The 72,089-nt window shown below is 45.1% G+C and overlaps 2 protein-coding genes across 3 annotated transcripts in view; one reads left to right on the plus strand and one right to left on the minus strand.

Annotated features, from left to right (window-relative positions):
- Positions 1 to 5,018, minus strand: part of NMI (N-myc and STAT interactor) — a 23,990-nt gene extending 18,972 nt beyond the window's left edge. Inside the window, exon 1 of the mRNA XM_073545601.1 lies at positions 4,878 to 5,018. The gene's annotated coding sequence lies outside the window, so the exon portion shown is untranslated. The remainder of the gene's footprint in view (positions 1 to 4,877) is intronic.
- A 12,097-nt stretch (positions 5,019 to 17,115) lies between these two features.
- LOC141049312 (protein mono-ADP-ribosyltransferase PARP15-like) lies at positions 17,116 to 54,919 on the plus strand. Of its 2 annotated transcripts, XM_073545602.1 has the most exons (13): positions 17,116 to 17,271; positions 27,953 to 28,108; positions 29,315 to 29,377; positions 35,338 to 35,511; positions 36,333 to 36,496; positions 39,443 to 39,563; positions 41,130 to 41,192; positions 43,199 to 43,375; positions 47,202 to 47,374; positions 50,075 to 50,120; positions 50,870 to 51,015; positions 52,592 to 52,766; positions 53,856 to 54,919. In XM_073545602.1, the coding sequence occupies exons 2-13, from the start codon at positions 27,955 to 27,957 to the stop codon at positions 54,170 to 54,172; spliced, it is 1,773 nt and encodes a 590-aa protein (XP_073401703.1). In that variant the 5' UTR covers positions 17,116 to 17,271; positions 27,953 to 27,954; the 3' UTR covers positions 54,173 to 54,919. The 2 variants fall into 2 exon arrangements, with proteins under 2 accessions (XP_073401703.1, XP_073401704.1); XM_073545603.1 differs by lacking the exon at positions 52,592 to 52,766 and having other exon boundaries at positions 53,856 to 53,992.
- Positions 54,920 to 72,089: the final 17,170 nt, after the last annotated feature.

Consider the following 72,089-nt stretch of genomic DNA (forward strand, 5'->3'; position numbering starts at 1 on the left):
GGGGAACAGAAAGGCAGAGGAGGGTGTCAGTCTGCAGTTGCAGAACTACTCACGGTCCGGTGTCCCCCAAAGCGCTGTACCAGGCTTGTGAGAATTGCAGGACCCCGGCAGGGGATAGCTGACATCTGTCTATCGTCTCCGGCTGACAGGCTGCAAAGATGGCGGCAGCCTGAGGTGGATGAAAAAACGCGGTTCAGGAGGGCCAAGAAGAAGGGCGGAGTTAGCCAACTGAACTAAAGGAAACCGCCCCCCTTACCCAGCCACAGGCCAAGAGAGGCGGTGGGAGGGCCTAGGAACGGGCGGGAGCGCAGCCGCCCTATGAGTGGGCGGGGGGCCTGGCCGCGACGGGCGCGAAGGCCTAAAATGAAGCCGGGGACTAAATTAGAGACGGCGGCCGCCTGTCAGCAATGGGCGGCGCGGAAGTACCGCAACGCTGCAGCGGCCACACACAACGAAGATGCCGCCAGAACCGCGCCGGAAGATGAATCCCCCGATGAATACAGGCGGGAGGAGACAAGGCCCGCACCGCAGTCGGGGCCTAAGTGAAATGCGGCGACCGTCGAAGGCGCGGGCCGCATCCTGCAGCGCTGCCTTGGTGCCGCTCCAATGTATCCTTGCGGTGGTTTGCTCCGTGCGCCGCTCCTCTGCTCCAATAAAGGTACCTTCTTTATCCAACGCTGTCTGTTAATCTTTCCCGTGTCTGCGCCTCTTCCGACCGACAGGCTCTGGTGGGCGAGTGGGTGGGAGGCGTTTGGCAAGGACCATCCGTCGCTGGCCCGCATCTGCGCCGAGCTTCTGGTCCGCACGGAGAGCTATGAGGATACGGGGTGGCAGTACACGCCGTACTCATAGTCTCTTTGTGGGAGTACAGTTGTGACTCTTCACACTGTATCCCTCCGGAAACCTGAAAAGGAACGACGCACACTGAGGTAGATAAGGGTCTAATGAAAGACCCGTGTCCACCTCCTACTGACACTAAGCTAAACTGAGGAATTCCCTGCCGGTCGGTGGGGTGTACACTGCGGAGGAGGAGCTAACTTTTTTGTGCATAGTGTCAGCCTCCTAGTGGCAGCAGCATACACCCATGGTCTCTGTGTCCCCCAATAAGGCGACCGAGAAATCAATGTTTTACCTGCTGCAGATCTAGCAGTTCTTTGAAGGCTGAGCTGTGTATAACCCAGTCCACACCACTGATTGGTAGGTTTCTGTGTACACTGTACATAGTCCAACCACCGATTGGCTGATTTCTGCCTATCTGGCAGCAGGTTTACTAGTGCGTGAGTGATAAAATCATTGTTTTATGAGCAGGAGATTATGAAACCTACAGCAAGCAGCTCAGTAAGTGACACATCACTGGAATCAGGGTCTCTGCCCTTACCTAATCTGAGAGCAGAATAATGTATCATAAACCATGTGACAGATTTCCTTTAACAATTTATTTAATTCAAGCCTTTTTCTTTATTTATTTTTCAGACTGCTATGACCTGTATAGAATGTTCAACTTTTGAAACTTTAATATAAAAATGTAGTTGTAAACACATCGTCCTTCATGCCAAAATGTGAACCACGCTGCTTTACTTGTCGTTAGTTGGTTTTGGCATAGCTGCTAATAGCCTGCTATAAATAGTGCATTAGATGGCAGAATACATTTGGTGTGCACATTTAAAACAAAGAGATGTTGCAAATTGCAAAAAAAATTTGGATGCAAACGCAAAGATACGTGTCCTTCTTTGTGTTGTGTTTGAGCCAAAACTAATCATGTCCTGAAAGGGCTGAAGTGTAAGGTTGGTGATTCCACAATCCCCCAGTAAAGAGTAAGGCCTCTTTCACACATCCGGTGTCAGGGGTCCGGCGGCGTGCAGCAAAAAGCCAGGCCGCCGGAACCGGCCTGCAGCGGTGACACCGGATGTACATGCAGCGCCTGATGCGGCTTGGAGGACATTTAAAAGGAGCCGCAGCTCCGGGGGTCGAGAGAGCCAGCCGGAGAGAGATCGGGGGGGACGAGAGAGCCAGCCGGAGAGAGATCGGGGGGGACGAGAGAGCCAGCCAGAGAGAGATCGGGGGGGGGACGAGAGAGCCAGCCAGAGAGAGATCGGGGGGGGGGACGAGAGAGCCAGCCAGAGAGAGATCGGGGGGGGGACGAGAGAGCCAGCCAGAGAGAGATCGGGGGGGGGACGAGAGAGCCAGCCAGAGAGAGATCGGGGGGGGGACGAGAGAGCCAGCCAGAGAGAGATCGGGGGGGGGACGAGAGAGCCAGCCAGAGAGAGATCGGGGGGGGGACGAGAGAGCCAGTCAGAGAGAGATCGGGGGGGGGACGAGAGAGCCAGCCAGAGAGAGATCGGGGGGGGGACGAGAGAGCCAGCCAGAGAGAGATCGGGGGGGGACGAGAGAGCCAGCCAGAGAGAGATCGGGGGGGGACGAGAGAGCCAGCCAGAGAGAGATCGGGGGGGGGACGAGAGAGCCAGTCAGAGAGAGATCGGGGGGGGGACGAGAGAGCCAGCCAGAGAGAGATCGGGGGGGGGACGAGAGAGCCAGCCAGAGAGAGATCGGGGAGGGGACGAGAGAGCCAGCCAGAGAGAGATCGGGGGGGGGACGAGAGAGCCAGCCAGAGAGAGATCGGGGGGGGGACGAGAGAGCCAGCCAGAGAGAGATCGGGGGGGGGACGAGAGAGCCAGCCAGAGAGAGATCGGGGGGGGGACGAGAGAGCCAGCCAGAGAGAGATCGGGGGGGGGACGAGAGAGCCAGCCAGAGAGAGATCGGGGGGGGGACGAGAGAGCCAGCCAGAGAGAGATCGGGGGGGGGACGAGAGAGCCAGCCAGAGAGAGATCGGGGGGGGGACGAGAGAGCCAGCCAGAGAGAGATCGGGGGGGGGACGAGAGAGCCAGCCAGAGAGAGATCGGGGGGGGGACGAGAGAGCCAGCCAGAGAGAGATCGGGGGGGGGACGAGAGAGCCAGCCAGAGAGAGATCGGGGGGGGGACGAGAGAGCCAGCCAGAGAGAGATCGGGGGGGGGACGAGAGAGCCAGCCAGAGAGAGATCGGGGGGGGGACGAGAGAGCCAGCCAGAGAGAGATCGGGGGGGGGACGAGAGAGCCAGCCAGAGAGAGATCGGGGGGGGGACGAGAGAGCCAGCCAGAGAGAGATCGGGGGGGGGACGAGAGAGCCAGCCAGAGAGAGATCGGGGGGGACGAGAGAGCCAGCCAGAGAGAGATCGGGGGGGACGAGAGAGCCAGCCAGAGAGAGATCGGGGGGGACGAGAGAGCCAGCCAGAGAGAGATCGGGGGGGACGAGAGAGCCAGCCAGAGAGAGATCGGGGGGGACGAGAGAGCCAGCCAGAGAGAGATCGGGGGGACGAGAGAGCCAGCCAGAGAGAGATCGGGGGGACGAGAGAGCCAGCCAGAGAGAGATCGGGGGGGACGAGAGAGCCAGCCAGAGAGAGATCGGGGGGGACGAGAGAGCCAGCCAGAGAGAGATCGGGGGGGACGAGAGAGCCAGCCAGAGAGAGATCGGGGGGGACGAGAGAGCCAGCCAGAGAGAGATCGGGGGGGACGAGAGAGCCAGCCAGAGAGAGATCGGGGGGGACGAGAGAGCCAGCCAGAGAGAGATCGGGGGGGACGAGAGAGCCAGCCAGAGAGAGATCGGGGGGGACGAGAGAGCCAGCCAGAGAGAGATCGGGGGGGACGAGAGAGCCAGCCAGAGAGAGATCGGGGGGGACGAGAGAGCCAGCCAGAGAGAGATCGGGGGGGACGAGAGAGCCAGCCAGAGAGAGATCGGGGGGGACGAGAGAGCCAGCCAGAGAGAGATCGGGGGGGACGAGAGAGCCAGCCAGAGAGAGATCGGGGGGGACGAGAGAGCCAGCCAGAGAGAGATCGGGGGGGACGAGAGAGCCAGCCAGAGAGAGATCGGGGGGGACGAGAGAGCCAGCCAGAGAGCGATCGGGGGGGACGAGAGAGCCAGCCAGAGAGAGCGCGGGGGACTAGAGAGCAGCCAGAGAGAGCGCGGGGGACGAGAGAGCAGCCAGAGAGAGCGCGGGGGACGAGAGAGCGGCCAAAGAGAGAGCGGGGGACGAGAGAGCGGCCAAAGAGAGAGCGGGGGATGAGAGAGCGGCCAGAGACAGCGGGGGACGAGAGAGCAGCCAGAGAGAGCGCGGGGGACGAGAGAGCGGCCAGAGAGAGCGCGGGGGACGAGAGAGCGGCCAGAGAGAGCGCGGGGGACGAGAGAGCGGCCAGAGAGAGCGCGGGGGACGAGAGAGCGGCCAGAGAGAGCGCGGGGGACGAGAGAGCAGCCAAAGAGAGAGCGGGGGACGAGAGAGCAGCCAAAGAGAGAGCGGGGGACGAGAGAGCAGCCAGAGAGACAGCGGGGGACGAGAGAGCCAGCCAAAGAAAGGTATGGAGAGAGAGAGAGAGAGAGAGGGAGGGGGAGAGAGAGATGCGCGCCGGGCACTTGTGGGGTTAAAACTCACAGTGCCCGGGCATGCGCTGTTGAAAAAGCCGGTCCGGCGCTGCAAAAAAACGTTGCAGCCAACGTTTTTTGCAGACGCCGGACGGCGCATGTTTGCCGTATCCGGAAAAACCCGGAGGCGCTGCATGTCCATCCAGCACGATGCGGCGACCATTACATTCTATGTGAAAAACCCAGATCCAATTCCGGATCCGGTTTTCACAATTTTCGCCGCATCGTGCCGGATTTAAAAAAACGGATGTGTGAAAGTAGCCTAAAAAGTACAAGATGCAAGAAAGGCAGAAGAATGGAGGTGAGAGAATGGAGAGAAGTGACAATGTGGGAAGAGTCCAGACAAGGAGACTTGTTACACTGTTTACTGATTGTTTTATATATTTTGTATCAGAAGAACTTGGACTAAAAGTAGCTGGACACTTACCCCTAAAGCGAGGAGACTCCGAAGACAGCACAATGCTCCTAGTTCTCTGCTCTTCCTGCAGCAGAATAGAAACTCACAGATCTCTGCAGCCCTCACTTTCACTTTCTATTTCCTAGGGGTAAAGTTCAGAGACTATGGGCGGGATTCATCATTTGCAGGGTTCTTTTTTAAGTCACTTGTGTTTTTTTATCTTGTGGTATTCGCTGATGTTTTAGGGTACGTGCACACGCTGCGGATTGCAGTGCGGATTTGGCCGCGTGGATTTTGTAAAATCCGCAGGTAAATCTGAGGGGTCAAAAGACCTGCGGTTTTACCTGCGGATTGCTCTGCGGTTCTGCCCTGCGGTTTTTCATCTCCTCAATGGAGGAGATGGCAAACCGCGCGGAATCCGCAGAAAGAATTGACATGTCAATTCTTTCTGTAGATTGAAAACCGCGCAGAAAAATCCGCACCGTCTGCACTGCAGTTTTCGTTTTCCATAGGCTAGAAAGGTACTGTACACCGCAGAAAAAACTGCTGCGGTTCCGCAGCGGCCAAATCTGCTGCGGAACCGCAGCAGAATCCGCAGCGTGGGCACACACCCTTATTTTTTTGTTTACCCCGGATTCATCGATATGGAGCAAACAGTTCATGAATTTTATGCAAAATCAAAACTGATCTGTTTTTTCTGTCTTTGAAAAGTTGCAAAACTGGATAAAGAGGTTTAGGCCAGTTTTCTGGTGAGCGGACGCAGAAGGATCGCAGGCGGGCGAGAGCGGGATGATCTGATGGCGCTTGCAGCTCACTGGACGGTTCCATTGTTGTTTCTGAATTGTAAAGTGCTGCGGAATGTGTCGGCGCTATAGAAATAAAAAACATTGTTATTATCGTTTCTGTTCTGCAGCAATGTTCCATTATGGAAGACGATGTAAAGAAAATTCACGCTGTTTTTTTTTAAAGAATTTCTAAAGTTGTATTAAGTGTCTTGTCTGGGAGCAAAGACTGCGGCTCCAAGTCCAACATCACTATGTTTTTGGAGAGTAGGAAGAAATAGATTACCTGGTGGAAAGCCTCACAAACATGGGGAAAACATACACAACCCCACAGATGATGAAAACATCACCAAGAGGAGATGTAAACAGTACAAACTATGAAATATTACAGTGGGACTAGAATTCTCCCATTAGCACAGACAACTGACTTATGGCGCCCAGGGTTCCCCTACAATGAAAAAAGTTTAGCTGATTATCTCTGAGAATCAGGAGCCCCAGAAAAGTGCCCCATATATCAGTGCCAGCAGAGTGACCCCAATAATACAACTAGCAGTATCTCCAGATCGGGGGTCCCCTGCTCCCCAGGACATAGAGAGATGATGGTGCATACAATGGTCAATGGTTCTCTCAATTTATTGCTATCAGAGGTTCAACTACAGACGAGAAAATTTGCTCAAATGTAAAATTTGACAGCATGGTGCTTCATGCGTCGCTATTTCTGACCCAATGGATTAACTCCCTTAGTAATGGAAGCAGTGCTCTGCTCCTAGTGCAAGAGATCTTCTCCAATTACCTAAACTGTAATGATGCGAAGATGGGAACAAGAAATAATCAATGGCAATTACTTACAAAATGTGTATTAGTCGACTAATGTGAACTGATGGAAATAAATAAATAAAAATAGACATGTAATACAACCAATGATCACTAGGTGGCGAGCAAGCATATTATATTCCAGAAAAGGGATCAAGATCTTTGCATCAGAATTTTATTTATTTGAATGTAACATGAAAATTCCTTCTCTCTTATCATTAATCTCATCACTTCACCGGGATTTGGGAAACACCACACATTGACAATTCTCCAATTTCTATTCTATTCTCAAAATGCAAACCCTTTAGTAGATTCTGATTATGTGTAGGAGGAGGGGTCCCCGCCGCGTGTCCGGGCCGGAACCAAGGGGACCGTCACTAAGGGTCCTATGGGGACTGTTTCCGGGGGACAGGAACAGAGGACGGACCGCAGAGACTTCTAGAATGGTTGGGGGAGGAGCTTATATAAAAGAGGCGGAGGACGCGAGCCAGAGTGAGTCAGCAGACCGGGGGAGAGGAAGCATGAGACTGACAGAGCGGCCGCCCCGCTACACTCCATCCCGTGGCTGTTGCCGCTTCACTCAGCCCGCGGTTGTGGTCTTCCTGCTGCCGACCGCGGCCGCCGCCCCCCGCGGCTGCAGACGGGCCGCCGCCCTCCGTGGTCGACACCGTTGCCCGCGGCTGTGGCCTGCCCGTCGCCCCTCGCGGCTCCCATAGTACAGCCTGGGGCTGCACCTGCGGCCTACCTGCAGCCGCTCAGCATCACCGTTGCCCGTCCCTGTCCGGGGACTACGGCCTCCATCTTCCCGCTTTCAGGCAGTACCACGCTGCCTCCGCCGGGTGTCGCCACGCCAGAGAACTCTCCAGGGGCCTGCTGTGCCCCCACCTCGCCGGGGCGTAGGAACGCCCGAAGCCTTCGCCAAATCCTCGGCGGCTGGGCCCAGCGGCTGCATCGCCGAAGCATCATCGAACAGCACGCCGCCGGACGACGGAGAGGATAAGTGACACATTATAACAGCATAGAAGAGTCTCCGCGAGCTCAACGATCACTGGGTTTTGGCGGTTGCAGCTGAAAAGAGGAAATCGGAAAACCAGGGGAAGAGTCTTGAGGAGATCATTTGCATATTCCCAGTGCCTTCTGGGATAAGTGAAGAGTCTCCGCGAGCTCAACGATCACTGGGTTTTGGCGGTTGCAGCTGAAAAGAGGAAATCGGAAAACCAGGGGAAGAGTCTTGAGGAGATCATTTGCATATTCCCAGTGCCTTCTGGGATAAGTGAAGAGTCTCCGCGAGCTCAACGATCACTGGGTTTTGGCGGTTGCAGCTGAAAAGAGGAAATCGGAAAACCAGGGGAAGAGTCTTGAGGAGATCATTTGCATATTCCCAGTGCCTTCTGGGATAAGTGAAGAGTCTCCGCGAGCTCAACGATCACTGGGTTTTGGCGGTTGCAGCTGAAAAGAGGAAATCGGAAAACCAGGGGAAGAGTCTTGAGGAGATCATTTGCATATTCCCAGTGCCTTCTGGGATAAGTGAAGAGTCTCCGCGAGCTCAACGATCACTGGGTTTTGGCGGTTGCAGCTGAAAAGAGGAAATCGGAAAACCAGGGGAAGAGTCTTGAGGAGATCATTTGCATATTCCCAGTGCCTTCTGGGATAAGTGAAGAGTCTCCGCGAGCTCAACGATCACTGGGTTTTGGCGGTTGCAGCTGAAAAGAGGAAATCGGAAAACCAGGGGAAGAGTCTTGAGGAGATCATTTGCATATTCCCAGTGCCTTCTGGGATAAGTGAAGAGTCTCCGCGAGCTCAACGATCACTGGGTTTTGGCGGTTGCAGCTGAAAAGAGGAAATCGGAAAACCAGGGGAAGAGTCTTGAGGAGATCATTTGCATATTCCCAGTGCCTTCTGGGATAAGTGAAGAGTCTCCGCGAGCTCAACGATCACTGGGTTTTGGCGGTTGCAGCTGAAAAGAGGAAATCGGAAAACCAGGGGAAGAGTCTTGAGGAGATCATTTGCATATTCCCAGTGCCTTCTGGGATAAGTGAAGAGTCTCCGCGAGCTCAACGATCACTGGGTTTTGGCGGTTGCAGCTGAAAAGAGGAAATCGGAAAACCAGGGGAAGAGTCTTGAGGAGATCATTTGCATATTCCCAGTGCCTTCTGGGATAAGTGAAGAGTCTCCGCGAGCTCAACGATCACTGGGTTTTGGCGGTTGCAGCTGAAAAGAGGAAATCGGAAAACCAGGGGAAGAGTCTTGAGGAGATCATTTGCATATTCCCAGTGCCTTCTGGGATAAGTGAAGAGTCTCCGCGAGCTCAACGATCACTGGGTTTTGGCGGTTGCAGCTGAAAAGAGGAAATCGGAAAACCAGGGGAAGAGTCTTGAGGAGATCATTTGCATATTCCCAGTGCCTTCTGGGATAAGTGAAGAGTCTCCGCGAGCTCAACGATCACTGGGTTTTGGCGGTTGCAGCTGAAAAGAGGAAATCGGAAAACCAGGGGAAGAGTCTTGAGGAGATCATTTGCATATTCCCAGTGCCTTCTGGGATAAGTGAAGAGTCTCCGCGAGCTCAACGATCACTGGGTTTTGGCGGTTGCAGCTGAAAAGAGGAAATCGGAAAACCAGGGGAAGAGTCTTGAGGAGATCATTTGCATATTCCCAGTGCCTTCTGGGATAAGTGAAGAGTCTCCGCGAGCTCAACGATCACTGGGTTTTGGCGGTTGCAGCTGAAAAGAGGAAATCGGAAAACCAGGGGAAGAGTCTTGAGGAGATCATTTGCATATTCCCAGTGCCTTCTGGGATAAGTGAAGAGTCTCCGCGAGCTCAACGATCACTGGGTTTTGGCGGTTGCAGCTGAAAAGAGGAAATCGGAAAACCAGGGGAAGAGTCTTGAGGAGATCATTTGCATATTCCCAGTGCCTTCTGGGATAAGTGAAGAGTCTCCGCGAGCTCAACGATCACTGGGTTTTGGCGGTTGCAGCTGAAAAGAGGAAATCGGAAAACCAGGGGAAGAGTCTTGAGGAGATCATTTGCATATTCCCAGTGCCTTCTGGGATAAGTGAAGAGTCTCCGCGAGCTCAACGATCACTGGGTTTTGGCGGTTGCAGCTGAAAAGAGGAAATCGGAAAACCAGGGGAAGAGTCTTGAGGAGATCATTTGCATATTCCCAGTGCCTTCTGGGATAAGTGAAGAGTCTCCGCGAGCTCAACGATCACTGGGTTTTGGCGGTTGCAGCTGAAAAGAGGAAATCGGAAAACCAGGGGAAGAGTCTTGAGGAGATCATTTGCATATTCCCAGTGCCTTCTGGGATAAGTGAAGAGTCTCCGCGAGCTCAACGATCACTGGGTTTTGGCGGTTGCAGCTGAAAAGAGGAAATCGGAAAACCAGGGGAAGAGTCTTGAGGAGATCATTTGCATATTCCCAGTGCCTTCTGGGATAAGTGAAGAGTCTCCGCGAGCTCAACGATCACTGGGTTTTGGCGGTTGCAGCTGAAAAGAGGAAATCGGAAAACCAGGGGAAGAGTCTTGAGGAGATCATTTGCATATTCCCAGTGCCTTCTGGGATAAGTGAAGAGTCTCCGCGAGCTCAACGATCACTGGGTTTTGGCGGTTGCAGCTGAAAAGAGGAAATCGGAAAACCAGGGGAAGAGTCTTGAGGAGATCATTTGCATATTCCCAGTGCCTTCTGGGATAAGTGAAGAGTCTCCGCGAGCTCAACGATCACTGGGTTTTGGCGGTTGCAGCTGAAAAGAGGAAATCGGAAAACCAGGGGAAGAGTCTTGAGGAGATCATTTGCATATTCCCAGTGCCTTCTGGGATAAGTGAAGAGTCTCCGCGAGCTCAACGATCACTGGGTTTTGGCGGTTGCAGCTGAAAAGAGGAAATCGGAAAAACCGCGCGCCTATCGGCGCGCGAAATTTGGCTCATCTTTCATCGTTTTTAAGAAATCTCAAGATGGAAGAGGCCAGGAGCCATTTGGTGAGCTGCATTTCTTGCTACATGTTCACAGATTTACCAGTGGAAAAGCCAAACTTCACATGCCACAAATGCAAGCTTGTGTCCCTGTTGGAGGAAAAGTTGCAAAATCTCGAAGAGAGGTTAGCTACGTTGAAGATCATTAAGGAAGGTGAAGAGTTCTTGGACAGAGCAGAATTATCTCTTCATGTTACAGAAAGAGAAGAAATTCGAAGTGCACCTGAAGAAACAGAGGAATGGAGACATGTGACCCAGAGAAGCAGGAGGATCAGGAGGCAGTCAGCACCCATACTGCTCAGAAACCAGTACCAGGCTCTCACGCAGGAAAACGATGAAGAAATACATCAGGATAAGACTTTACCCACAAACAACAACCTTGTACGCCCTCAGAGTCCTCCTGGATGGAGAAAGAAAAATGTTGTGAAGAAGAAACGGAGAGTGGTGGTCATGGGGGATTCCCTGCTGAGAGGAACAGAGGCCGCTATCTGCAGACCGGATATAACTACAAGAGAAATGTGCTGTCTTCCAGGTGCAAAAATTAAAGATGTGTCTGACAGGATATCAGGACTCTTCAGACCTACAGATGACTACCCATTCCTGCTACTACATGTGGGGACAAATGACACCGCAAGAAACGACCTGGAAACCATCTGCAGAGACTTTGAAGACTTAGGCAAGAAAGTGAAAGAACTGGGAGCGCAGGTGGTCTTCTCTTCCATCCTCCCAGTGGATGGCCATGGAACAAGGAGGTGGAATAAGATTCTGCAGGTGAACAACTGGCTACGTCGATGGTGCCGTCAGCAACGATTTGGATTTCTGGATCACGGAGTGAACTACTTATACGATGGACTACTTGCTAGAGATGGGGTGCACCTTACGAAGACTGGAAAGCATGTATTTGGAAGTCGCCTTGCTACACTTGTAAGGAGAGCTTTAAACTAGAACAACATGGGAAGGGAAGCAAAAGACCAGAAAAAGCCATACACCTGACAAATGCTATTGAGAACTCTGCTATTAGAAGTGGAAAGGAAGAACAAAGACGAAAGAATCTAATTAATAAAAATATTGGAGAAAGAGAAACCAATCACAAACTAAAATGTTTCTATACTAATGCACAAAGCATGGGCAACAAACAAGGAGAATTGGAACTACTAACACAGGAACAGAAATATGATGTAATTGGAATCACTGAAACTTGGTGGGACAATACACATGATTGGAATACAAGACTAGAAGGATACAACTTATTTGCAAGAAACAGACTTGATAAACGAGGAGGGGGTGTCGCATTGTATGTTCGAAACGCGTATATCTGCACAGAGATTGAAGCTTCAGAGACTGGGAGTTCTGTGGAAACTGTTTGGGTAAGAATACAAGGACAGAACAATGGAAAGGACACCATTGTAGGCATTTACTACAGGCCGCCTGTGCAAGCCGAAGATATAGATGAACTCTTTATGCATCAGATGGCCAAGTTCTCCAAAAAATATGACTTAGTTGTCATGGGAGATTTCAACTATCCAGACATTTGTTGGGAATCTCTCTCGGGCAAAACTAACAGGTCAAGGAAATTCTTATCCTCTCTTGCTGACAACTTTATCTTCCAAAAGGTAAGGGAGAAAACAAGGGGAACTGCTACCTTGGATCTAATCCTTATAAACAGGGAGGAAATGGTTGAGGAGGTAAAAGTGGCTGGGACCCTAGGAGGTAGCGACCATGCTATTTTAGAATTTTGGATTACTAGAGGTGGAAGACCTGTGAAGACTCAGACGTCAAGGTTAGATTTCAGAAAGGCAGATTTTAAGGGATTCAGAAAGAGAATTGGAGGGATCCAATGGCTGGATATCCTTAAAGACAAAAATGTCCAGGAAGGATGGGAAATCTTGAAAAATGAAATTCTCAAAGCACAGTTGTTAACAATTCCGAAAAGAGGGAAGAATAGGAAGCATTTAAGGAAACCAGGATGGATGAACACAGAACTTAAGCACATGCTAAAAAGGAAGAAAAAAATGTTTATAAAATGGAAAGAGGGAGGCATATCTAAAGAAGAATATAATGCTGTCTGCAGAACCTGCAGGGCACAAATCAGATTAGCTAAAGCTGAAAATGAACTGAGGCTTGCAAGAGATGTCAAAAGCAATAATAAAGGATTTTGGGGATATGTCAAAAGTAAAAGAAAAGTCAAAGATGCTATAGGATTTTTACAGGATGAAAATGATGAAATGGTAAGACAGGATGTTGAGAAGGCTGAACTTTTAAATTCCTATTTTGCATCTGTTTTCTCTCAGAAAGGAAATGCAACATCAACTGTTATTCACTGTCCTATTAAGGGAATAGAAGAATCCAGGATATCTATAAACAGAAAGATAGTGAGGAAACACTTAGCTAACCTAAATGAATTCAAATCTCCAGGTCCAGATGAATTACACCCCAGAGTACTGAAGGAGATAGCAGAAGAAATTTTTGAACCCCTCTCCATAATCTTTGAAAATTCTTGGAGAACAGGAGAAGTGCCAGAAGACTGGAGAAGAGCAAATGTTGTTCCTATCTTCAAAAAGGGGAAGAAGGTGGACCCAGGCAACTATAGGCCGGTGAGTCTGACTTCTATACCAGGAAAGATCTTTGAACAAATTATTAAACAACATGTATGTCAATACCTGGATAAGAATGAAGTGATTAAACAGAGTCAGCATGGGTTTCTAACTAATAAGTCATGTCAGACTAACTTAATTTCCTTCTATGATGGTATCACTGATTGGGTGGATCAAGGAAATGCTGTAGATATAGTATATCTTGACTTCAGCAAAGCATTTGACAAAGTCTCTCATACAATCCTTATTGATAAAATGACTAAGTATGGAATGGACAAGGCAACTGTTAGGTGGATTCATAACTGGCTTAGTGATCGGACCCAAAGAGTGGTCGTAAATGGCTGCACATCCAGTTGGAAGAATGTCTCAAGTGGGGTACCACAGGGCTCTGTCCTGGGCCCTGTATTGTTCAACATCTTTATCAACGATTTAGATGAAGGAATTGAGGGTAAACTGATTAAATTTGCTGATGACACAAAGCTAGGAGGGATAGCTAATACTAGAGAAGAGAGAGAGAGGATTCAAAAAGATTTAAATAAACTGGAGAAGTGGGCAGCAACTAACAGAATGGTTTTTAACAGGGAGAAATGCAAAGTACTACATCTGGGCAATAAAAATGAAAAAAGCATATATAGAATGGGAGGAATAGGGCTAAGTGACAGCACATGTGAAAAAGACTTGGGTATACTAATAGATCACAGACTGAATATGAGTCAACAGTGTGATGCAGCAGCAAAAAAGGCAAATGCAATTCTAGGATGTATTAACAGAAGCATACAGTCTAGATCACGTGAAGTCATTATTTCCCTCTACTCCTCTTTGGTCAGACCTCATCTGGAATATTGTGTCCAGTTTTGGGCACCACATTTTAAAAAAGACATCAACAAGCTGGAGCAAGTTCAGAAAAGAGCGACCAGAATGGTGACCGGTCTGCAAACCCTGTCTTATGAGGAAAGGTTGCAGGATTTGGGAATGTTTAGTTTGCAAAAGAGAAGACTGAGAGGAGACTTAATAGCTGTCTACAAATATCTAAAGGGCTGTCACATTGTAGAAGGATCAACTTTATTCTCATTTGCACAAGGAAAGACTAGAAGCAATGGGATGAAACTGAATGGGAAGAGACACAGATTAGATATTAGAAAAAACTTTTTGACAGTTAGAGTGATCAATGAGTGGAACAGGCTGCCACGAGAAGTGGTGAGTTCTCCTTCAATGGAAGTCTTCAAACAGAGGCTGGACAGACATCTGACTGGGATGATTTAGCGAATCCTGCTTTGAGCAGGGGGTTGGACCAGATGGCCCAGGAGGTCCCTTCCAACTCGACGATTCTATGATTCTATGATTCTATAACTAAGGACCCGTAGTCGGCCCTATAGTGACCGGCCTTTGCCGAGTTAGTCGTATCATTGTATTCTTGTAATTGGGTCCCTGCGAGGACAATTGTTGTTATCTTGTTTGGTTGCTCAAGAAAGCCCCTATCGGCATCTATATACATATATATAACAGTTAAACCTTACAGTTCGATCCGTCTCGCGTCTCGTCACTGCATCCCACGTACCTGCGATGACCACATATGAACTGACTTGGAAACTGATAAAACCCATAGAAAGTTTATTTATTTTACTCTGTTAGGCAATTATACTCTTAGGTGTGGTTATAGAAGAAAGCTAGATCCAAAACAAAAGCTAAAATCTGGGGCTCTTTCTATGAGTGAGGGGAGACAGTAGGAATCACAGGCTCTCTCTATGTGATGGTGGTAGGTGTGGACCCACTGCACCATTGGCCAGGCTTTCCAAGGAGGGTCCTAAGAAATAACTACCTGGTCTTCACAAGAGCCTCTTATAGTGAGGATAGGCTTGGGCTGTTAGGGTAGTCACCAGGTGCAACTCCAGGGCAGTCCCCGGATCTGCAGCAGCTGACCAGCTGGTCAAAGGTGCAAATTCGAAGCACAGCAGGCAAAGAAAATGTGGTTAGACAGCCCGAAGACAGAGCGGGCAGCACAAGTTCAAAATGCAGAGCAGGCGCTGAGAAGCCTCCTGCACTGCCTGTCAGATCGCTGATCTGACACAGTGCTCTGCAAAGTGTCAGATCAGCGATCTGACACTATATAGTGATGTCTCACTCTGGGACAAAGTAAAAAAGCATAAAAAAAAATTAACATGTGTAAAGGTAATTTAAAAAAAAATCCTAAATAAAGAAAAAAAATATTCTCCAATAAATTCATTTCTTTATGTAAAAAAAAACAATAAAAGTACACATATTTAGTATTGTCACGTCCGTAATGACCCGCCCTATAAAACTGTCCCACTAGTTAATCCCTTTAGTGAATGCCTTAAAAAAAAAAAAAAACAAGGCAAAAAAACAATGCTTTATCATCATACCACCGAACAATAAGTGGAATAACACGCAGTCAAAAAGATGGATATAAATAAACATGGTACCGCTGAAAACGTCATCTTGTTCCGCAAAAAATGAGTCACCATAGAGTGTCATCAGCAAAAAAATTAAAAAGTTATAGCTCGCAGAATAAAGCGATGCAAAAATAATTATTTTTTATATAAAATTGTTTTTATTGTATAAAAGCGACAAAACATAAAAAAAGATATACAGTAACTGAGGTATCGCTGTCATCGTACTGACCAGAAGAATAAAACTGCTTTATCAATTTTACCACACGCGGAATGGTATAAAGGCCCCCCCAAAAAGAAATTCATGAATTGCTGGTTCTTGTTCATTCTGCCTCCCAAAAATTGTAATAAAAAGCGATCAAAAAATGTCACGTGCCCGAAAATGGTACCAATAAAAATGTCAACTCGTCCCGCAAAAAATAAGACCTCACATGACTCTGTGGGCCAAAATATGGAAAAATTAAAATGCGGTGATGCAAAAATTATTTTTTGCAATAAAAAGCGTCTTTTAGCGCGTGACAGCTGCCAAACATAAAAACCCACTATAAATTGTAAATCAAACCCCCCTTTATCACCCCCTTAGTTAGGGAAAAATAATAAAATTAAAAAAATGTATTTATTTCCATTTTCCCATTAGAGTTAGGGTTAGGGCTAGGGTTAGGGATAGGGTTAGGGTTGGGATTAGGGGTGTGTTGGGTTAGGGTTGGAGTTAGAATTGGGGGGTTTTCACTGTTTAGGCACATCAAGTGCTCTCCAAACGCGACATGGCATCTGATCTCAATTACAGCCAATTCTGCTTTGAAAAAGTCAAACGGCGTTCCTTCACTTCAGAGCTCTGCCATGCACCAAAACAGTGGTTTACCCCCACATGTGGGGTATCAGCGTACTCAGGACAAATTGCACAATAACTCTTGGGGTCCAATTTCTTCTGTTACCCTTTGGAAAATAAAAAAACTGGGGGTGAAAATATCATTTTTGTTGAAAAAAATATGATTTTTCATTTTTATGGCTCTACGTTATAAACTTCTGTGAAGCACTTGGGGGCTCAAAGTTCTCACCACACATTTAGATACGTTCCTTGGGGTGGTCTAGTTTCCAAAATGGGGTCACTTGTGGGAGGTTTCCACAGTTTAGGCACATCAGGGGTTCTCCAAGCGCGACATGGCGTCCAATCTCAATTCCAGCCAATTTTGCGTTGAAAAAGTCAAACGGCGCTCCTTCCCTTCCGTGCTCTGCCATGCGCCACATATGGGGTATCAGCGTTCTCAGGACAAATTGCACAATAACTTTTGGGGTCCAATTTCAAATTTCCTTTTTTTTTGCAAATAAACGCAAGTCATATCAAAGACATTTTTACCACTATCATGAAGTACAATATGTCACGAGAAAACAGTCTCAGAATCACTAGGATCCACGGAAGCATTCCAGAGTTATTACCTCATAAAGGGACAGTGGTCAGAATTGTAAAAATTGGCCCGGTCATGAACGTGCAAACCACTCTTGGGGTTAAAGGGTTGAAATTGACTTTAGAATCACTACTTCCAATAAGTGGGACTACAGTTCAAGTCATGTTCTTCACTGAAGAGGCAATTTGCATATGTTGACTGTGACAATGAAGACACCATAAATGAAGGTATAAAGATAAAAGAGGAGAATGTCAGGTTGAGGCGTGTTTAATCTGGAGATTCCAGTCACCAGTCACGCGTGATCAGACCTCTTCCTTAGTCTGAGCATGGCATAGGATGGACAGGCGGTTGCAGTCCTCGTAGATACGACGTCTCATCCCAACTATTCTTTACTGTATACAACGTGACTGATGGGGAAGGCACATTGCAGAACGTAATGATTCCATCCAAAAAACTTGTGAGTATTTTGATTCTTTTAACTTATTTAAAACTATCATTCTCTGAACTTCTTAATGGTTTTTTTTCTGGAGGCTGGAATGTAAGTTTATGCTCCTAGTTATTAGATTATTTAGTTTTTGAGCAATGTATTCATCAATTATATTGCAGAGAATCTATCATCTTATTATTATTACTATCCTCCCTACTTACCATATGCAATCTATAGTAGTAGGCTACTAGCCTCCCGTAGTAGAAGTAGAAGCACTTTACCTATCTAAAATCAGAACATACCTGGCTAAATCTAGCTCCTTATCATGACAATAAGTGTTTTTAAAATATAGGGTTCTATCAGCTATTAATAATATGGATTAAACGTTATATTTTATTAGGATCTTTATTTGGCTGTGACAATATGTTTATATGCCACTTTTGCTCTAGATGCAAGAATTGGGGCAGATTGGACAGAAAAAAGTTCTAGATTTGAGTCAATAAATTCGCAGGACCCCGGTCCAGCTGCGAGGTCAGTATTCTGTGGTCACTGGATGGGAGCACTACAAACTGCCTTCTACTGCTTCCAGTAACCTCAGCTCCTCCTTTCATAAGCCAGCCTGGCACAGCACCAAGGACAATTACGTCGTTCCTGGCCACCTAATCAAAAGAGGAGCTGCAGTTGCTGAAAGGTAGGAGGCAGTTTTTAGTGTTCCCATCCAGTGACCACGGAATACTGACCTGGTCGCTTGACCACGGTCTTTCGAATCATTTTGCTCATCTGTAATAAATTGCAAAATTGCTTTTTTTAAAAAACAAAACAAAAAAAAAACAACTATTGTGTGTCTGTGTGTACAAGGAAGTAACATGGGAATCTCTAAACTTTGAAAAAAATAATTATTAACGTGTACTTTAAATGACGATTATGGAAATCACCTGCTTAACTTGACTTTATAACGTGAAAGAGAAACTAAACTTTTTATATTGTGTCAATGGTCAGGTGATAGCTCTGTGCTGACTCATGCTTTTATTATATGTTATTAGCAATTAGCGCAGTTTTTATGACTAATGGCTTAAAATTCCCTGGCTTGATAAAGATGGATAAGATAACATTCTGGTTACCTGCTGCCTCCACTAGAGGGAGCACTGGATGATATGATGTACTGGCTATATAAATTGGGATTGTTCGGCGTTCCTCATATTCCTGTCTGGTTTTGGATTAGAGATCCCTCATATGTTGCATCCACTGGCTCCTATTCTCCTCTATTTAAAAAAAAAAATAAGACCTATAGAAGAGACTTCCTCTATTCAAAAAAATAATACCTATAGCAGAGTCCCACTTACAAACATTGAAACCAAGCCCCTCAGTAAAGAGTACTGGCAGGATATTGCACCTTCACAAGCTGATCCTACACAGCTGCTACCAACAGCTATCAATAGGGGGAGCTAACTACATACCTATTTTTAGGGGAGCTAACTACATACCTATTTTTACACCTCCAGGAAATAATATTGATAAAGATGCAAGTAGCCCCCCCTAGTGGCAGCTGACAGAATTATTTTGCAGAGTTTTGTTTGCTATGCTAGAACGGGAGATTTTTATTTCAGGAGCCCCTGGGACCATTAGATCAGTCTAATTCTGGCTTAATTAATTGAACAACAAACATGCTTTATATTCTGTCAGGAGAAGTCAATCCTATAGGTGTCCATATGTGGCCACCCAGTGTGTCACATGGATTCCGTGACAAAGTGGGTTCAGACAATCGCAGTCTGGTGACACGTATACCTGCAGTTGTTATAGCGGCTTCACTTTCCTATTAGCAGTTTTGGCTTTCTTTGCTCTGTTTCTGCAAAGGTTAAATTGCTTAGTGGGACTGCTGGAATTTTCTGTCTTATTGTATCAGCTGTTCTGAGTTTGTTATTCCCTGTAGGTTTAAGAACCCTCCCCCTTTCTTCTTTCCTTGCCAGTGATAGCTTATTACTTCCTGGTTTGGAGTTGAAGGAGAGTACAGAGTTAGATGCAGGCATTTGGAGTTGTTTTTAGGAGATTTCTCCGTGGATTTGGTTTTTATGTGTTTGCCTAATCCTCCTTGCATTTGGTTTATCCCACCTACTCCTCTCTGATTCCCACTCTGTCAGGATTGTGGTATTCCGTACACTTCTGTCCCATACCTCCCTGGGTAGGGGAGAAAGGGAGGAAACAGATAAGCATATATATAGGAGCTTAGCGAGGTATGAGACCCAGACATCCCCACCATCAGGGGTAATCTGAAGGACAGGGATAGAATAGGGTCCTCCTAGCTTGAGGGACAGGGTAGGAGCCCATTGTCCCTGAAAATACTGCTACAATATCATGACATAGTGTTTGTGATGGGTGTTGCAATCTGTCAAGGGTTTTGCCTGCATGTAGTGACACTGTATTGAATCTGTATATATTGTCAATTTCTACAATAAGGGGAAGGACAAATTTTACTCCAATTACTCCTGTGTGCCAATTGATGCACATAAAAATTCATCCAACAGCTCTCCTTCTGTCTGGACAACAGTGGATTTCAAGAATATTAATTGTCTCCAGCATTGAGGCTTCAAGATTGTTTTTTCAGGTTTTGCTTTTTCATACTACTGACCATTTACTGACCATAACCCCAACTTATCTCTATTGAGAATGCTTGGGAAGCTACCAAAAAAGGGACCTTCCACAGTCTCCCGCTGCTGGCAGCGGATTAACCTCTGTACTGTCTAGCCGTTCAAAAGTGAATATGTATTTATTCAGGAACAAAGATAACACAGCTTACAACTGGTATTTCTTACACTATTGCTGGAGACAGAAACATTTGCAGTATTAAACAGTAGTAAATAGTAATTGTTGCAATATATACAATAATAAGCAATATTCCAGCACCCCCACTCAACAACTACTTATCCTGTTAGTCCCACAGTAGTTTTGAATTCTTCAAATTTGGCTCATGGAAGTGGTTTTGTCTTGATATCAGCTATCATCTGGTCAGTCTCGCAATAAGCAAACTCAATTATGCCACGTTCTATCAAGTCACACAGGTGATGATGTTTAACGTCAAATCACACAGGTGATGATGTTTAACGCTAATGTGTTTGGTTCTCGTATTGATCTTCTCACTGCATGCAAGTTTAATGCATCCTTGGCTGTCTTCATAAATCACCATCAGTTGAGTTGATGGTTTACCTAGATTGCCTAATAATTGGTTTAAGCAAATGACCTCATGACTTATGTCGGTTACAGACACATACTCTGCTTCTGTAGATGACAAAGCTACATACACCTGTTTTCTGCTGGACCACGAAATTGAACTTTCTCCAAGCTTGAAAAAATGCCTGCTTGTTGATCTATGATCACTTAAGTCACCACATTGCTTCCACATAGCCTGTGAGTTTTAGATCTACTGTTGCAGATACACTGACAAGCAAAAAGGTAACAATGTTTTTGAACTTTTAACAAGTTTCATATCTCACCATTCACTACAACTTCGAACTTGAGACTATCATCATTTTATAGACAATCATCTTGGCTATCTCATCCTAAATTTGACTTGTAACTATTTAGCATATGATTAATTATGCATTTTCTTGTCATGTCAGTGCATTGTTACTGTTTTGCTCATACAAATCTAAATTACATTTTTTATTATTTTGTAAATCTATTTTTGGCTTTTAACACTGCCTGAATCCTTGTGGGCATGCGCTCAATCAGAATCAAGCATGTCTTGACCGAAATCTGATCCCAGGACTCTATAACACGCTGCCAGAGATGGTGGATACTAGTCAACTCACTTGAGTATGTTTACAGCTTTTTCTTCAACTCTACCAAGTGATTGATTGGGTTGAGGTCTGAGGACTGTGGGGGCCAATTCAGCAATCTCGATGTATGCCTCACATTGTTGTCCTGCAGGAACACTATGTTGTCCTTTTCATAACCATAGTACTCGGGTGTACAAAGTAAAGGGGGTTTTACACATAACGATATCGCCAGCAATATCGCTAAAGCGTCACCGATTTTGTGAAGCAGCAGCGATATTGCTAGAGATATCGCTATGTGTGATATTTACCTCTGACCGGCTCCCCCGCTGTCTGTCGCTGATTGCGTGAGATCGGCCGGGTCCATTTCTCGTCGGCCGCTTCCTGCTGGCACCGACGAGCGACGTGTGGACGCGGGCGGGAGGACGTCAGCATCGCTGCTTGTGAAAGGTAAGTAACGTCCGCTGCTGCGTCGCTACATCGCTAGTGAGATCTGCCTGTTTGGCAGGTCACTAGCGACCACTTAGCGACGCACCAGTGATCCTGACCGGGTCGTATCGGGGTCGGATCGCTGGTGCATCGCTAAATGTAAAGGGGCCTTTTCTCTTCTTGTAGAATAACTCATGTCTAGCTCAGCATTGAGACCACCATCGATCCTAGTCAAGTATCCAATGCCTTTGGCTGTGAAACAACCCCATATAATCAGACTTCCTGCACCGAACTTAACAGTTGCTTCAATTTCTCTATCCATTAGCCCCTTTTCCCTTGTTTCTTCCAGACCTATTTGCACCCATCAGAGCAAAGTCTATTGACTTTCGTGTCATCGCTCCAAATGAACCTTTTCCAGTCTTTTCCAGTCCATTTTTCGTACTTTTTTGCAAACTTGAGCCAACGCTTCTTATGACGATATTGAAGCGGAGGCTTCTTCATCTTTTTTCGGGCCACCATTCCAGACTTATGTAACGTGTGTCTCACAGTACTTGCTTGGACGTCTGTGATCTCACTATTATGAAGCATACGAGCCAACTCTTCTTCATGGCAGCTCCTCCATGCGAACCAGTGACCTTTCGCTTGGGAATCATCCAAATAGCACAATGAGCTATTAGTAAATGTGAGAACAGGTTGTAATTTGTAGTATACAGGAAGAAAAAGATTTTTCTACCACCAGGAGCAAAACAGTAAGAATGCAGTGACCTGACAAGAAGCTTCATAACAAATCATATGCTGAATAGTTGCAAGTCAAATTTATGTATGAGATATCCAAGATGACTTTCTATAAAACGATGGTAGTCTCATGATCAAAGCAGTAGTGGATGGTGAGATATGGAACCTGAAAGTCAAAAGTTCAAGACATTGTCACCATTTGCTTGTCAGTGTATCCTTAAATTTATATATTGAGTCTCTATCAAATATCGAGGAACTCTCTTAATGGCATTCCAGTTCTTTTGTTGCCTTTTTTCCACATATCTGCAGAGAATTCCTATTGTTGCTGTGCTATTCGGTTGAGTCACAGGTGAGATGTATAGAAGTGCCCCCACTACCTGCCTGTATTTCTCATTGTTACGTAACAGATCATCTTCTCCTTCCAATTTTAAGTAGGATGGTTCCATTGGGGTTGATATACCTTTGACTTCTGACATTCCAAACTGATTAAGAATTGAGTTGATTTTTCAAGTTTGATTTAGAAAAAAACTTTAATCTTCTCTTTGGACCTGAATTCTTAGATATGTCACATTTCCATGGTCTTTAGTTTCAAAATGCTAATCCAAAATTTTAGTCACCTTTGCAATTTCTGTTTCCTCTTGATGAACCATAATCACATCGTCCACATACAAGAGAATAAACATCCTCTTTCCTTCTATATATCTTGTGTATAAACATGGATCTGCTTGACCCCTTTCAAAACCTTTTTCCAATAAGACTTTGTTCATTTTGGTGTTCCACACTCTTGCTGGTTGCTTAAAACCATAGAGAGATTTTTGTAGTTTGCAAGCGAGATTCTCTTCACCTTCTTTGAGATAAGCCTCAGGTTGAGTTGTAAGGGTACTGGAAGTAAGGTTCGTTGGATGCAGTGAAGAGCTGGAAGCACAGCATGGTTAACAGGATTTACTAACACAGGTTATTGTCGTACAAGGAATACTCCGGACATGGAGATTAAATCAATGGCGGCAACAACAGGATTTGAACAAAAACACTATATTTGGGAAAAAGGTGTACGAAAAAGATAACTTATCGCTTGCAGTTCTTGTTAAGGAGAGGCTGGAATATCTCCTACCGGCATCGTAAATCGTGGACAATGTCTCTGGCTCTGTTACGGAGGAACGAAAAGTACAGTCTCCTGACTGTGCCGATGTATCCGGGCTGGCTTGACTTAAGTGCGTTGGGACGTAGAAACAGTCTCTTTTGTTGATTCCTCTAGAATGGCACAGAACACGAACAGCATGCGCGCTCGCAGGCCGCGGCAGCGTGCAAACTTCTGAAGTGGTCGCTAAGGACAGAGTGAGTAAGATTATCTCTCACTGAGAGCGGGAAGTCAGTTGGTAAGTCAAATCGCTGGATCGATGATGAGGAGTTAGCAGTCGGAGCATTGGGGAGGGAGTCAACCTTCTCCTTGTTCTCCTGTTGCCTTCCTGCCAAATCTCTCTCGTTCCTTCGATCAGCCCCTTTTATCTCCCCCACGCCCCCTGCTGTCCAATGCAAAGGTCCTCCCCACCCAGCAGAACCATCCCCCGGCAACAGTGGTGACAGTCCAGATAGTTCCAGCCCCAAAGTGTATCGGGAACCGTTGACTCTGTCCTGGCTCATCTTCTTACAGAGTCATGTACAAGTCCTCTTCAAAGTCATAATTTTAAAAGACAGTTTTGATGTCCAAATATTTAATAAGCATCTTTTGTACAACACCTATAGCCATTAGAGTCCTGAATGTGGTCTGCTTAGCAACTGGAGAAAATGTGGCATCATAATCTTCATATTTCTGAGAATATCCTTTCGCAACTAATCTTGCCTTAAATCTGTGAACCTTGCCTTCAGAGTCATACATGGTCTTAAAAACCGATTTACATTTGAAAGCTTTCTTGCCTTGTGGTAGTTTTGTGAGTTTCCAAGTTTGAAGTTGATGAAGGGACTTAATTTCCTCATTAGCAGCATTAATCCACTTCAGTTTTTCATAGACAGGTAATTGCTGCATCTCTTCCCATGATAGTGACTCTGACTCAGGTAGTGTTTTCACGAAGTAGGATAGACGCTTATCTGGTTCACCCTTGTTTGATCTCGATGATCTCCTGACTTCAGGTTCACCTGATTTTTCTGTTGCTTCTTCAATGTTTGAACAACCTAATCAATTTTCTACATTCTTTTTCTTGTTATTTTGAAATTTTGACTGAGATTGTTTCAGCTAGACTACTGGTATGATGTCATGAAACTTGAGCGACACACAGTTTTCATCAATCATTACATCTCTGCTTACCATGACCTTATTCGTTTCTGCGTGCAGGATTCTATATCCTTTCTGGGTTTAATTGTAGCCCACCAGGATACCCTCTTTTGAATGAGATTCCCACTTGGTATGTTTTTCTTACGGAATATGTACAAATACTTTACTTTCCAATTCTTATGTCTTGCAGTTCAGTGTTCTTGCTGTTCAATTACTCAAATGAAGTTTTCTCAGTAGCTTTATGTGGTAGTCTTTTTTGAAGACACCAAGCTGCCATGATTGCTTCACCCCAATATGTTGTTGGCAAATCTGTGTCAAATAGCATACTTCTTCCACTTTCACAAAATGTCCAGTTCCTTCTTTTTATTACACCATTTTGTTCATGGTCGTATGCTACAGTGGTCTGAAACACGATTCTATTTTTCCTTAAAACGCTCTGTGTCTCAGTACTTGTATATTCAGCTCCATTATCTGCACTGAGAATTTTGGGCATTCTCCCAAATTTATTATATACTTTAGCGATATGTATTTCAAGTTTCTCTGGAACTTCATCTTTGCTGTATCTTTATTTTTTATAGGGCTTTGATACTTCATGGGTTGGCTTTTTTTTTTTTTTACCTAGGACACCTTATCCTTCATCAACTTAGTGTCTCCAAGCAGCTGGCCCAGAGTAACCATATTGAGGCTGAGGATAGAGAAGACCCCTGATCCACATAGCACAGAATGGACCAGACCCGACAAGGTTAAGTGATCCAACGGCCCAAGCCTCCAATAGTAGCTAGGATTACAGGTGTGCACCACAACACCCACCCAACTCTTTATCTTAAATAATCATCAATTAATGTGAGAAAATATCTCTTCTTTCCAGGAGTTTGAGTACTCATTGGGCCACAAACATCTGTGTGCATTAGGTCCAGCAGCTGTTCTTATTTTGCAGTACTATTCTTAGGAAATGATTTTCTTGACATTTTCCCTTTAAGACAGCTAGTATATTTCATTGTCTGATTACACTGATCAACTGTAATACCGTTAGCAAGTTGTTTTTTAAGTAACTTTCTTATTGCTTCTGGGTCTCTCTGTGCAAGATGCCTGTGCTGTACATGGATACAATTCTTATGCTCTACATATTTAGCAGTGTATACACTTTCCTTGCATTTTAGCTGGTACAACTCATCTTTGATTTTTCCTTCTGCTAGTGTGTGACTTTTTTTGACATGATACAGTTTTCAGATTTAAATGTAACTTCATTTCTGTCATGCTGCTGCAATGCAGGTAGGTGCAGGCTTCACTAGATGGCAAGCAGGGCTGCACCTAAACAAAGCAGGCCTGTCGTGCAGCAGCAAGGCTACCACAGGTGGCAGCAGAATAGTCAAACAAGCCGAGTCAAGCAACAAACTGTAGCGCAGTACCAAACGGAATGAACAAACTCAGGGTCAGGGGAAAGCCGAGAAGGTCAGTAACAGTCAGTAGCGGATAAGCCAAAAGACAGGAGCTGGTCAAGCCATGTCAAAACCAGGGAGTTAACACACTAAAGGGAAACACTGAGTCAAGATGGCAAAAGGGGAAAACAGAGACAGGGGGTTCAGAAAGCAAATGCAGCAAGACAAATCAGAGCAATCAGAGTCAGCTACAGCAGCCTTAGGCAAAAACTATTACTGGCATCACCTGCAGGAAGCAGCGGAGATAAATATCCAACCTGAACCCAGACTGAGGCTAAGAAAGGTTAACCACTGACATGGAACACCTGAATCAATTAACTAATAAATGGGTGTACTTAGTTGCTCCACCATGGGTTTTCGTTATGGTGGAGTAACCCCTGACATGACCAGACCGGGGAAAAATATAAAACAGGACTCAAAACCCGGTCTGGATCATGACAATTTCCTTGTTTTGTGAGTTTCTTCACAGATCACAGATTGCTTTCAAGACTAGGGACATAAAGCACATCCTTTACTGGGATCTTTCTGCTTTGTGTTGGGGAGAATTGACAATTAATGTAACCATGTCCTATGTCCTCTAAATTCATATACTGACCATTAGGCAGGATCACTTTCTCTGATTTACTTTGGTCATGTTTAAAGAAGAAGCTTCTGTCATTAGTAATATGACTAGTTGACCCAGAGTCTATATGCCATGCATGCTTTGATGTACTTGCATTAACAGTAAACGCAGCTTCAGTACTTAAAGTGTTATATTCTTCAGTAATGGCACTTTTGACTTTCTGTTGATTGTTTTGCTTTTTCAGCTGATTCACTTTAGCTTTCCAGACTCTGCAGTCAGCCTTTAGGTGCCCTGATTTCTTCCAGACAAAACACTCATGTGTTTCCTTCAAATTACTTTTATTTTTCAGTAGATCTTGGGTTTTTAAAGCAGATTCTGCTTTGGCTATCCCACTGCTGCTTATACTTTCTGTCTTTCGCTTATACTCATCTATGAACTTTCCTCTGACCTAGTCCAATGTAAGCTCATAATCTGGGCATGCATATAGTGCAGTTACAAGTGTGTCATAGCTTTCTAGTTGACCATTTAGTAGTAGCGCAGCAACATGGAAATCATTTAGATCATCCGTAATGCCCGCAGGCGCTCGACAGTTTCTAGGGTATTTCTTGTCTAATGCTGAACATCTTGGCCCTTTTTTCAGTTTAGACTGATATAACTTTCTCATTAAATTGAGATTATTGCGGAGATTTATCCTTTCATGCACTTTTGTCAGCTGTTCCCACATTTCTTTTGCAGTTTCAAATTTACATACATACACAATCTGATTATCATCTATATTGAGGGAAATATTGCTTTGTGCTTTTTTAAGCCTTCTCTACCTTCTGTGAATCCTTCTGTCAGTGGGTGAGGTATAGGCTCCTGTGTGTATTTGCAAGTACCTTCTCTTATAAGTAACATGTTTGCCTTGAGTTTTCAGGATTGGTAGCTCTGTTTAGTCAGTTTTGGCACTGTAAATCTTCTTCCTCTTCTTCTTCCACTATAAGGGCTCATACTCACTTGCAAGAGACTCACACAATTCTCGTGCGAGTCTTTCGCATGAAAACCTGGCACTGACGCCGGCACTCGGACCAGAGCATGCGGCTACATGTATTTCTATGTAGCCGCACGCTCCGGTCCGAGTGCCGGCGGAAGTGCCAGGTTTTCATGCGAGAGACCGAGAATCATGCTAGTCTATCGCAAGTGAGTATGAGCCCTTAAACAGTAGTTGATGCAATACATTCAATAATAAGCATTATTCCAACATGGGGATGATATGGGAATACTCCATCATAACATGGAACACTAGCATCCAAAAGCATGTGTTTTTTTATTTTGCAAGCGTGCTTTAACACACTGTCATGGGTCTCCACCTTGAAAGAGTATCGCGAAAAGTTGGCATATATATATCCAATCCATTGACGACAATGTGTTGAAATGCTTTCTGAGCCTTATTACCCAACATTAATGCCAAACAGACATGAATACCCAGGATATTTGCTGCAGTTTTTTTCCTATTTCTTTTTCCTAGGTATGAAACTGAGTGACTTCTGTAGAGAAGACACGATCATGGATGACGCTGTTAAGACTGGTGAAATATTATTGAAGGTGAAAAAGGGGAACCTCACTGCTCAATGTACAGATGCCATAGTGACCACAAATAACGGAACACTGGACCAAAACTTTGGTGAGAGTTTAAAAAGATGTAATTGCTTCATAGGAAAAGTGGTAACATAACATTCTGGGGTGATTTGGGATGGTACAGAGACTAAAGGTGGTTCAGGATGGGAATTTGTACTGAAGATAAAATTATATAGTTATAGTACAGTAAAATCCATAACTTATGGTATTTTTACTAATAACCCAACTTATTTATATGGGCTGGCACTAGTTCCCTTGTTTCCATTCGCACAGCCATAGTTTAATATCATAATATCTCTTTCATCCGTAACCATTATTAGGGGGCGCTCACAGCATAGGGAATTATACAGCCCCAACTGAATTCAATATTAAAACAATGTTCATTCTGCTCCCCAAAGTGTTTCAGAAAGAAATTTCCTATTTATAGAGGACCTGTCAGCCGCTCAAAAGTAGCCAATTTTTGCTCTTATTTTATTCTCGCTGCTCCTCTGCTCTCTTGAGCATACAAGTTATTTTTTATTTTTTTAAATCCACTATGCGGTTCCAGAAATATGAGATTTTTTACTTTGTGGTGATTTTTACGGTGTTTACAAGGGGGCGTGGCTCACAGGATCCTCTAGGGTGTGTCTTTAGACTGTTCTGCATAATTACCACATGATCCACGCATCCTTGTAAAGACTATACAAGTGTGAACTAAATTAAAAGGTCCCTATCTCTGGTAATAATAATAATTTTTTTTGTTTTCTTTTTAATGCTGCCTGTTGTATTCTAACGATCTATAAAGTGTTAAGTGGGTGTTTTTGTGAATGAGGGCTTGCCCGACCCTTTCTCTCCAGTCTTGATTGACGCTCCCTGACCGCTGTCACCACCGGTTCCTGCATGAGCGGTTGTATTGTAATGTCAGGCTTGTGCAGTGCAGGGAGGCACAGTACACACATTGAGACTAAAGGTGCACAGAATTTCAAAGCAATTTTTTTTTTTTTTTAGCTGCATTTGAATACAGCACCATATTTGGAAATATTGATAGGACATCTATTATGGAATAGTCGCGGTTTAGGTTGGTACTATAACCCAAAATGTTACCTTTAACTCCTTCTCAGAGAAACCTTCACCTACAGGACACCTCATTGGTTAAACAGACCCATACTTTTCTAAGTTTCTGTTTTACATGACAGTGGACGAGTTCTTTATATTTTGTTTGTTTGCAACATGTAAGGTAGAATTGTAAAATATCAATGCTTTTTACTTCCAGGTGTCAATAAATCCATTCAAACTGCAGCCGGTCCAAAAGTAAAAGAAGAATGTGCACATTTTGGTATGGGTATAATGAGACTTTATCTGTCCACCTCAACCTTTCCAACTACTGTATATAGCAGTGTTTCGTGACCATGATGGGTCAGCCTTGCTCATGTTTCTGCTATAGTTAGGTAATGCCTTGCCTTCCTGTCGCGTGCCCCGTCCTCAGTGGCGGATTAAGTGGACTATGGGCCCGGGGCTGTTCATAAAACCTGGGCCCCTGTACCCCCCTTCCCACCTGAGCGCTGCGGTCCCCATGCGGGAATTGACAGCCGTACGGACCGCAGCACTTGGTTTGCTGTGGGTCCATACGGAAAACCCGCCACCATTCCACCACGTGTGGACATGGCCTAAAAAGACGTTGCACATAAGCTGTAGGCCTACGGCCAATACGCACAAAATTGCCCAACGTGATCCTGGCCATAGGAGATCCACTTTAATGTCCCCACTTTAATTTGAAGTCCCCTTACTTCATCCATTGCAGTCCCCTATCACCCACTCACTTCATCTGCAGTGCCGCTTCATCATTTGTAGCCCCTTATCCCCCCTTCCATTTCATCATGTGCAGTCCCCTTCCCCCCCAACTTCATGTGCAGCCCCACTACCCCATCATCATGTGCAGTTAATTTTACCCCCACCATCATGTGCAGCTCCACTCACCCCCCTTCATCATGTGAAGCCCCACTCATCCCCCCTTCATCCTGTGAAGCCCCCACTCATCCCCCCTTCATCCTGTGAAGCCCCCACTCACCCCCTTCATCCTGTACAACCCCAGTCACCCCCCCTTCATCATATACAGGCCCCAGTCACCCCCCTTCATCATATACAGCCCCCAGTCACCCCCCCTTCATCATATACAGGCCCCAGTCACCCCCCCTTCATCATATACAGGCCCCAGTCACCCCCCCTTCATCATATACAGGCCCCAGTCACCCCCCCTTCATCATATACAGGCCCCAGTCACCTCCCCTTCATATACAGCCCCCAGTCACCCCCCCTTCATCATATACAGGCCCCAGTCACCCCTCCATCATATATAGGCCCCAGTCACCCCCCCTTCATATACAGCCCCCAGTCACCCCCCCTTCATCATATACAGGCCCCAGTCACCCCTCCTTCATCATATACAGCCCCCAGTCACCCCCCCTTCATCATATACAGCCCCCAGTCACCCCCCCTTCATCATATACAGGCCCCAGTCACCCCCCTTCATCATATACAGCCCCCAGTCACCCCCCCTTCATCATATACAGGCCCCAGTCACCCCCCCTTCATCATATACAGGCCCCAGTCACCCCCCCTTCATCATATACAGGCCCCAGTCACCCCCCCTTCATATACAGCCCCCAGTCACCCCCCCTTTTTCATATACAGCCCCCAGTCACCCCCCCTTCATCATATACAGGCCCCAGTCACCCCCCCTTCATCATATACAGCCCCCAGTCACCCCCCCTTCATCATATACAGGCCCCAGTCACCCCCCCTTCATCATATACAGCCCCCAGTCACCCCCCCTTCATCATATACAGCCCCCAGTCACCCCCCTTCATCATATACAGGCCCCAGTCACCCCCCCTTCATCATATACATGCCCCAGGAGCCGAGCCAAGCCGAGGGAGCAGCCAGGGAGGCTGGGGAGAGGCAGAGCATCCTCCTCCCAAATGGTGACGCCGACCGACGGTGAGTGTCAGAGTCAGACTGTCAGTGACCCACCTCCCTGCCGCCTCTTCTCTTCTCTCCGAGTCCTCCTCACTGTGCTCTGCCAGTCGGCCGGCCGCCGCCTCCACGCTTCTCAGTCCTGACCGCCCACAGCACACAGAGAGAGGAGGAAGGAACTTCTGCTCCTGCCTGGGACTGCCCGCCCCCCTTCCAAGTTCCTACGCCACTGGGCGGCGGCGGGCGGCTCACACAGTGAGCAGTGACATGACAGTCTCAGATCATATGCGATGCGATGCCGACCGACCGGATTGGCCCCTGCCTGGGCGGGTGGGCCCCCTAAAAACCTTGGGCCCGGGGCGACCGCCCCATCCGCCCCTATTAAGATCCGCCACTGCCCGTCCTGTGTGACACGGCCAGCAGGCCGGTAACTAATACAACAGGACACGGCACGTGTAATTGTCCAGTGTGACACGGCCCGCAGGCCGGTAACTAATACAACAAGACAAAAGGGATAGGGAAACATTGACAACGGTGGGCCCTGTGATAGGTAACGGGGGACGTGGAGACCTCCTGCACTCCCCTGAGTCAGTGTCCCTAACACTCCTAACGTTCCCTATACAGGCTCCTCACCTGTCGCCGATCAGGAACCTGTCACCCTAGCAAACCCTACACCTATTCCTTACTAGGGAGCTGGGTGGTGCAGGCACTGGCCACACTGCTGTACTAACACCAACATGAGGAAAATTGACAAACAGGGAAACACTTAGCTTTGCTCTGATGCACTTGCTCCTGGCAACAGAGTCCAACACCTGAGTGCATCTTCCTCCCACCGTGTCCAACACCTGGGTGCAGCTTTACAGCAACAGCGTCCACGACCTGAGTGCCACCTTGGAGCAACAGAGTCCAGCACCTGAGTGCAGCTGTCCAGCAACAGTGTCCAACACCTGAGTGCAACTGACCAGCAACAGTGTCCAGCACCTGAGTGCAACTGTCCACCAACAGAGTCCAGCACCTGAGTGCAGCTTTCCAGCAACGGAGTCCAGCACCTGAGCGCAGCTTCCAGCAACAGAGTCCAGCAACTGAATGCCGCTCTACACCATAGCTGCCACTCCACCAAGCTTTGCAAGGATTCTTCACTGACACCATAGCTGCCACTCCACCATGCTTTACACGAACTCCTCGCTGACACCATAGCTGCCACTCCACCATTCTTTACACGAACTCCTCGCTGACACCATAGCTGCCACTCCAGGACTCTCCTAGCTCCTTCCTCCACCCAGGATGGTTGGAAAAGCCCAACAATAATATCACCAACCTGAGTGAGCACAACTGACACACCTTTATTGAGTAAACACACCTGTTAGTCATTCCCGTGCAATTACACTAACCACCACCGGGGGCAAAATTATCTCTAAAAACACCAGTACAATGACCATACTGGCCACCGGGGGCAAAACTATCTCTAAGCACAAAGCTTAGAGAGAGAAAAAAAAAGGTTACCATTGCTCTTATCTGACATGATCCAGCATGGATCATAACAGTTCCCTCACAAATCTTATCCAATTCTCTTTCTGCCTGGCTTCTATCTGTCTTTCAACCAAAGTGATCTACTGAAACTGTCTTAACCAAAGCCACTGATAGAGGCATTGGCAAATGGCAGGCTATCTTACATTACTCAGTTTTCCTCTTTATATTCCTGTTCTCTGCCTTATCCAGTACTGTGTTCTTCTCCTTCAAGATCCGCCCTTCAACTTCACCTTCACTCCTTACACTGGTTACCCATCCACTCCAGAATCCAGTACAAACTTATTACCCTCACCCACAAAGCACTCCACAGCTCAACACCACCATACATCTCCTCCCTTGTTTCAGTATACCACCCTACCCGCGCCCTCCGTTCTGCTGATGACCTGAGGTTAGCATCCTCAATAATCAGAACCTCCCACTCCTGTCTCCAAGACTTTACACGTGCTGCACCAATTCTTTGGAATGCACTTCCCAGGTCAATACGATTAGTGCCCAATCCCCACAATTTTAAGCGTGCCCTGAAAGCACATTTATTCAGACTGGCCTACCGCCTCAACACATTAACCTAATCTATCCCTGTGTGACACAGCCAAAAGTTTTACCATAACCAGGTTCCCCGCATCATGTTCCCACATGCTTTATGCATCTATCATCCCTCTGCGTCTGTACTGTTACATACTCAACACTATGGCTGGTCCATACAATCAGGGCAACTGTTACCACCCACCTTTCGTGTCTCCCTTTTTTCCTCATAGACTGTAAGCTTGTGCGCAGGGCCCTCATTCCTCTTGGTATCTGTTATAATCTATGTGATTATTGTTATGTCTATCGTCTGTACAAGTCCCCTCTAAAATGTAAAGTGCTGCGGAATATGTCGGCGCTATATAAATAAAATAATAATTATTATTATTCACCATTAATACCTGCTCCTCTTTCTAGACCTGGCAGAAATATAGATATGACCCACGCTCAAGGACACCACAAAATACTGAAACAGTGGCTATGTTAGCCTAAAAGAAGGTTAATAGAAACCCCCTAGGGGTATATGCTAACAACCAATGAGCAGTGGTAGACAAGGCAATACAATAATAAAAGTGCTAAAAAAAAGCTTGCTAAGTAGCAAAAGATGCAGACAAACTGTGAAGGTCACGCAAAAAATGTTGGAGACACTGACACTAGTAAGGGAGTCAAACTGTGGAGCTGCAGAGTGCGAAATTACCCAATAGACATGAACAGCATTAAACAGCATTAATCATCTTGCCTATAATAGACATAAGCCACACAGATAATGGCATAGACAAGCAGAATAGGTGTAACACTCACCGAATTGTACGAAAAGTGAGAAATTCCCGCGGTGGCTGTAGAAAGAAGAGGACGTGTGCAGTTACTGGGTCCCACTCTGAGGTGGCGATGCCGCGAGGTGACCGTTCAGAATGAAGAGCAGGGATTAATGCACAAACTGGAGGACAGGTGCAGAAGAAGCAGGGAGTAATGGAGGAGACAGAGGACAGATCTAGGAAGAGGAGTAGGGAGTAATAAAGAAGCTGGAGAAGAGGTCTATAAGGAGAAGCAGGGAGTAACGAAGAAGCCAGAGGACATGTCTAGAAGGAGGAGAAATTAATGGATAACATGGAGGACATGTCCTCTGCATTCTTCGTTACTCCCTACTCAGACTTCTAGAGCCATCCTCTGCTTTCTCCATTAATGTGTGCTCTTCCATCTAGACCTGTTCTCCTCCATCTGGACCTGTCATCTGTCTTCTCCATTTCTCAGTGTTCCTCCATCTAGATGTGTCCGCTGACTTCTTCATTACTCTGTGCTCCTCCATCTAAACCTTTCCTTTGTATGTGACACAATTGACCACTTACCTTCTTCGTTGCTCTGTTTCTCCTTCTTCAAAATTGACCACTACTGTCTGTCACGCTCTCATCTTCTGGCAGCAATAGCTTGACCTTAATCTGGATCTCCTCATACCTCACCAACAGTCCTTCTTCAATTCATGCAACACCTCACCTTCTCTCTGTTTGTGTCCTTCAAGGTTGTGTGTCCTGAAATCACTACTTCTCTACTAATGACCCTCAAATTTACCTCTCTGGTCCAGACGTTATTTCTCCTCTATCCAGAATTCCAGAAAGTCAATTACTTATATTGTCTTCTCCTGCCATGTCCAACTAAAAAATATTTTTTCAAATCTTCTCTGCTCATTTTGAGTAAACAAAAATTCTGTTGCATGCTCTCATTACCTCCCACCTAGCTTCTACTTATGTACACTAAGTTCAGTTTGCACCTTTTTCATTTGCACTGCACCCTTGAATGTACAGCAGTTAGTTGCAGTCCCCATAGTTTCATCCACAGTTAGAAAATTCATAATTGTATGGGATTGTCCCACGTGGACGATCGCTTTTCTAAATTAGGATTGACTCTTGCAGTATGTCCAGCAGGTGAAGACCTTAGAGATCAGACAGGTTCACATTTCTCCTGCAGTCAATGACAATTATAAGACCACTTTTAAGGAATATAATTTCTCATGACTATTTCTATGAGCAAGCTTGTAGTGCTGCTCTGGAGAACCAGGAGCATTCATGTATTACATTGTTGGGCATTGATCTGAGTAACCCCCCGTGTAATGCTACATTTTACATAGTTGGGCACAGTTTCTCCTGGCAAAATCAGATGTTTGGTAAAAACCAGTTGGATCATATCAACACTATAATGTTTCTGCTTACTAAAAAATGGCCCCTATTGATCTGAATTGTCTGCGTAAAAACGTTTATATTTCTGTCCCTTTTTCAGCAAATCTCCCCAATGATGGCTGTGTTGTAACATCAGGCGGGAATCTCAATTGCAAATACTTAATTCATCTGATTAATGCAAAACCAGAAGTCATCTCAGAATCAGTACAAAAAGCCCTCAGAGCCTGTGATCAGCGAAGCATCACGTCCATCAGTTTTCCTGCATTGGGCACAGGTAAAAGACTTGATAACTTGTAAAGATGGGAATAATCCTTTAGTGATCAGCTCTCCATATGATAGATGATAACTTATTGTCTAATTACTGGTGGTCGGACTACTGGGACCCCCACCAATTCCAACAACGTGGATGAAATGCCTTGCCTTATTAGAGGGTCTTCAAGTTTATAAATCAATATTAAAAATTGCAATTATATAGCCGCTTCAGGTTACATTAATACACATATATACATGCATGTAGCCAAGTAAAGACATGATGGAATATATATATATATATATATATATATACAGTATATATAGGAAGAAAAAGTCTTATAAGTCAAAGGACTTACGCCTGTTTAACAGTTCAGTTGTTTGACGTCAGTTGCAAACCGCCAAAGTGTGAAAAAATGGATTCGTTTCCGTTTTGCAACAAACGGATGCCACCGGATCTTTTTCTTGGATGATCCGCTGTAGCCGCTAAGTGGAGGAGGTTGAGAGAGAGAGAGAAAACGGCTTCCAGAACGGCGGTTAGGGTTAAACTGCATGACAGGGAAAATCTTCCGGGCATGTGCAGTTTAAAATAGCCGTCCGCAGCTGGGAAAAAAACGTTTCATTGTCCGTCTACTCCAGCCAGCGGATGCTAAAATTCTAACAGATCCGTCAAAAAACGGATGCAACGGACGACCATCAGTCAAAATCTGCCGCTAATACAAGTCTATGGGGAAAAAACGGATCCGCCAAAAAAATGGCGGATCTGTTTTTTTAGAAAAATGTTTTATTGTAAAAAAAGAAAAATGTTTTTTTTTTTTTTTTTAATTTATGGTTTTTAACTTTTAGGAGCAGCTAAATTAGATGCTCATAGTGCAGTGAAATTAATGTTCAAAGGATTTGATGAATACCAAAGCAGCCTTACCACAAAGAGTAACATTAATGAGATCACCATTGTTGTGTTCGAGCAGAGCATTTATGACATATATTCCGCTTTTCTTAGAAATTACAAGGTACGTGAAATACTAATGAGTAGCTTTGGTGCAAATTGAATAGTAGGACTCGGTCCATCAGCCATATGGACTGGAGCCATGATGGCTGCCTCCTATCTTCCAGGATCTGCAGCTCTTCTTTTGAGTAGCCAGCTAGGGTCGATGTCACATGTGGAAATTGTGGAATGATACTGAGCTTGCAGTAATGACATTGCCAGGATGGCTAATCAAAAGAGGCGGCAGGAATGCCCGGAGGTAAGAGCTGGTTCTCACATCAATAATAATCATTATTTTTATATAGCGCTAACATATTCCGCAGCGCTTTACAATTTCCACACATTATCATCGCTGTCCTCATTGGGGCACACATCATCGCTGTCCTCATTGGGGCACACATTATCATCGCTGTCCTCATTGGGGCACACATTATCATCACTGTCCTCATTGGGGCACACATTATCATCGCTGTCCTCATTGGGGCACACATTATCATCGCTGTCCTCATTGGGGCACACATTATCATCGCTGTCCTCATTGGGGCACACATTATCATCGCTGTCCTCATTGGGGCTCACAATCTATATTCCCTATCAGTATGTCTTTGGAATGTGGGAAGAAAACACAAAAACAGATAAAAATGGATAAACGAGAAGAGCTATGTTTGGAGAAAAACTTACATCACTTATGTCATCTCTGACACACGGTGCTGGCAATATCACGGTTTGGGCCCGTTTTGCTGCATCTGGGTCCAGACAGCTGCCATCATTGATGGAGCAATATTCTCAATCTTAAATGAATATGTCAGGACATCTGTCCAAGAACTGAATCTCAAGAGAACAGGAGTGATCAATCCAAAGCTTGCAAGTCGTCCTACAAAAGAATGGTTAAAGGGGTGGTCCGAAGTCAAAGTGAATTTCATTGTAAATCACTATCTATTTGGAGTTGTAATCTAAACTATTTTCGAAGATATTTTCATTAAAAATCCTCTAACGTTCCCTAGCTACACTATTTAACTGCTGTTTGATTTTTTCACTTCCTGTGTGATGACGATTCGTTTGAGTATCCCAATGCATGCTGGGATACGTCATTAGGGTGCAGAGGCTGCGGATCCCTCCCTGACATGAAGTGTCATCAGTGACCTCTGTTTCAGGGGCTGGGACAGTGCATGCGCAATGTGCATTCCGCGATAAGCACAATTGCAGTGCACTCTTGTGGCTCAGTAGTAACAAGACGGCAACAAAGTGGTGTCCTAATACCTGTCCTGCAGGAGACCAGTGACGCCACATGCCGGAGCAGCGCTGGTCTCCAGCACACCAGGTATTCTGACACTGCTCTGTTGCCAGCTGGTTTCTACTGAACTGAGCTGACAACAGAAAATGCGCTGTCATTGTGCAGATCGCACAGTGCACATTGTGCAGGGACAGAGCAGGAACTTGCTCTGCCGCTGACACGGTGGACGCAGATGACACTTCGTTTCAGGGAGGGGGGGAGGGTGCAGCGGTGACCATAATCTCTGCCCCCCAATGACAACTTCCTTTGAGTATCTCAGCATGCAGTGGGAAACTCAAATGAATGGTCATCACACAGGAAGTGAAAAAAAAAAATAGAATAGCCGTCCTGTCTTCACTAAATGAACGGGATTCATATAGCTTTACAAACAGCTAAACCGCTATACCGGGGTCCAATAAGGGAGACTGTAGTTGAATCTGTGGTTTATTGAATGTAGGTATATAGTTGAGGTGAAACTACAACAAAAATACATGAACACACTCAGTGGTAAGTTCATAAGAATACATACATATGCAACATACATGTCTGCACTAATAGCTGAGCAGGGGAACTAACTAAGCTGGCTAATGTGGGAGACAGGAATATATAGAGGGAACATGTCACCTACCGGCGATGCTAACGCAGGGGGAGAAGAGAGATGAGGTGCTTCCAGTATGCAGACTTGATAGAAAATGGCAGATTGAAGAGAAAAAGGGGGCTGGAATAGACCATGGTACCTTGCAAACTTACCCAGAATACATTGTGAATTGGAGGGGAAAAAAATACAGGAAATACAATGCATAATAACATGCAGTTATGACTTTTGGCCACTAGATAGAGCCAAAAACACTAAACATTAAACTATGAAAATCTGAACATTCTATACATACAGCAATCATTGTATGTTATCAAAATAGACAGTTCAGGAGTCATTAGTTATGTCGGAGACAGAACAATAGCAGTTAGATAGTGTAGTTAGGGAACGGCAGGGAATATTAATGTAAATATATAAGAAAATAGTTTAGACTATGGCACTAAATAGATAAGGATTTAGGATGAAACATATTTTGACTTCGGACCACTCCTTTAAAGAAGAATAAAGGTAAAGTTTTGGAATAGCCAAGTCATATTCCTGACTAAAGTATAATCCTATAGAATTTTTGTGGAATGACCTGTAGTGAGCAATTCATAGGAGAAACCCACCAACATAACAGAGGTGAATGTTTTGTAGGGAGGAATGGGCTAAAATTGCTCAAAAGCCAATGTGCAGGACAAATCAACAAATACCAGAAACATTTGGATGGCGTTATTGCTGCACATGGACGTCCCCCTAGATACTGAAAGGATAGGTTCACATTCTTTTACCATTCGCAGACATGTGATATTGGATCATTTTCCTAACATAAAAAATTACAAAGTCTAATATTTTTTGACTCATTTGCTCATTTTCTCTAATTTTAGGACGTGTGTAAAAATCTAATGCAGTATTAGGTTAAATATTTAAGTATATGAAGAAATGTGGAAAATTATAACTACTGTAAACTTTCAAGCACCACTGTAGAAGTTAGTAATCAGGGCATTGGTCCATGGTTTGGACAGCTTGGATATCCTTTCCAGTTAAGAACTTGTAGTAATGCGATTGTATCCATTGACGGTTGTGGCATCAGATATTATCAATATTTTGGACTCTTTTCTCAGAAAAGTTACTATTACTTCTCAGCCTATGGAATTAATATAGAGCTAATCCAAGGAGACATCACGCATCAGAAAGTAGACTGTGTTGTGAACTTAACGAACGCTACACTTGATCGCGAATCTGGTAAGTACACAGCTTAAGTACCAGGCACAGCTCGGTTTCTTGCCTGATGTGCTCAGGTGTGCTTCAAGGATATGGACACTTTCAGGAGATTTTTTTATTCAATTTACTTTAAGTGCTATCTGCAACCCCCAAAAAAATCCCCTATCTGGAAATTTAACCACTGAGCTTTCTCCAGCAAGTCATGCTGATATACAGCTAGATCCCTGCTGTCTACGGGGAGCCAGCTGTCAATCAGCATGACGTCTGCAGTCACGCCCCGTCGATAGAGCAGCCCAACATCGGGCAAAACAGGAAGGTAATTGCTGGCCAGCTCATAGTGATCACCGACTGCTCCTGCCAGTGATTCTACGGCTTCACCTCAACTGAACAGCTCTATCGACGTTCGCTAGCAACTACCTGTCTATCAGTTCTTACCCCTATGAGAAAATAAATAAAATAGTCCTGGATAAACCCTTTAAACATTTTGCACTATTTGACTTTTACATGCTCTTTTGTTTCCCAGCACATCGCTGGCTACAGAAGGAGTTAACTAAGAATCAGTCATTGCACTTGTTCTGAGTTTCTCACTCTTATTTGTGTTTTTCTCAGCGGATTTATGACCACATCAAAGTTTATCTCGCCTTTAATGGGGTCTGTAATTATAATTCATCTGAAAGGAGCTCAGAAACAGATAATAGAGTTCCAAACTCTTCATCAGAACAAGCTCACTGACATATTCTCAGTTGATCTCCTTCTGCAGCCATCAATGAGTAGGAAAACAAACAACTTTAAATATCCCTTAAAACAAATATAATCCTAATATTCCATCATTTTGTGTATACAACTCCACTGCAGTGCAGAACATACTGTTACAACTAAAAACTCAGGGTTGTGCACTGTCTGGTATTACTGCCCTCTATTTTACTCTTTGTAACTTAGAAAGAAGAAAGGTCAGATGGGGCAGAGTAGTAGCAGATCAGATTATGGATTGGTTTCTGCAGCCGTAAAATCATATGGGTCTGCATACAAGCTCCATATAAAAGAGAATTTGTAGGTTATTTTAGTTAAGGCCATTACATTTGATAAATGATTATTAATTGAACATTTTTCTGCTGCATTTAATAGTCTCTGTGTGCACATAGCCTTAAAGGCTAAACAATAAGACAATATTAAACCTGTGTATTAAAGGGTTTTTTGCCACAAACAAAAGTTGATTTTAATCAATAGATATTGGAATAATAATGATTTCCACAATTAGATTTGATTAAATAAAATGTTCCTGTGCTGACTGAAATAATCTTATAAATGTGCCCCTGCTGTGTACTGTGTAATGGTCGTGTCTGACCATACAGGGACATGGTCTGATCATGCTACAGCTCCAGGGCAGGGGAGGAAGCAAAAGAGTGTACAGCTTACAGCCTGGGATCACAGCTGGTTGCTTATTTTAACACATCCAATTGTGGAAATTGTTATTATTCCAAGATCTATTGATTAAAATGAACTTTTGTTCAGGGGAAAACTTCTTTAACATACAACAGCTATTTTTTGGTTATGTTGTGATAACATCCTATTTTTAATGTGTTTCAGGGGTTTCTAAGCCCATACTGAATGCAGCAGGAGACACTGTTAAGGAGGAATGCAAGAATATTGGTAGGTCTCATTTTATTTACATGGGCTATTCTTAGGATAAGCTATCAATATCATATCAGTGGGGATCTGACACCCAACATACCAACCTATAAACGAATTAAAGGAGTCACCATGATCCAGCGCCCCATTTGCTTAGCTGACCCATCATCACAACTTATCCCCCATCTATAAGATAGGTGATTCTGATCCCTTTCAACGTGCTGTATTTTTAATATAATAATGTAATGTTTAGACAATGCAGTTTTCAAGTGTGTGTCATAAAGAGCTCATATTAATGTGTGCATTATACCTACACCGTGGCATCACTGTGTGCATTGCCCTGCACTGTGACATCACTGCACGCTTTGCTCTGTACTGTGGCATCACTGCATGACATCACTGTGTGCATTGCCTTGTACTGTGGCATTACCCTGTGCTTTGCCCTGTATAGTGATATCCTTGTGTGCGTTGTCCTGTACTGTGGCATTACCCTGTGCTTTGCCCTGTATAGTGATATCCTTGTGTGCATTGTCCTGTACTGTGGCATTACCCTGTGCTTTGCCCTGTACTGTCACATCACTGTGTATTTTTTAATCCATGTACAGTGTCATCACTGTGTGCATTGACCTGCCCTGTGACATCACTGCACACTTTGCTCTGTATTGTGACATCACTTCATGCTTTGTCCTGTACTGTTACATCAATGTGGATATATCTATGTACTGTGACATCACTGTATGCATTGCCCTGTACTATGGCATTACCCTGTGCTTTGCCCTGTACTGTGACATCACTGTGTGCATTGTCCTGTACTATGGCATTGCCCTGTATTGTGACATTACTATGTGCATTGCCCTGTACAGTGACATTACCCTGTGCTTTGCCCTGTACTGTGATATCACTGTGTGCATTGCCCTGTACTGTGGCTTTGCCCTGTACTGTGACATCACTGTGTGCATTGCCCTGTACTGTGGCATTGCCCTGTGCTGTGCTCTGTATTGTGACATCACTGTGTTCATTACCCTGTACTGTGGCATTACCCTATGATTTGCCCTGTACTGTGACATCACTGTGTGCATTGCCCTGTACTGTGGCATTACCCTGTGCTTTGCCCTGTACTGTGGCATTACCCTGTGCTTTGCCCTGTATTGTGACATCACTGTGTGCATTGCCCTGTACAGTGACATTACCCTGTGCTTTGCCCTGTACTGTGATATCACTGTGTGCATTGCCCTGTACTGTGGCATTGCCCTGTACTGTGACATCACTGTGTGCATTGTCCTGTACTGTGGCATTACCCTGTGCTGTGCCTTGTACTGTGACAGCACTGTGTGCATTGCCCTGTACTATGGCATTACCCTGTGCTTTGCCCTGTACTGTGACATCACTGTGTGCATTGTCCTGTACTGTGGCATTACCCTGTGCTTTGCCCTGTACTGTGACATCACTGTGTGCATTGCCCTGTACTGTGGCATTGCCCTGTGCTGTGCTCTGTATTGTGACATCGCTGTGTTCATTACCCTGTACTGTGGCATTACCCTGTGCTGAGCCCTGTCCTGTGACATCACAGAATATTTTTATCCATGTACAGTGAGGTCACGGTGTGCACTACCCTGTGTTGTGGCATCACTATGTCTTTTATCCTTGCCCTGTATAGTCACTATGTGTATGGTTCCCATAACTATGTACATTATGTAGTACAACATCATTGAGGTATGCTTTCTTTGTACTGTGACATCAATGTGCAATTAATTGCGTAGCATCAATTTGGGCATTATTTTTGAGCTTAGAGCTAGGCATATTGCAAAGTATAGAAACCAAAATAATTGTACACGCTACCAACATCCCCAGGACTGCTCTGCGACCTTCAGGGGGCCACTTATGCAAGTGTCCCCCCTTTTTAAACTACAGATCCTCAAGTGCTTGTGCTTTGTTTGAACAGTCTTTTTCTGTAGACAGACTCCCTTTTTATTAAAAAATAATAAATTGTCATGTGATGCTTCAAATTAACAAAGTCTATATTTTAGGGGTTTTACAAGATGACAAAGTTGCAATTACAAGTGGAGGGGATCTCAAAGCTAAAAAAATCATGCATGTCATTGGACCACTTACCGAGCCAGGTTTTAAACCCTCAATTGAAAGAATTCTTCTGCAATGTGATGAAAATAATTTTACAAGTCTTGCACTGCCGGCCATTGGTACAGGTAAATTAAACAGTAGCTTAAATATTGGGGTGTAGTTTCTTAACTTGGCCAAAGTTTCCCATAACAGATCAGTATAGTGATACAATGCATGAGAGGATTTGGAGTTTGCATCAGGGACAACGAGCTTTAAGATAACCAATTGTGGTGCACATCAACTGCGCCTATGAACAGATTCTGCCCAGAGTTAAAGACCACTCATCTATTGCCAGGGGAATTTGTTGTTGGCTGCTCATATCTTCCATAGAGATCTCCATAGGTGAACTAAACATCCCACATCATCACATCTGAGGTTGAAACATTAAAGCATAATCAAACAATGAATTATTGCAATTAGGGAACATCGTTGAAAAAATAAAAGACAGTAAAAATAATCTATAAGCCATAATATATATATATATACACACATACAGTATATATATGTACACTGCTCAAAAAAATAAGGGGAACACTAAAATACTACGTGCTAGATATCACTGAATTAAATATTCCAGTTGCAAATCTTTATTCATTGCATAGTGGAATGCGTTGAGAACAATAAAACATAAAAATGATAATTGTAAATCATAATTAATATCCCATGGAGGTCTGGGTTTGGAATGATACTCAAAATCAAAGTGGAAAATCAAATTACAAGCTGATGCAATTTCAGTGGGAATGTCTCAAGACAAGGAAATGATGCTCAGTAGTGTGTGTGGCCCCCACGTGCCAGTATGTCCTCCATACATCGCCTGGGCATGCTCCTGATGAGGTAGTTGATGTTCCCCTTGAGGTATCTCCTCCCAGATCTGGATTAAAGCATTAGTCAACTCCTGGGCAGTCTGTGATGCAATGTGGATGGAACAAGACATGATGTTCTAGATGTGCTCAATTAGATTCAGGTCTGGGGAACGAGCAGGCCAGTCCATAGCATCACTGCCTTAATCATGCAGGAACTGCTGACACACTTCAGCCACATGAGGCCTAGCATTGTCATGCAGACAAAAAGGTTATGGCTCTGGGAAGAAGGGGAGCAAAAAATAAAAACGCAAAAATGGCCCTGGGGTTAAGGGGTTAAATTACAATTATTCAATTAAGGAGAATTGATATGGTCAATAGTACTGTATAGTGATAAGAAAAAGTATATTGTATATACACATTCAGACACTGATGTGCATAAAGTACTAGGTAAGTATACTCCTTGGATTTGTAAGAAAATGGAAGTTGTGCCCACATTCTCCCTTGCACGTGTATTGTTGCAATGTATTTTGATCTGCAATGTGTTCAGTGGTGTGTCTTATTAGTCACAGAGTAGAGTGTTGTCCAGCATTAGGTAGTTAACAGGGAGAAACACCGTTAATGTTTGGGACTAGCCCAGAGTGTGATGGGCTAAAGTGAAGGGACAGATCGAGTTTCCTGTTAGGAAGGCATTTAGGGCCTAGCGTGCAGCAGAAGCAGACCTATGGTCTGACCATCGAGTAGAGCTACATGAAATGGGTGTCCCTGAAGTCAGACTAGACCGAGACAATGGATAGCATGTGCGGCGCCCCTGAGGCTCAGTCGCCAGAGAGGTACTGCACCTTCTCCTAAGGTGTGGTGCCCCACCATCCAGATATGGTGGGAGCTCCTGACCACGCTCCAACACTCACACCCCACACAACAGGGTAGTTCAGCAAAGCCACATTGCGGTTCTTGCTTAGAGTGTAGCAGAGCACCTTTGGTGGCTCCCTGCTTGGAACACGAAACGTGCTGGGAGGTGGGTGGAGTTGAGAATACATAAAAGAGCGGGAAGGCTTAGAATTACAGGTCAGTCTGAGGGAGGAAGTCACTCAGAGAGGAGTGAGGAAAGAAGATCCCTGAGAGAGGGATGGAGGAAGGAGTGCTGCAGCGGACCTGAGTGACCCAGGTCTGCTGGCACGGGAAAGGAAAGAAGGAGAAAGACATTGAACTGAAACCTGAGCTTCCATAGGAAAGAAAGACAAGTACGGAACGTAGGAGAATAAGGGAACACAGAGGACGTGGGTTAGAGGAAGAACCCTGCCTAGAAGTTCTAAGCGCAAGGCCGGGGCCCGGTCCACGAGGTTGTATGGACACTAATGGTTCTGCAGCAGACACCGGTGGAGGAGTGGGCTGTAAATGCACTACTCCCATCTAAGACTTGGGGGCACAACAGCAACACGGATAGAGAGCCGGGACTCAGGAGTAGAGAGTCCCCGAAGCAGGCTACAGCTGTCTGCCGTACAAGTAGAGTTCTTGGGAACATCTGTCAGGAGGAACTCCAGTGTAACTCAGTACTAGGAGATCTTCCCACTAAAAGGCGCTATAAGAGGAGACGTTCAGAAAGGCACATGTTGGCGGAGCGTTGGAAGGGAGCATTCCATCTTGCCTGGAGGTTGGCTGAGTCCCTGACCCGGAGGACATGGCACGGAGGCCGGCACCTGTGTGTGTACTACAGACTGTGAGTAAAGCTTTGGAACTACAAGCCCTGGTGTCCTCCATTGATTCTTGCACCAATACACTCAGCACCGCTACATCTGGGTACCAGCTTCTACACCGCCTGCACCTCTCCTCTTCCCCTACATCTACACTGCCCTGGGGCTACAGCTCCACCTATGGGGAGCTTCACCATCTTGGCTGCAACCCATCACCAGCCAGCATCAGCCTAACATCTCACTTGCCGAACACCACAGGTGGCGACACAAACTATTCCATATAACTACATTCCACCATACACAATTTCCCCATTACTTGGGCGCCCAGGGCCACGGTCCGGGTCACTGCTGCTGTGACACATCCCACTGATACCAGCCCGGCACCGAGTACCCCACGGCCCTGGGAGGGCGACCCACATGATCCAGAGTAGAGATGAGGAAAAGTGATAGAAGGTGTGAGTGATTCACCAAAGGTGGAATCTGGGGCAGGGGGCCTAGCAGGACAGTCCCGAGTTCGCATGCCAAGGAGGTAGAGGCACGAACCAGAGCAGGGAACGCGACATGAAGAGTGTGCCCTGTGTGGCAGTTCCAAGACGTCGGCAAGCAGCGAAGCTAAGTAATAGCTATAGTAGAACAAGTAGTTCCCCAAGAGGAAAAGGCAGCTGAACCACGGGTTGAGAAATAGGACTCTTGCTTACTGGACTGTAGTGCCGTAATTGGGGACAAGGGAGAACTGCAGAATCACTGTGCAGGATTGTGGGGAAGGCAGAGGAACTAACTGAGGCAGGATCAAGTGAGATTAGAAAGGAAGGAAAGAAAGTGTATGAAGATGTTCTTCATATTTATGAAGATTTGCACCCGCTATCCACTGTACATACTCTTCCCTTTGTTATTGTTCTGTAAAAGATGGTTTATTTTTGAGGGGTGGATTTGACCTGCAGCAAAGGTTCGGGTTCATCCACGAGTTTAGGACCGGTCATATTTTTGTGGAGAAAATGAAGGTGGAAACTGAGCATTAACCCCGGAGAATGCACAATCTCCAGAAATCCACCAAACCATAATGTATTATGTATTTTAAGCCAAGTCTGATAATTTGTACAAATCATTCTTTTAGCCTGCGTTCACATCTGCCTACATAGCAGGTGTCATCATATTTGAGAACATTGATGGGTGCAGCAATATTCTTGCTGTCAAATCAATGGAGATCACAAGAAAACATGATGGACGCCATTGTAAGAATCCAAGGGATTTCGTCAATATCCATTGTACAATGGACCTGACACAGCATAATGGTTTACGTAAAGTATAAACCATAATGCCGATGTGAGCACAGCAGTACCCAACGTGTACAAATGGGGAGATCATTATTTATGCATATAGTGAATGAGTATCGATTGAGGTTATCTTCCATTTTTCAGGCGCGGCTGGTGTTAGTCCTGAAGTTTCTATTAAGGCTATTTTGGACGCCATTTTAAGCTACTTATCAAAAACGTCTATTCCAAACCTTCAAACTATCTCTATAATCGTCATTGAAGAAAACATTTTCACCACTTATCTTCAGGTCTTTCAAGCCAAGAACACAGAGTTACTGGTAATGAATATTGCCTTGTGGTATGGAGTAATGCGGAAAGGTCAGGATGGGGTGGAGGGAAGATGGTCATAGGTGAATTCAGTCATTATGTAATAGCTTTGTCTTGTCCCCTGCAATATTCATGAGACGCTAGAAAATAGAGAATACCCCATGTCCCCAGTAGTGTAATCTATTCTTCTGCATGGGGCAATCCTCTGATCATTTGCACTACAGCCTCCTACCTGCTGACTGTATATTAATTGGTACTGCTAAGCACAGTCAGTGGCCAGGATCACGAAATGAGGTCATCTGAGTTCTGGGTGTTGAAGTTAGGTTGCTGAAATAAGGACCTGGGATTCCAGAGTCTTAGAATTTGTCCAATGCACAAATACGTAGCTGTTCACATTAGAAACAAGTGAATCTTTGACAGTAAATTCAATTCTCACCTAATCAAAAGTACTCCAGTGGCCATGAAAAGGCACGTGTAACTCTCCGAGATCTTCTAGGACTTTATCAAAATTCCTTTCATGCTTTGTAACACAAACATCCCGTATTATTGTCAAAGTAACCTCAACATATATGGCTATGAGCAAACGGATGGTAACTGTAAGTTGCATCACACACTAATCGCTTTTACTGCTGTGCTGTTGTAACAAGGGGGCACGGGGTGGTAGTCATGAGCGAGTCCACTAAGTCACAGTCAGTGAGAAACCGGGCCCCTTGCACATAGAAAGACAGATAAAGTCCCAGCCCTGGGGCACAGTAAGTTACCTCGATTACGCGGTTACGCTCAACACTGGAAATGCGTCCTCCAGATGCACCACATGCCACGCATCTGTTCCAATGTTAGAAAACTTTTAATAATCAAGAGGTAAATGAGGTAATGCTTTCTGCGCATTCCCTGCGTCTTTCCCAAGTAATGCAGCATCAACGGCTCCCACCCAGACTCTGGGAACCAACAGTTTTGCTACGGTCGCTCCCACAGCATCGGTACCCATCCACACTGCCCAACAAGATGTGGCAACAGTCTACGGCAGCTTCATCCCTTCAACCGGGCCACCTTCAGCTCCTGGGTGTGGAGAGCATCCTGCTCTTGACAAGCCTGCCCCAGATCTGCTGCAGAAGCAGGAACTTCCTATCCAGTCAGCCTGCTCGACCAGCCCCTCTTTTTAACCCCTTCTATCCCTAAACTAACTTAGTACAATTGCAATAACATATACGGTAATATACAATGACATCGGATATATAAAACATTACACATTAATACACTTAAACATAAGGGAACCATTGGGCTCAGTGTATAGGAGAGAGGAGGCAAATGAAGATCCCCGCCACCTCCTTATATCATCACACACTATCTGTACAGTTTCTCCATTGTTTTATGGCTTTATCTCCCTTTATCTATTGCTGAGTTGTGACGTCCTTTCACTATCCAGATTCACCATAAATGATTGCTGCACTCCTTGCTTCTGCTTTTATACAGGCTATATCTAATGCTGAGTTGTGACATCATTTTATACAGGCTATATCTAATGCTGAGTTGTGGCATCATTTTATACAGGCTATATCTATTGCTGAGTTGTGGCGTCCTTTCACTATCCAGATTCACCATAAATGATTGCTGCACTCCTTGCTTCTGCTTTTATACAGGCTATATCTAATGCTGAGTTGTGACATCATTTTATACAGGCTATATCTATTGCTGAGTTGTGGCGTCCTTTCACTATCCAGATTCACCATAAATGGTTGCTCAATTCCTTGCTTCTGCTTTTAGACAGTTCTTTCTGATTGACTGATAGCTGCAATGTCACTATATTTCACAAACTGCATTCATTATAAAATAGATCACTTAGATCTGATGAGACTAGTAGGGTTACTTAGAAAATCCATGACAAAATGGCTGCATATTTCTTTTTGAACATTTTCCTGACTGATATTAAAATGAACACTTCATGAGTTTAGCTCCAGCACATCTTAATATCACGTTTATGCAGTCATTCTGACATGAATTTTCAAAGTAAGTACAACAGTCTATTTCAAGAGATTTGATTATTCATGTATGCAGTTTGAAATCCGGAGACAGCTTGACTTTAAAGGGAATCTGTCCATAATATCCACCAAGCCACATATATGAGCTTGCAGGTCTTTAAAATGTAAATCCATAGATATCTTTATATGTTCTATTAGTTGCTGCAGTCCCAAGAAATTAGCGTTTTAGTCCATTTGCAAGTGAGGAGTTAAGTGCTCTGGGTGTGACAAAGCACTTCCCCATCATCTGCCTTCTGAGGTTGTTTCCCTGACCAGCAGCAGCCACTTTACTTTGATTGATAGATTGCTGTCTGTGCAATACCAGGAAATCAATCAGACAGTCAAGGCAAAGAGATTGGTACTGGAGGGCTGGGGGTGAAACAACCTTTGAAGTAGGAGGCTAGGGAAGTGCTCTGTCACTCCCACAGCTCTTAATGGCAAATTTGCATTTTAATTAAAATACTTCTTTTTTGAGTAATGTAGCAAATATAAAGCTATCAAAGCATTTAGACTTGTGTGCCCATATGAGTTTTGGTGAGATTAATCTTACTGACAGATTTCCTGTAACTAAACATCTGTGCAGTTAGGCTGCCTACACAGCCTAAAATCCATATCTGTATATTCGGTGTAATTGGAGCAATCTACACATGCAAACCTGACACGATATCGATAGATATTTATGTTTTTTTCCAGACACGTAAACAAGAAGAAATTAAGTTGTTGGAGCATCATGCACAAGGTATTTATGATGTTTTTTTTTTTTTACAAATAATATTTAGTATAAATTATAAACATTCCAAAAATGCTATTTACCTGCAGGTATAGGGTTAATCTGCAGGCAAAATAGCAATGAAATTTTGTATAGCCATCTTACTGGAGAAGCAGCTTCAGGAGGGAATCAAGTTTTATTCTACCTGCAGCCTCTTGTTTCCAGTCATCAGGGCGGTACAGAGGGCAGATACAGTGTGTGTGTGTGTGTGTGTGTGTGTAGAGCAGGCTGTCAATCAAAGTGCCTGGGAGTGATTACAACCACACTCACAATATAGTGAGCGGTGACTGTTACCGCCCCTTGCAGTACCCCAATGATTGGACGTGAGTGTCTGCAGAGAAGATATACTGTATATATACTGTATATATAGATATACTGTATAAGTATATATAGATATATATACTTAAATTTCTCCCTGTAGCCGCTGCTCCAATGAGGCAGGCAGGATTTAAACTTTATTTTCCTGCAGATCAAACCTTCATCTGCAGGTAAATAGCATTTTTGAATACAATAGATTCCCTTTAATACACAATATATGTAGATAGATGGGTAGAGTAGGTATACTTTGTCTTGACATTTTTGGTATATATCTTTCTCCAAAATTTCTTGCATATTGTGATAATCATTAAGTTACTGATAATTGAAAACATTACAGCATTATGACTGTGGGTAACCGTAGAAAATCTAACATATTCCATTTCTTTTTTTAATTGTTCCAGTAACAATTAATTTTCCATCAACGTGGTCCGATACTGGAAAAAAAGAATTTCAGGAAGTGACATTGACCGAAGGGTCTACAGAATACCTCACAGTGAAGAATAAATTCACTGCAACTGCAGCACCCGATGTATTTGAAGTCCTCAAGGTTATCTAACATTTACCTTACTTATAGTATATACACACACTTACACACCTATTTAGACCCTTTAACCCTTTAATGACAGCCGATACGCCTTTTAACGGCAGCAGTTAGGGGTACTTATTTTTCAGTGCCGCTTTTTAACGGCACTGAGGAATAAGTGTATAGCACCCCCAGCGTCAGAAAATCTCCGGGGTCTTGGCTACTGGGGGTAACTGAGACCCTGGAGAACATGATTCGGGTCGGTATTTACAGCAGGCAACAATAGGAGATTTTTCCTATTGGATCATTTTGATCACTGTGATAGACCCTATCACAGTGATCAAAATAAAAAAAAGTAAATCAAGCACCCCTTTATCACCCCCTTAGGTAAAAATAATAAAATTTAAAAAAAATATTTATTTCCATTTTTCTATTATGGATAGGTTTGGGCTAGGGTTAGGGTTGGGGCTAGGAGGGTTAGGGCTAGAGATAGGGTTAGGGTTGGGGCTAGGGTTAGGTTTAGGGTTGGGGCTAGGGTTGGGGTTAGGGTTGGGGCTAGGGTTATGGTTGGGATTAGGTTAGGGGTGTGGTCGGGTTAGGGTTGTAGTTATGATTATGGTTAGGGTTGGGATTAGAGTTAGGGGTGTGTTGGGGTTAGGTTGTGTAAGGGTTGGAGTTAGAAATGGGGGGATCCACTGTTTAGGTACATCAGGTGGACTCCAAACGCTACATGGCGCCCACCATTGATTCCAGCCAATTTTGCGATCAAAAAGTCAAACAGTGCTCCCTCCCTTCTGAGCCCTGCCATGTGCCCAAACAGTGGGTATACAGGGTATTGGCAAACTCAGGAGAAACTGCACAACAAATTTTGTGGTCCATTTTTTCCTGATACCATTGTGAAAATAAAAAAGTTTGGTTAAAAAGTAAAATATTTTGTGAACAAAGTACAATGTTCATTTTTTCCTTCCACATTGCTTTACTTCTTGTGAAGTATCTGAAGGGTTAATAATATTCTTGTATATGGTTTTGCGCACCTTGAGGGGTGCAGTTTTTAGAATGGTGTCACTTTTGGGTATTTTATGATACATTGACCCTTCAAACTCACTACAAATGTGATGTGGTCCCTAAAACAATGGTTTTGTAAATTTTGTTGGAAAAATGAGAAATCACTGGTCAACTTTTAACCCTTATAGCGTCCTAACAATAAAAAATATTTTTCAAAATTGTGCTGCTGTAAAGTAGACATGTGGGAAATGTTATTTATTGACTATTTTGTGTGACACCACTCTCTGATTTAATGGTAAAAAAATTAAAAGTTTGAAAATTGCAAAATTTTCAACATTTTTGCCAAATTTCAGTTTTTTTCATGAAGACCCCCCCACAGGCCGCCATGGAGCACGAGCATATAATTAACTCAAAACTGAAAATAAAGGTTAAACAACAACCACAAGACAGATTTCATTACCAGGTATCATTGTAATCCATATAACGGCACCGACCTGACACTGTGTGTAGGTTACTGTGCACAGTCCTGCTGACAGGCTCCCTTTAAACATAACACATATAACTCAAAAGTAGTAAAAAAAGTGATTTTTTTTAGCTCATAAGGATTCAGAATGAAAAATTATGGAAGAGCTTTACAATTAACAAGGAAGCGGTAGAGAAAAAGAACCCAGGGAAGAGAAATGTCCGCCATCTGTATCATGGCACGTCGTCTGATGTCATAAACAACATTAACAAGGGAGGATTCAACAGGATCTATAATAATAAAAATGGTAAGTGGTCGAGCAGTTGGCCTATGCCCAGAGGGATAATTTGAAGGTCCTGAGCCGGTGTTTTCTCATGTGATGGAGAACCTTGGTGTGACGTCCGTCTGCGAGTCTGGGCTGCAGTAAGACAGCACCCCGAGCAACCCCGATACCCTTTACCCCATACAGGGATCTGGATTTACAGCAGAACCCAGGAGGTAGCTGTCTGAATAAGAGCAGCGGACCAGAGCAGGACGGTCGCCAGAAAGGGGTTAAAAAACGGGACCAAAAGTGTAGTCAGGAATCCAAGTCTAAACCAGGCGGGCAGCAGAGGTACAAAAACGGCAGACAGTAGCAGAGTCAAATCCAGGCCAAGGTCAGAGTCATAAACCGGGAGGGAGGCAGAGGCACAAAATCGTTAGGCAGTTGCAGCGTCAAAAACCAGGCCAAGGTCTGAGTCGTAAACCAGGAGGGCGGCAGAGGTACAAAATCGTCAGGCAGGAGCAGAGTCAGAAATCCAGGCAAAGGTCAGAATCAAAGATAGCAAATAACAAACTAGCACACTGGGGGAACCAAGACTATATCTGGCAGCCTGCAAGACCAGCCCCAAGGTATTTGAGGGATCAGATCATCCCTCACAGGTTCACGGTCTGATGACGTCATTAGGACCACCCCCAGGACCAGGCCAGATGGTGATGCACCAACCCCTTCATGACCGACAGAGGAGCGCAGCCTGCAGCTGCCAGATGCCTGCGGAGGAGCCTCCTCCCTGTTATCAGTACCCACGGGTGGACTACGGCGCCTCCCAGTGGGAACAGCCGTCCCCGAGTTTGACCGTGACGTGACAGTCCGGCGCCTCCCAGAGGCCGAGACCGGAATAGCAGATCTCGGGTCTGACGGCGACGTGCCAGTATGGTGCCTCCTGGTGGCCGAAGCAGGAACAGCAGTCCCTGTATCCGATGGCGACGAGACACTTGGGTCCCATCTGCCACCCGGGCCTGGATGTGACTGCTCCCTCTGCAACCCCTATAGCTACTATTCTATCATGGTGTAATAAGAACTTCTGAAACTTATTGTGATCGACTAGAACTAATATTATCACATTAAACCCAATAGGAATAGCATGTGGAACAGGAACGTACTTCTCCAATGGGTCAAATTACTCTACTGGAGACACATATTCTGTCCCTGACAGCGATGGAAAAAAACACGCCTATCAAGCATTAGTGCTGACCGGACGGTATTGTCAGGGTGACCAGAGCTACAAAGAGCCACCGCACATCAAAGATGACCCTAATGGAGACCGCTATGATTCAGTGGTGAACGGTCTTAATAAAAGATATTTTGTTGTTTTCTATGACAATTACGCTTATCCTGAATATCTGATCACTTTCAAGCGCCTCCCGAAATATTCTTTTCTCAATCTTAGTTAAGAGTGGGGGCGATCTGAACCACTTAATTGTGCAGCAAATTTTCATTTTTGCAGTTTCGTTCTTCCAAATTTCATAACTTTTTTTTTCCAGTCCACATTGCCATATGAAGGACTTGGTTTTTGTGGTACAAGTTGTAGTTTTGCACAACACTGTTCACTTTACCATATAATGAATGGAAAAACATGAAATAAAAATCCACATGGGATGAAATGGGGACTTTGTGCTCCATCACAACTCTTAACACAATCGGTGTCTTGAGAATACTGATTCTGTTAGCAGACAAGGCAGCCCACGACCAGACAGGCCCATCTGGCATTTGCCAGAATTGCCAGGTGGCCAGTCCGGCCCTGCCCTAGACTAACACCAATCAGTAGAAGAAAACACCAGTCCCTTCAATTTTAATTCCTATGCATCTGGTCCAGCAACAGCGTCCAAGTCAAGTAAAGTACCACAACCCTTACATTTTGCTAACCGGTGGCAATCCAAGATTTGGAACCCCACAATTGATGCTCCTTGTCTTTTTGTCTCTTTTACTTTTTGCCCTTGTCCCAACCTAAAAATCCTCTTATGTGTTTGGAGTTTATAGAATTACCAGAACCTTTGGTTTGTATGCGTATATTACGTTATCCAAGTCCACGAAAGAAGAATTGAAAATTGTCTTATGTCATAAATGTATGTTACGTTCTTTTATACGTGTGTTTTTTGCAATCAAGAATCCGATAATCTATAATAAAGTGTGTAATGGAAGATGTATAGAATTGGAATTGGCTTATTTCACTATTCATATCATTCTGCCTCATAAAATATATACAGCACACCACCTCGAAAAAGTAGTATGAGGAAAAGGTGGTTAAATTGTGTATAACAAATTTAAATCTTTATTTGTAATTAGCTTAAAAATATTAACATTCAAGCTACAGAACCAAGAAAAAGGGAGTGTGTCGGCACTGGACTTTTTATCTTAGGCTGTGTGCCCACGTAGCATTTTTTTAAGCGTTTTTGATGCATTTTTTGGGGTCAAACCGCATCAAAAACGCTTAAAAGAAGCATCCCATTCATTTAAATGCATTTTGGCCTTTTTGTGCCAATGGATGTGTTTTTTTACCGCTAAGGAAACGCTTAGTGGTAAAAAACGCAGCATGTTCATTAATTTCCGCTTAGGTCCGCGTTTTTGGCTATTTCCTATAGTCCAAAAGACGCGTGGAAAAAAACGCATCAAAAACGCATGTTTTCTGGGAAGGAGAACCCGTTTCCTGAGCGTTTAAAAACGCTATGTGGGCACATAGCCTTAAGTTGGTAATAATTTCTGCACAAATATATAGTCACACAGTAATAAAAGCAGATATGAATAACATACTCTAACTGCCAAATATATTTATAGAATGAATTTGGACTCTGTCACAGTATATAAATACAATAAAGTGCTAAGTGCAAAAAGAAAAAAGGAAAAATCCCCACGAAGCATATACACTGAGACAGAGGCCCAAAAACACGCTTATTCAAAATAGCATATTCATCAGTGATGAGGCAATAATGAAGATGTTATCCACAGAAAAAGGCATATGATGTCAAGAGAGAAGAGGATAAATGACCTCAAAAGCTCTGAGAAGGTACTCACAAAGTGACCAGTGCAGGAATTTTCAAGTGCCGCGCGCTCCCACCCCAACAGCACCGTTTTACGTACGTGCTTCTTCCACATGTCCTGTAGCAACTCCCTGATGCCTTTTCGCCACGCTTCTTCCAGGGGCCACTGCTTAAAACTGTGGCGAAACCAATAGCAAAGCCAATTCAGGAAAAAAAACGCTTGCTGAAGCGTCTTTGTCTTAGAGAATTTTCCAGTTGTGAAAGATGTTGTGTGCATATTCCTGAAAGAGGGTTTTTCCTGAAGCATTTTCTGCTTGATAAACTTATTATTTTTGAGTGACTCTAAAAAGTGGGTCTGCACACAGATTTAATTTTGAGGAAATATTGAACTGGGCATCCATGTAGGTTGTGCTACCTTATTTTGCTGATCTAGATCAAGGCAAAAAAAAAAAAAATCACGGCCAGACACTGACTCCACCATGGCCAAAAGCCACACAATTTCATTTCACAATTCTATGTCCAATTGCCTGCCACATGTGAGTGGTGCTTTGGCCGTGCTGACACCGCACTGTCTGGCCACACCATGAAGTAGACACCAGGAAGAAAAAAAAATTTGATTTCCCTATTAGTTGAAAAAATTTCTTTCCAATTACAAATATGACAATGATAGTAAGGCTATGGCCACACTATCAGTATTTGTTCAGTATTTTTTCTCAGCATTTGTAAGCCAAAACGAGGAGAGGAACAATCAGAGGACAAGGTATAATAGAAACAAGTGAACCAATTCTGCATGCTTGACCCACTCCGGGTTTTGGCTCACAAATTCTGATGGGAAATACTGACTAAATACTGATAGTGTGGCCGTAGCCTTAACCCCCAGATCAATGTCTCTTCTGTAGAACTATAATTCCCAGAACCTGTAAAATTATATTTTTAAAGAAAGGCAATCTTCAACCATCATAACATTGTGTGGCAGAAACTTATTTAGTCTCTGTGCTCTTACAGTAATTTTTTTTTTTAAAAATCACTCGTACGGTAAATAATCCATAGTCTTACTGCTTGTACAGTAGAAAATCCATAGTCTCACTGCTCGTACAGTAGAGATTTCATAGCCTCCCTGCTTGTACGGGAAATAATCCATAGTCTCACTGCTCGTATGCTAAATAATCTATAGTCTCACTGCTTGTACAGTAGAGAATCCATAGTCTCACTGCTCATACAATAGAGATTTCATAGCCTCCCTGCTCATACGGTAAATAATCCATAGTCTCACTGCTCGTACAGTAGAGAATCTATAGTCCCACTGCTCGTACAGTAGAGAATCTATAGTCTTACTGCTCGTACAGTAGAGAATTCATAGTCTCACTGCTTGTACGGTAAAGAATCATAGTCTCTCTGCTCGTACAGTAGAGAATCCATAGTCTCACTGCTCATACAGTGGAGAATCCATAGTCTCACTGCTCATACAGGAGAGAATCCATAGTCTCACTGCTCATACAGTAGAGAATCTATAGTCCCACTGCTCGTACAGTAGAGAATCTATAGTCTTACTGCTCGTACAGTAGAGAATTCATAGTCTCACTGCTTGTACGGTAAAGAATCATAGTCTCTCTGCTCGTACAGTAGAGAATCCATAGTCTCACTGCTCATACAGTAGAGAATCCATAGTCTCTCTGCTCATACAGTAGAGAATCCATAGTCTCACTGCTCATACAGTAGAGAATCCATAGTCTCACTGCTCGTTCGGTAGAGAATCCATAGTCTCACTGCTCATTCGGTAAAGAATCCACAGTCTAACTGTTTGTACTAAAAAGAATCTAGAATCTTGTTTTGTCAACACTGCAGATCTAAGTGTAAAAAGATCAATATAAAGATCTCTATACATTGTAGAACAAGAAAATTGCCCCTAAATTGTTGTTTTTCCAAACTAAATAACCCTTAGTTTGATAACCTGTCGTGATACTGAAGTCCACCCAGTCCCTTAGAAACATTGATTGCCCTGTACTATGTTCTTCTTGTACAGAGGTGTACAGTCCTATACACAGTAGTCCAAGTGTGTCCTGACTAGTCTATTGTATAGCGGTAAGGCTATGTTCTTGCCGTGAGCATTAATGCCTCTTTTGATGCATCAGATATATTTTCCTTGGTGATGGCCTCTATAGTTAAGTTAACTGTCCACAAGTATCACAAATTCTTTTTCAGCAGCATTTTTTACTCAGTGTTTTGCTATGTAATACATGCAGTACTTGTAAAACCTGTTTCTTTGCACCAATTCATAACAAAGATTGGAAAAACCCTTTAAGGGCGCAGTCCTATGTTGATAGCAATACCCTAGTGAAGCTGCAGACTTGAGCACAGATTTTTCCTGAACATGTCCGCTGTCTTGAACAGATATATAGATATATAATCCTTTGGGGTACGGTCCAGGAGAGGCGAATCTGTCTTGTGAATTGTTATGCACCCCCGACATTTCAAATGAAAACAATTAAATCTATTGCAAGATCTTTAAGGTCCATATCCTATGACACTATCATATGGGGGGGGCGATTTTAACCTAACTATAAACCCAAACCTTGACAGGTCTAATAAGGGGAGGCCTGACATGTCAAGGAGGGAAAAAACTATCTTTGATGGTATCTTGCAAGCTCATCATCTGGCTGATACATGGAGAGAATCTCATGGACAATCCAGAGGTTATGCCTATTTTTCTAGAGCTTTCCATTCATACTCCAGGATTGACTGGATTCTAACTAATTCAGAAAACATACCGTCATTGATGTATTCCAGACATAGCCCCTCCTCTTGGTCCGACCATGATAGTGTACTCTCTGTATTTAAATTAAGCGTGGAAACTGCACGTCTGTATATGTGGAGACTGAATGAATCTTTGCTTTCTGATCCTCAAACGCAGATAATGGTCGGACATGAGCTCAATGCCTTCTTCCTTTCTAATATCACCCCTGACACCTCTATGGGTAATGTTTGGATGGCTCATAAAAAATATATCACTGGTGTACTCATTAGGATAGCATCCCAAAAAAAGAGGAATCGTCTTAAGGAGCAATTGACTCTCGAGAATGAACTTTATAAATTAGACACCGCCAATCAGTCACACCCCTCTCTATACTTAACTAAGCAAATCTATGACTTAAAACTTCAGCTAAACACTTTGCTAACGACTCGTACGGAAAAAGTAATCAGGTGGACGCAAGCGACATTCTATCGGTTCTCTAATAAAATGGACCGAATGCTTGCTCGAAAATTAAAACAGAAAGGGCGATTAAACTCTATTTTCTCCATAAAAGATGAACAATCCCAAACTACTTTTAACCCGAACAAAATTTACAAAATATTCCAAACTTATTATCAAAAACTATACACTGATAGCACGAATTTTTCATTGCCCAAATTGGATGATTTTCTAGCTAATGTACCACTACCTTCCCTAACTCCGGCTTACACTGATACATTACATTTCCCTATCACTGAAGAGGAAATCACATCTACTATAAACCATCTTAAAACTGGGAAGGCTCCGGGCCCCGATGGGTTGACCGCATTATATTATAAAAAATTTTCAAATATTTTATTAAAACATATACAAAAATACTGCAATAATATGCTAACTGGTCAAACAATGCCGCCGGAATTCTATATGGCGCATATCACTGTCATCCCAAAACAAAGGAGAGACCCATTGCTCACAAAAAATTGCAGGCCAATATCCCTTTTGAACGTGGATCTTAAGATTTTCTCCTCCATAATAGCCAATAGAATTAATAAATGCCTACCTAGTCTTATTCACAAAGATCAGGTTGGATTCATCCCAACCAGACAAGCCCCGGATAATATTCATAAAAACCTAAACCTTATACATAATGCCAACAAGCATAAAACCTCAACCTTGCTAGCTTTAGAAATAGAGAAAGCTTTTGACACCGTTACTTGGTCATATATGTTTAATATCTTGCACAAAATGGGGGTTTCACAACAATTAATCGACTCACTTAAACGTCTATACAATACTCCGGTTGCCTATTTAAAATTACCGTCGACCACTCCAGAACCAATAATTATCGGCAGAGGAACCAGGCAAGGGTGCCCCCTATCTCCAGCCCTATTCGCTCTAGTGATGGAACCACTAGCGCAGAAGATCCGTTTACACCACGATATCACAGGCCAAACTATAGGTAGACATGAATACAAGGTCAGTCTGTTTGCCGACGACCTACTTCTGACCATGACAAATCCCCATATATCCCTGCCGAATCTCTTAAATACACTTAATTCTTTTGAGGACATCTCAGGCTTAAAGGTCAATATCGATAAATCAGAGATTATGTTTCTGAACACTCCTCCTGCCGAACAAGCTTCAATAGTAGAGAACTTTCACTTCCGACATGCAAAGCATTACATTACATATCTAGGAATTAACCTTACTTTATCTAAGTCCACGCTATTTAAATATAATTACGCTCCCCTCCTCCAAAAACTAACGCAATCTTTGTCAAAATGGTTATCCCCATCTCTTTCCTTTTTGGGAAGGGTGCACTCGGTTAAAATGGTTACCTTGCCTCAATTTCTATATCTGTTCAGATTCTTGCCTATTTCAATACCCCTAATGACATTCAAAATGATACACTCAAATATACTACGTTTTGTCTGGAACAATAAAAAGCCCCGTATTTCCCAGAAAATTCTATTTAGACACAAAAGACAGGGAGGATTCTCGCTACCAAACTTTACTCTTTATTATAGGGCGGCTCAGATCGCCCAGCTGGCAGGGGTAAATGCGCAACAACACACACCTATCTGGCCGCAAATAGAAAATTCTCAAATAGCATCTTACTCCTTAGAGAGCCTAATTTGGGCCACGGGGTCTTTACTGAAAGATTTGGCTTTACATTCGCCATATACCTTTCACTCCCTGCGAATCTGGAGAGCGAATAGGTTCCAATTTGCATTGCAATCTCATCCCTCTCCCCTCCTGAACCTATTTTATAATCCCATGTTCCCACCAGGAGTGACATCCCGAAACCACGTATGGTGGCAGCAGAATAAGCTAACTAGGCTACAAAATTTAACTACCCACTTCAAACTAATGTCAAAACAAGAGTTCATCGCAAAATATCAAGTCCCGAGGTCTGAGACTTTCCGACTTGAACAAATTTTTCATTTCCTGCAAAACCTAACGGTTGGCTCCTCAAACGTACAACCTACAACATACGAACTAAAATTTCTATATGACCCACTTGGCAATGGCCTTATATCCCATTTTTATTCTATATTTAACAAACCCAGAGACGGCCTGAAATTGAAGACTATGGAGCAGTGGGAGGCAGACCTACGAATCTCCCTCACACCTCAAAAGTGGTTCAGATGTTATGAAAATATAATGAGGGGTAGTAATCAAGTTTCACTTACTGAGACTTCTCTTAAATTGTTTTTCAGAATACACTATGTACCTAGCTTCCTGCACAATATTTATCATTTGGTTCCTGGCAACTGTTTTAGAGGGTGCACTGACGATGGAGACACTCTCCATATTTGGTGGACATGTCCGATAGTAAAGTCTCTGTGGAAAGATGTAGTAAAATTAATTGATACTATCTTGGGTATGAAACTACCTCTCTCACCGTCGGTTCTTCTGCTCGGGGACAGACCAATCAATGCTAACAATAGAACTTGCCGTCTCGTTGACTTTATTGCTATGGAAACAAGAAATCACATAGCTAGCAGATGGAAAACTAGTACGCTCTCAATTACGCAGGTGAGGAGAAGGGTCAATCTGATAATGTTATATGAGAAAATAGAAGCCATCAGATCTGATTCTTTCGAAAACTTTCGAGGTATCTGGAACCCTTGGATTCAGGCACATAGAGATGATGACCTTTCCAAAATGATATCTTTATCTATATAATATACTGGCATGGCAGTGGCTCCTTACAATCAGAGACTCTATGGCAGGTACACTGGTGTCCCACGTTGGTATATCTCGTATTATCGACACTCACTTTAAATTCCCCACTTTCCCTTCCCATCCCTTTAAGTTTAACTTAGTTGTGTTATACAGTCATATGTTAAAGTTTGGGCACCTCTATTAATGTTAACCTTTTTTCTTTATAACAATTTTGCTTTTTGCAACAGCTATTTCAGTTTCATATATCTAATAATTGAGGGACTCAGTTATATTTCTGGATTCAAATGAGGTTTATTGTACTAACAGAAAATGTGCAATCTGCATTTAAACAAAATTTGACCGGTGCAAAAGTATGGGCACCTCAACATAAAAGTGACATTAATATTTCGTAGATCCTCCTTTTGCAAAAATAACAGCCTCTAGTCGCTTCCTGTAGCTATTAATGAGTTCCTGGATCCTGGATGAAGGTATTTGTGACCATTCCTGTTTACAAAACAATTCCAGTTCAGTTAAGTTTGATGGTCGCCAAGCATGGACAGCCCGCTTCAAATCATCCCACAGATGTTCAATGATATTCAGGTCTGGGGACTGGGATGGCCATTCCAGAACATTGCAATTGTTCCTCTGCATGAATGCCTGAGTAGATTTGGAGCGGTGTTTTGGATCATTGTCTTGCTGAAATATCCATCCCCTGCGTAACTTCAACTTCGTCACTGATTCTTGCACATTATTGTCAAGAATCTGCTGATACTGAGTTGAATCCATGCGACCCTCAACTATAACAAGATTCCCGGTGCCGGCATTGGCCACACAGCCCCAAAGCATGATGGAACCTCCACCAAATTTTACTGTGGGTAGCAAGTGTTTTTCTTGGAAAGCTGTGTTTTTTAGCCTCCATGCATAACGCCTTTTTGTATGACCAAACAACTCAATCTTTGTTTCATCAGTCCACAGGACCTTCTTCCAAAATGTAACTGGCTTGTCCAAATGTGCTTTTGCATACCTCAGGCGACTCTGTTTGTGGCGTGCTTGCAGAAACGGCTTCTTTCGCATCACTCTCCCATACAGCTTCTCCTTGTGCAAAGTGCGCTGTATTGTTGACCGATGCACAGTGACACCATCTGCAGCAAGATGATGCTGCAGGTCTTTGGAGGTGGTCTGTGGATTGTCCTTGACTGTTCTCACCATTCTTCTTCTCTGCCTTTCTGATATTTTTCTTGGCCTGCCACTTCTGGGCTTAACAAGAACTGTACCTGTGTTCTTCCATTTCCTTACTATGTTCCTCACAGTGGAAACTAACAGGTTAAATCTCTGAGACAACTTTTTGTATCCTTCCCCTGAAAAGCTATGTTGAATAATCTTTGTTTTCAGATCATTTGAGAGTTGTTTTGAGGAGCCCATGATGCCACTCTTCATAGGAGAATCAAATAGGAGAACTACTTGCAAGTGGCCACCTTAAATACCTTTTCTCATGATTTGATACACCTGGCTATGAAGTTCAAAGCGCAATGAGGATACAAAACCAATTTAGTGCTTCAGGAAGTCAGTAAAAAGTAGTTAGGAGTGTTCAGGTGCCCATACTTTTGCACCGGTCAAATTTTGTTTAAATGCAGATTGCACATTTTCTGTTAGTACAATAAACCTCATTTGAATCCAGAAATATAACTGAGTCCATCAGTTATTAGATATATGAAACTGAAATAGCTGTTGCAAAAACCAAAATTGTTATAAAGAAAAAAGGTTAACATTAATAGGGGTGCCCAAACTTTAACATATGACTGTAACTGCCTTTCTACACATATTCTAAACAAAGATTCTGTAATCAAGGATACCGTATGACTTTAAGTGCCCTTTTCTTTCTATGTATTTCCCCCTGCGAGGGAATCCTTGTACTCTAATGTGATTGTATTTCATGTTAAGTGATGTTTTCATTTCAATAAAACTGTTGAAACTAAAAATATTAAAAAATTTTAAAAAATATAAAAGTTCAAATCACCACCCCTTTCCCCTAATAAATCAAACATACACATATTTGGTATCGCCGCATTCAGAATTGACCAATCTATCAATAAAAAAAGAATTAATCCGATCGCTAATTGACGCAACAAGAAAAAAATCAAAACACCATAATTACTTTTTTTCGTTGTCACAACATTGCAATAAAATACAATAACGGGTGAACAAAAGATTGTATCTGCACCAAAATGGTATCATTAAAAACATCGGCTCGGCACGCAAAAAATAAGCCTTCAGCCAACCCGAGTTCATGAAAATGAAGGCGTTAAAGGTATCAGAAAGTTGCGCAATTTTGTTTTTTTTACAAACATTGTAATTTTTTTTACCACTTAAATAAAAAGAGAACCTAGAAATGTTTAGTGTCTAAGGCCGGTTTCACATTAGCGCTTTTTAAGCGCACGCACGGCCGGGGGTAGCTCCGCCCCCGAGCCGGCTCTCTGCCCGGCGTGCCCGCCCCTTGCTTGTAGCGCCGCCTACTAGCGGACAGCGGCGCCTGCGATCGGCGCACCCTATCTTTAGCACAGGGTGCGCAGATCGTGCGCAGGCCGTGCGCTAGTTGCGCTTTGACCTGCGCTGCGCACTTTTGACGGTGCGCCGTGCGCGCCAAAATCCGAAAAGTTTGATTTTGGCGTGCACGGCGCACAGTCAAAAGTGCGCAGCGCAGGTCAAAGCGCAACTAGCGCACGGCCTGCGCACGATCTGCGCACCCTATGCTAAAGATAGGGTGCGCCGATCGCAGGCACCGCTGTCCGCTAGTAGGCGGCGCTACAAGCAAGGGGCGGGCACGCCGGGCAGAGAGCCGGCTCGGGGGCGGAGCTACCCCCGGCCGTGCGTGCGCTTAAAAAGCGCTAATGTGAAACCGGCCTAAGAACTTGTAATGACCTGGAGAATCATAATGGCAAGTCAGTTTTAGCATTTAGTGAACATGGTAAAAAAAACAACTGTGAGATTGCACTTTTTTGCAATTTCACAGCATTTGGAATTTTCTTCCCGTTTTCAAGTACGACATGGTAAAACCAATGGTGTTTTTCAAAAGTACAACTCGTCCCGCAAAACAAACAAGTCCTAATATGGGCATTTTGACCAAAAAATAAAAAAAGTTATGGCTCTGGGAAGAAGGGGAGCAAAAAATTAAAATGCAAAACCAAAAATACCTATGGTCGTTAAGGGGTTAAATTCATCATAAGACCATATCTTATAGAGGGTCCAAAGCTGACCCCTGTGGTACCCCACTATTAACCCAGAGTTTTCTCCAATCAGTTGTTTTTCTACTGTCATGCCCAAACAACTACTTAGTTGCAGTACAAGTACTCACCTCTGCAGGTCTAGCGCTGGCTCCACACCACTCCACAACAAATGTCTAACATAGAAAGGGCACTTCATGCACAATGAAATAACAACATTCCCATATAGAGATAATACAGGAATAAGAAGAGATCCCAAAAATATTAAGAGATAAAACAATAGATTTTATAAAACAATAATTAAAAATCTCATAATAAATAAGCATAAATGCCGTTTAGGGGACGTGGAGCACAAAATGCCAGAGGGGGACAGAAGAGTATCACATAATGTATAAAGTGGGTAGTTGCATGGGGTAAATACATAAATACAGGTAAAGTGACCCCCCCTATAGCAGATGAAGAACCACAATATATATATATATAAACATGAATATGTGCAATTAGTCTGCATCAAACAGGCCCCTCACTGGATGGCAAGTCTATAGGATAAATTGATAAATCACCAAAGTATAAAAGCAAACACAGCATTAGGCCTCTTTCACACGTCCAGACTCCAGATATTTCCGGCACCGTAAAAAACGGTACCCGAGATGTCCGTGTGTACACGTGGCACATACGTGTGGCACAAGTGTGCCGCATCAGTACCACACGGATGGCTGCAGGGGAAGAAGCGGCTGCAGTAAGCACTGTTCCCCTGCATGTGGTGCTGAACTCGGCTGTCATTCTTCTGTGGGAGAAGGGGCCCCCGTCGAGTGTCCGGGACGGAACCAAGGGGACCGTCATTTAGGTTCCGGGGCAGGATGTTTCCGGGGGACAGAGTTCAGGGCCGGACCGTTGAGACTGACAGATCGGCCGGGGGAGGAGCCGATATAAAAGGGGAGGAGAACGCCAATCACAGTGAGTCAGCAGAACGGGGAATAAGGAGCAGGAGACCGTGGGACTGTGTGAGAGCCAGAGCGACATACAGAGGCCCAAGAGGAGGACAGAAGCAAGAGGGACACTTACACTGGACAGCAGGGGGACGGCGCCGAGTCGGCTGTCAGAGAACCGCTGCTCCGCTTCAATCCGCGGCCTGCCCGCGGACACCTGCGGCTGTTGCCGCCACACTCCAGCCCGCGGACACCTGCGGCTGTTGCCGCCACACTCCAGCCCGCGGCCTGCCCACGGACACCTGCGGCTGTTGCCGCCACACTCCAGCCCGCGGCCTGCCCGCGGACACCTGCGGCTGTTGCCGCCACACTCCAGCCCGTGGCCTGCCCACGGACACCTGCGGCTGTTGCCACCACACTCCAGCCCACGGATGCCTGCGGCTGTTGCCGCAACACTCCGGCCCGCGGATGCGGCCTGCCCGCGGTCATCTGCGGCCGTTGCCGCCACACTCCAGCCCTCGGTTGCGGCCTGCCCGCGGTCACCCGCGGCCGTTGCCACCTCGCTCCAGCCCGTGGCTGCGGCCTAACCCTCGTCGCCCGCAGCTCCGCTTAAATGCGCGGCCTGCCCGCGGACACCTGCGGCTGTTGCCACCACACTCCAGCCCGCGGACACCTGCGGCTGTTGCCGCCACACTCCAGCCCGCGGTCTGCCCGCGGACACCTGCGGCTGTTGCCGCCACACTCCAGCCCGCGGCCTGCCCGCGGACACCTGCGGCTGTTGCCGCCACACTCCAGCCCGTGGCCTGCCCACGGACACCTGCGGCTGTTGCCACCACACTCCAGCCCACGGATGCCTGCGGCTGTTGCCGCAACACTCCAGCCCGCGGCTGCGGCCTGCCCGCGGTCATCTGCGGCCGTTGCCGCCACACTCCAGCCCTCGGTTGCGGCCTGCCCGCGGTCACCCGCGGCCGTTGCCACCTCACTCCAGCCCGTGGCTGCAGCCTAACCCTCGCCACCCGCAGCCACCCCGCTCCTGACCGCGGCTGCGGCCAGTTCACTGCAGACGGCAGCCACTAGTTCCCCACTCCAGCCCGTGGCAAGAGTCGGGCCGTCGCCTGCCGCGGACTCCCTGTTACAGCCGCTGGCTGCGCCGGTGGCTTGTCAATTGCCACCCCGCTTTGCGACCGCTTACCCCCGTCTGGGGATTGCGGCCCATCTGTCCAAGAACTCTTCCGGAGCCTTTTGTGCCCCTGCTTCGCCTGAGCGTTGGAACGCTCGAAGACTTCGCCAGTTCTTGAGCAGCTGGGCCCAGCGGCTGGTACACTGACGAACCATCACCCAGGACGCCGAAGACGTCAGGACGGATAAGTGACATTATATAACTAAGGACCCGTAGTCGGCCATACCGCGGCCCTATAGTGACCGGCCGTTGCCGGGGTAGTCATGTTCATATATATATCCGTGTGCTTGTGTTGAGTCCCTGCGAGGACAATCCCTGTTACCCGTTTGGTTGCTTAGACTAGTCACCTGATCTACACTCATAAAAAGTTATCACCAAAAGCATAAAGTCTCGCGTCTCGTCACTGCATCCCGCGTACCTGCCGGTACCACATTTGGCGTAGTCGGCAGGATGCAGTCTCCGAGCGCAGACAGCGGCACACCCGACCAAGTCGGGGCCGTAGGTGACGCAGGTAACTGAGGCCCCCGGTCCAGCATTTCTTTAGGGGTTATGCTAAGCAACCTGCCACGGTTTTCGGGCTCTAATACCATGCTGTGGAGCTGGACCGAGCGCATGCGAGGGCTCTTCCGCATGCATCCGATGACCCCTGACTTAGAAGCCGAGGTAGCTCTCATGGCCTTAGATGGGGAGGCCCGGAATTCAGTAATGTTGAGGCCCCCGGGACACTGTAACTCCTTTGCTAGGGTCTTGCGGATTCAGGAAGAAACCCATGGGGATCCAACCAATGTGGGAGAGTTGAGGACCCGGTTGTTCAGTCGAATGCAGGGAGAGGGGGAGACCATCACCCAGTATATGAATGTCCTCCAAGAGCTATACGCGGCCATCGAATGGAATGACGGTGTAGGGGTGGGACCCATCGACATTACCTTTCGTGACCTGTTAGTGACTGGACTCCGAGACCCGTTAATCAAGCAGGCATTGAGGGAGCAGGTCCGGGTGAACGCTCGTATGGCCTTCTCTGAGGTGGGGAGTCAGGCACGAGTACGAGAGCAGGAGCAGGGAATGACGGTCCCCGTGGGAAAGGTTCGGGGCATGGAGGCTTCCGTAAGCGCTGTTGAAGAACCCCAGTGGATCGAAGAGATGAGACAAGAGCTGAAGAACATCAGAGGTGAGTTGGCCGAAGTGAAAAGGAGAACCGAGTCCACAACTGGGGGGGCCTGTGTCATGTCGGACGCTGTTCACACCACAGCATCCGGCAGGCAGAGGTAGTTCCACCTCCAGCCACTATATCCTCAGTGGCACCGGCTTGATCTTCAGGCTCTCGGGGGTTAATCCTGCTGGAGACCAGGTTGGAAGGTTAGTCACGCCCACGGTCTTTAAATAGTCAGGCTGGCAAATGGGCGTCGCCGATTATAGCTTGTGTTTCATACCAAGTGGTTCCGGTCTGGAGTGGAGGTGCTGAAGAGAGAGAGATTCGTATCTGGTGGTGTATGATCCGTCGTTATCCTTTCTCCTTCCCATATTTGTGTTTAGTGGTGCCCTGTTCACATTACTGTATATTCCTGTGTCGCAGTGCAGTTTAAGTTCTCCCTGTCTGTCTTAATTTGTGTGGGGGCTTTGGTGGTGTGACTCCTCACTGGGTGGAGGGTGGAGGGTTAAGTGCAGGGCTGAGCAGGAGACAAGGAAAGGTTGGAGGCTCAGGCATTTGCACCATCAGCAAAAACCCTGGGTTGAGGGTCAGACAGGGTTTCCCCTAGTTACAGGGACATCACAGGGGCCCCGGCAATTACAGCCTTAGTTGAACTAAGCCCCACGTGACATTATAATCGGCCCACATTGTTTTTTTTCAGGAGTCCATGGATCCATTAGATTCCATAACCCACCAGTTGGTGGCGCTGTCCTTACAGGTCTCCGAGTTGAAAGGGGCAGTTCAGCAGCAGGGCCTGGTAGTAGCGAAGGTGCAAATGGCATCTGCAGGTATCGGTGCAGAACCGAAGTTTCCGCTGCCAGAACGATTTTCAGGCGATCGCAGCAAATTTGTCGTATTTCGGGAGGTCTGCAAGTTATACTTCCGCATGCGGCCAATCTCAGGTAATGAGGCCCAGCGAGTAGGGCTGGTGTTGTCATTACTGAGTGGTGACCCCCAAGCATGGGCATTTTCCTTACCAGCTGACTCTGCTACATTTCATTCTGTCGATAATGTTTTTTCTGCCCTCGGACTCATTTACGATGACCCTGACCGACTGGCTCTAGCGGAATCTAAAATCCGCGCCCTCCTCCAGGGGGAGCGCTTGGCAGAGGACTATTGTTCGGAATTTCGCCGCTGGGCTGCAGACACACAGTGGAATGACCCAGCACTGCGGAGCCAGTTTATTCATGGGGTATCAGGGAGGGTGAAACAAGCCCTCCTGATGTATGAGACTCCGGCATCGTTGGAGTCTGCCATGAGTTTGGTGATACGTATTGATCGCCGTTTTCGTCAGGGGGCCCAGGAGACGCTACCTCTGGGGGAAAGCAGAGGTGCAGGTGTGGTTGAAGTAGATGAGTCCCCTGAACCTATGCAGATTGCTGGCGTGGCACAGGTTAAGCGTCGCGCTCCGGGATTCCGGAAGCCCGGAGCATGTTTCTACTGTGGTAAAAGAGGTCATTATGTTAACGTTTGCCCGGTACTACCTAAGAGGGTCACATCGGTGGAAAACTGTTAAGCTCAGAGGGTATGGAGGAGACCCAACTGAGCGTATGCATATCCTCCATGATGGTATCTCAATGTATGCGCCCTGCCAAGGTTATTATCGCGGGCAGAGAGCTACCTATATCAGTGTTTGTGGATAGCGGTTCCGCCACCAATCTCATAGATGAGGAGTTTGCACACACCGCCGGGTTTAAGATCGAAAAACTTCCTCGCCCCATACAGGTGGTGACCATTAATGCTGTTCCCCTCCCTCAAGGGGAGATTACAGAGTTTGTGGCAGAGGTGAAACTCCACATTGGAGTCCTACATTCGGAGTCGGTTACATGTAGGGTCCTCCGTAATCTCCCAGCTCAAATGGTCCTGGGTTTTCCATGGTTGTCCAGGCACAACCCGGTAATTGATTGGAAAACTCAGGACATAGTACAATGGAGTGGTTTCTGCCAAGACAATTGCTTGGCCACATGTGTGCCCGCCGTGACGCCCAGCCTGCCGGAGGCTTTGCAGGATTTCGCGGATGTTTTTTCTGAGAAGGGTTGCTCAGAACTGCCTCCACATAGAGCCTATGACTGTGCGATTAGGTTAAAACCCGGGGCCAAATTAACTAAGGCCAGGATGTTTAATATTTCTGGTCCTGAGAGACAAGCTCTGAAAGACTACATCGCGGAGAGTCTGAGCAAAGGACACATCCGGCCTTCGTCCTCGCCTGTAGCAGTGGGGTTTTTCTTCATTAAGAAGAAAGATGGGGGGTTACGCCCGTGTCTGGATTTCCGAGAGTTAAACCAGATTACTATCCGTGATCCCTACCCAATGCCGTTGATCCCGGATTTGTTCAACCAGGTAGCGGGGGCGAAATGGTTTTCCAAGCTGGACCTCAGGGGGGCGTATAACCTCATAAGGGTCCGTCAGGGGGATGAGTGGAAGACGGCGTTTAACACTCCTGAGGGTCATTTTGAGAGTCTGGTTATGCCGTTTGGGTTGACCACCGCGCCTGCCGTTTTCCAACATTTTATTAATGATGTATTTGCTCATGTCCTGGGGAGATTTGTGATTGTATACCTGGATGATATCCTCATTTATTCTAGCGATCGGGACACTCATTTGGAGCATGTTAGGCAGGTGTTACAGTTGCTCCGGGAGAACCAGCTCTATGCTAAGCTGGAAAATGTTTATTTTTTGTCCAGGAGTTGCCCTTTTTGGGATATATTATGTCCGCAGCCGGGTTTAAAATGGACACCGCTAAGGTGCAAGCGGTGCTGCAATGGGAGAGGCCGGAGAGTCTGAAAGCACTCCAGCGGTTCCTTGGGTTTGCGAATTATTATAGGAAATTTATAAAACACTTTTCGACTATCGCCAAACCGCTCACGGACATGACAAAAAAGGGTGCCGATCTGGCCTGAGGTGGCTATACGTGCAGTTGAGCGTCTGAAGAATAGTTTTGCTTCAGCCCCCATTCTGGTGCAACCAGACGTGTCTAAACCTTTTGTGGTAGAGGTTGATGCGTCGGAGGTGGGAGTGGAGGCAGTACTGTCTCAAGGCTCGTCCTTGAGCGAGATGCATCCATGCGCCTACTTCTCCAAGAAGCTGTCGCCGGCCGAACGGAATTATGATATCGGCAACAGGGAGTTGTTGGCCATCAAACTGGCTTTTGAGGAATGGCGACACTTCTTGGAGGGGGCGGCTCACCAGGTCACAGTTATCACCGACCATAAGAATCTGCTCTATCTGGAGTCGGCCAAGCGTCTGTCTCCTAGGCAGGCTCGCTGGGCATTGTTTTTTACTCGTTTCAATTTTCTTGTGACGTACCGTCCCGGGGCTAAAAACACCAAGGCGGATGCTTTGTCTAGGTGTTTTCCGGGGGGAGAACCTCGGGAAGAGCCGGTACCCATCCTCCAGAAAGGGGTAGTGGTGTCGGCTCTCACGACGGAGGTAGAGGCGGAGATTGCCGAGGCCCAAGAGGAGGTACCACCAGGACTTCCCGCCAACAAATCATTTGTACCCCTGCATCTTCGCCTTAAGGTGTTGAAGGAACACCACGATTCGGTACTGGCTGGTCATCCAGGGGTGAGGGGCACCTTAGAGCTGGTATCGCGTTGTTTCTGGTGGCCCAAAATCCGGCAGGACGTGGTCTCTTACGTGGCAGCTTGCATCACGTGCGCTAGGGCTAAGTCACCCCGAACCCGTCCTGCTGGCACGCTACAGCCTCTGGGAGTACCCAATAGGCCATGGACAGAAATCTCCATGGATTTCATCACTGACTTGCCTGCCTCGGCGGGGAACACGGTCATCCTGGTGGTGGTTGACTGTTTTTCAAAGATGGTGCATTTTGTGGCGTTGTCTACTTTGCCCAATGCTAAGACGTTGGCTCAGGTATTTGTGAAGGAGGTGGTCAGACTCCACGGAGTACCGTCTGAC

Source organism: Dendrobates tinctorius, unplaced genomic scaffold (genome assembly GCF_039654945.1).
Source record: "Dendrobates tinctorius isolate UK_male_01 unplaced genomic scaffold, ASM3965494v1 ptg000143l, whole genome shotgun sequence".
In the NCBI taxonomy this organism is placed as follows: Eukaryota; Metazoa; Chordata; class Amphibia; order Anura; family Dendrobatidae; genus Dendrobates; species Dendrobates tinctorius.

Coding starts and splice junctions, on each gene's coding strand:
- LOC141049312 (XM_073545602.1), top strand. CDS start 27,955: ATGAAACTGAGTGACTTCTGTAGAGAAGACACGATCATGGATGACGCT. Junction 43,376..47,201: donor ACTGCCGGCCATTGGTACAG/GTAAATTAAACA, acceptor TCCATTTTTCAG/GCGCGGCTGGTGTTAGTCCT. Junction 50,121..50,869: donor GTTGGAGCATCATGCACAAG/GTATTTATGATG, acceptor TAATTGTTCCAG/TAACAATTAATTTTCCATCA.